This window comes from Crocuta crocuta, unplaced genomic scaffold (assembly GCF_008692635.1).
Source record: "Crocuta crocuta isolate KB4526 unplaced genomic scaffold, BGI_CrCroc_1.0 scaffold434, whole genome shotgun sequence".
NCBI lineage: Eukaryota > Metazoa > Chordata > Mammalia > Carnivora > Hyaenidae > Crocuta > Crocuta crocuta.
Genome location: NW_027530498.1, coordinates 73,298 through 143,389, shown reverse-complemented (window position 1 = coordinate 143,389; position 70,092 = coordinate 73,298). Strand labels below are relative to the sequence as shown.

Below are 70,092 nucleotides of genomic sequence, written 5' to 3'. Positions count from 1 at the left end.
TACAAACCCAACACTTATAAATTAACTGTGTTTCCACACAACAAACAACAATATTGCAAATAAAAACAATTGCATTCACAATAGCATCACAAAGAATACAATGCACAGGATTTCATACAAAATAGAGGTAATCACTACTGTGATGAAAACTGGAAAATATTGGGCCAGAAAAAAAAAAAAAAGAGGAACCACATCCATCTTGCATAAGAAAGTTTTAACACTCCTGGGCTGTTGGGCACAGTGTGGCTCAGTTGCTAAAGCTTCCAACTGTGGCTCAGATCATGATCTGAGCCCTGTATTAGGTTCTATGCTGACATCTTGAAGCCTGGAGCCTGCTTCAGATTCTGTTTCTGTCTCTCTCTGCCCCTCCCCCACTTGCCCTCTATCTCTCTCTCAAAAAATAAAGNGCGCCTGGGTGGCTTAGTCGGTTAAGCGTCCGACTTTCGCTTAGGTCATGATCTCGCGGTTCGTGGGTTCGAGCCCCGCGTTGGGCTCTGTGCTGACTGCCAGCTCAGAGCCTGGAGCCTGTTTCAGAGTCTGTGTCTCCCTCTCTCTCTGACCCTCGCCTGCTCATGCTGTCTCTCTCTCTCCTAGAAAGAAATAAAAATATAATATATATATATACTATTAAGCTGTCAATACTACTCAAAGTGATATATAGATTTAGTACAGTCTCTATCAAAATCTCAATGGCATTTTAGACAGAAAAATCAATACCCATCTGAACATAAATATTGCATTCACAGGAATATATGTATTGAGAAGAATCTTGAAGAAAAGAGTACATTGATAGCAACACATATGTGTTTAATTTAAAACCTATCACAAAGATGTAAAGATCAGGACAGAAATAAACAATATAGAATCCCAAAAAAAACAGTTGGAAAGATCAATGAATTCATGAGTTGGTTTTTTGAAAAAATACACAAAATTGATAAACCTCTAGCCAGGCTTCTCATAAAGAAAAGAAAGAGCACCCAAATAGGCAAAATCACAAATGAAAATGGATTTATTACAACCAATCCCTCAGAAATACAGGCAATTATCAGGGAATACTATGAAAAATTATATGCCAACAAATTGGACAACCTAGAAGAAATGGACAAATTCCTAAACACGCACGCACTACCAAAACTCAAATGGGAAGAAATAGAAAATCGGAACCGACCCATAACTAGGGAAGAAATTGAATCAGTTATCAAAAATCTCCCAACGAATAAAAGCATTGGACCAGAGGGCTTCCTTGGAGACTTCTATGAGACATTAAATAGCAGAGTTAATACCCATTGTTCTCAAGCTGTTCCAAAAAATTGAAACTGTAAAAAAAAAAAAAAAAATTGAAATTGAAGGAAAACTTCCAGACTCATTCTATGAAGCCACCATCACTTTGATTCCCAACCCAGACAGAGATCCAGCAAAAAAAGACAACAACAGGCCAATATTCTTGAGGAATATGGATGCAAAAATCCTCAACAAGATACTTGCAAATCAAACTCAACAGCATATAAAAAGAATTATTCACCATGATCAAATGAGATTTATTCCTGGGTTACAGAACTGGTTCAATATTTGCAAATCAATCAGTGTGACACATCACATTAACAAAAGAAAAGATTAGAACCATATGATCCTTTTCATAGATGCAGAAAAAGCATTTGACAAAATACAGCATCCTTTCTTTTTTTTGTCTTGTTTTTTTTTTTTACAAATAGTTTATTGTCAAATTAGTTTCCACATAACACCCAGTGCTCATCCCCACAAGTGTCCTCCTCCATGCCCATCCCCCCTCCCCCCACATCCATCAGTCCTCAGTTTTTGTCAGCATTCAAGAGTCTCTCATGGTTTGCCTCTCTCCCTTTCCCCCACCATTTCCCCCCTTCTTCTCCCCCTTGTTCCTCAGTTAAGTTCCTCCTAATCCTCCTATACGTGCAAACATATGATATTTGTCCTTCTCTGCCAGACTTATTTCGCTAGCATAACACCCTCAAGGTCTCATCCATGTTGCTACACATGGCCAGATTTCATTGTTTCTCATTGCCATGTAGTATTCCATGGTATAGATAAACCACATCTTCTTGATCCATTCGTCTGTTGATGGACACTTAGGCTCTTTCAATGTTTTAGCTATTGTGGAGAGTGCTGCTATGAACATTGGGGTACATGTGCTCCTATGCATCAGCATTTCTGTATCCCTTGGGTAAATTCCTAGCAGTGCTATTGCTGGGTCCTAGGGGAGTTCTATTGTTAGTTTCCTGAGGAACCTCCACACTGTTTTCCAGAGGGGCTGTACCAGTTTACATTCCCACCAACAGTGTAGGAGGGTGCCCGTTTCTCCACATCCTCGCCAGCATCTAGAGTTCTCTGATTTGCTCATTTTAGCCACTCTGACTGGCGTGAGGTGGTATCTCAGTGTGGTTTTGATTTGTATTTCCCTGATTAGGAGGTATGCTGAGCATCTTTTCATGTGTCTACAGCATCCTTTCTTAATAAAAACCTTGAGAAATTAGGGATAGAGGAAATTACCTAAACATCATAAAAGCCATTAATGAAAAGCCCACAACTAATATCATCTTCAATGGGGAAAAACTGAGAGCTTTCCCCCCAAGATCAAGAACATGACAGGGATGTCCACTCTCACCACTGTTGTTTAACATAGTGCTGGAAGTCCTAGCATCAGCCATCAGACAACAAAATGAAATAAAAGGCATCAGAATTGACAAGGATGAAGTCAAACTTTCACTTTTCTCAAAGCTAGAACAAAAATTGAAATCAGACAACATAATTCTCTGCATGGAAAACCAGACAGACTCCACCAAAAGTCTGCTAGAAATGTTCCATGAATTCAGCAAAGTCCCAGGGTACAAAATCAAAGTACAGAAATTGGTGGCATTTTTAAACACCGATAATGAAGTAACAGAAATCAAACCAAGAATCTGATCCCATTCACAATTGCACAAAACCCATAAAATACCTAGGAATAAACCTAACCAAAGATGTCAAAGATCTGTATGCTGAAAACTATAGAAAACCTATGAAGGAAACTGAAGAAGTCACAAAGAAATGGAAAAACATCCCATGCTCATGGATTGGAAAAATAAATATAGTTAAAATGTCAATACTGCCCAAAGCAATCTACACATTCTAGGCCATCCCAATCAAAATTGCACCAGCATTCTTTTGAAAGCTAGAATAAAAATGCTAAAATTTGTGTGGAACCACAAAAGACCCTGAATAGCCAAAGTAATATTGAAGCAGAAAACCAAAATGGAAGGCATTACCATCCCACACTTTAGCCTCTACTACAAAGGTGTAATCATCCAGAGAGTATGGAATTGTCACCAAAACAGACACATAGACCAATAGCATAGATTAGACAACCCAGAATTGGACCCACACGTGTATGGCCAATTAATCTTTGACAAAGCAGGAAACAGTATCCAATGGGGAAAAGACACCCTCTTTAATAGAGGGTGCTGGGAGAACTGGACAGCAACGTGCAGAAGAATGAAACTGGATCACTTTCTTACACCAGACACCAAAATAAACTCAAAATGGATGAAGGACCTGAATATGAGACAGGAAACCATCAAAACCCTAGAGGAGAAAGCAAACAACAACCTCCTTGTCCTCAGCCGCAGCAATTTCTTACTCGGCACATCTCCAAAGCAAGGGAATCACAAGCAAAAATGAACTCTTGGGACCTCATCAAAATCAAAAGCTTCTGCACAGTGAAGGAGATAATCAGCAAAACTAAAAGGAAACCAACAGAATGGGAGAAGATAGTTGCAAATGACATATCGGATAAAGGGTTGGTATCCAAAATCTACAGAGAAGTTATGAAACTCAACACCCAAAAAAACAAATAATCCAGTGAGGAAATGGGCTAATGACATGAACAGACACTTTTCTGAACACAACACCCAGATGGCAAACAGACACATGAAACAATGCTAAATGTCATCAACCAGAAAATATAAGTCAAAACCACAATGAGATACCACTTCCCACTCATCAGAATGGCTAACATTAGCAACTCAGGCAACAACAGATGCGGCTAGGATGTGGAGAAAGAGGACCTCTTTTGCACTGCTGGTGGGAATGCAAACTGGTGCAGCCACACTGGACAACAGCATGGAGGTTCCTCAAAAAAGTAAAAATCGAACTACCCTACGGACCAGCACTTGCACTACTAGGTTTTCATTCAAGGGATACAGATATGCTGTTTTGAAGGAACACATACACCCCAATGTTTATAGCACCACTATCAACAATGGCCAAAATATGGAAAGAGCCCAAATGTCCATCGATGGATGAATGGATAAGGAAGATGTAGTATATAAATACAATGGAGAATTACTCAGCAATCAAAAAGAATGAAATCCTGTCATTGGCAACAATGTGAATGGAACTAGAGGGAATTCCGCTAAGCAAAATTAGTCAGATAAACACAAATATCATACGACTACCCTCACATGAGGACTTTAGCATCTTCTCCTAGATCTTAACTCAGGTCATGATTTCATGATTCATGATATAGAGATCAAGTTGAGAACTGTGCTGACAGTGAGGAACTTGTTTGGATTTCTATATCTTTAGGTCAGCCCTTCTCCCGCTGGTATTCTCTCTCTCTCTCTCAAAATAAAGAAATAAGTATTTTTAATGGAATGACTATTAATGGAGATTCTACCTTTCAATCCACTGTTGTGTTCAGTAGAGAAGAAAGGACACTGTAGAATGCTACAAAATGATTTCCCAACTGGTGTTGCCCAACAATGGCTTTAGACCACACAGGAGCAATTTCCGAAGTTCACACCTTCACCTCCACTTCTGAGTACTACCACTACATCAATGAGTAGAAATTGGTATTTAATACGTGGGAAATACCATTTTATGCCTCTCAATATTTAGAATTGCCATTAATCTACAGAAATGATCATGTTACCCTAAGGAAGAGAAAACTAAAACTGAGAGGGAAACATCAGGAAGATTTTTCTCTACATCTGCCAACCTCTACTTTCCCTTACTGCAGGGATCTGAATTCCAGTCATGCAAAGAGTAATTTTCCAAGAGGCAGTCTTCAAAGGAAGGAACAAAACTCTGAGTGTGATTTGGGAAATCCGGAAGCAGTTATCCTCACCCAAAAAGAGGAGGTGTCCATAATTGTCTAACATCACATCCCTGTACGGTTCCCACTGACTGTGGCTCAGGCGTCCCCACTCCTAGCTGAGAGAATTCTATGGCCACATTCCTGAAGGTCAGCAGTCCCAGAAATAAATAATACAGTTATCAAGTGGCTGCTGGTAGTTCACAATGGTGCCTAAGATGAAAGAGGGAGTCAGTTTCACCAGCTGGACTTCAAGAGCTGAACTTCACTACTTACCTGCTTGTGCCCATGGACCTTCATCCTCATTTTACTTCACCTCTCCTTTCCACCTTAATTTTTATTTTGGGCAAAACACCCAATGGGCACAGTGTCCTCTGATAAGAAACAAAGCATGGAATGAAAAGTAATGACTGCCCCGAGAAAGAACTTCAGCCTGCTTGATCCTTCAGCTTCACCCCTGACTCACACCTCTGCAGATGACCCAAGGAGAAAAACCATGAAGTGGACAACAGTAACCTTTACCTCTTTATAATTCTAAAACCTCCACCTGAGGAGCACAAACCTCTTTTACATAACATACCTACAAAATATGTAAATAACTGTTTTCTTAATGTGCTTGTGTGAACTTTAGCCAAGATTGACATAAGATAATAGGCCTCAGGGTACTTGGAAGATTCAGTCAGTTCAGCATCTGACTCTTGTTTCATTTCTGGGCATGATCTCAGGGTTCCCAGGATTGAGCTCAGGTGACTTGGCTCTGGGTTGACAGCAGGGAACCTGGTTAGAATTCTTCCTCTGCCTTTCTCTGCTCCTCCTCTGCTCACAGGAAAGCCCTCTCTTTCTGAAAATAAGCAGAACTTTAAAACAAAAAGATGACAAACCCTCTCTTTCTAAATATCCACCCTAGGGGCGCCTGGGTGGCTTAGTCGGTTAAGCGTCCGACTTTCGCTTAGGTCATGATCTCGCGGTTCGTGGGTTCGAGCCCCGCGTCGGGCTCTGTGCTGACTGCCAGCTCAGAGCCTGGAGCCTGTTTCAGTCTGTGACTCCCTCTCTCTCTGACCCTCCCCTGCTCATGCTGTCTCTCTCTGTCTCTCCTAGAAATAAATAAAAACATTAAAAAAATTATATAAATATCCACCCTAACCCTATTTTGTTCTATTAAAAATTTTTTAAATGGTTACTTTTTTGAGAGACAGACAGAATGCAACCAAGGTGGAGGGAGTGCAGAGAGAGGGAGACACATACTACGAAGCAGGCTCCAGCTCAGAGCTCGACTTGGGGCTCAAACTCACAAACTTAAGACTGTACATGAGCCAAAGTCAGATGCTTTACTGACTGAGCCACCCAGGTGCCCCTTTTCTTCATTAAGAAAATTTATTTGATAGAGAGACAGAGACAAAGAGAGACAGAGCACTAGTAGGGGAGGGTGAGAGAGAGAGGCAGACACAGAATCTGAAGCAGGCAATTGGACCTGAGCTATCAGCAGAGCCAGGCGGGGCTCCAACTCACAAACCATGAGATCATGACCTGAGCAGAAGTCAGGAACTCAACCAATTTAGCTCCAGGTGCTGCTCCACCCTAACCCTGAATAGAAGGAAACCATCTCCCCTGCCTCTGTGAGTCTCTGCTTCCCTCGGATCACCTCATTGGCTGAAAATCAAGTTTCCTTTGAGTTGCAACTACCTGGAGAAGTTCCTATCTAAGACTCTATTATATTTTGGGTTTTAAGACTTTCAAAAATGTCATTATGTGATTCGTCTTTTCATTTTCTGAAAATATAAAGAAGCAAATAGAAGGTATTTCTGGGACCACTTGTGGAATGAATTAAAAACATGCTGGATGGGGCACCTGGGTGGCTCAGTTGGTTAAGCATCCGACTTCAGCCCAGGTCATGATCTCACAGTTCGTGGGTTCGAGCCCCATGTCGGGCTCTGTGCTAACAGCTCAGAGCCTGGAGCCTGCTTTTGATTCTGTGTCTCCCTCTCTCTCTCTGCCCCTCCCCTGCTCATGCTGTCTCTTTCTTTCAGAAATAAATAATAAAAGACATTAAAAAATAAAAAAAAAAAGACTGCCAAGCAGGCTCCACACATTAGCGTGGGAGCCCAATATGGGGTTCAAACTCATAAACCACAAGGTCATGCCATGAACCAAAGTTGGCACTTAGTCAAATGAGACACCCAGGTGTCCTGATTTTGATGTATTTTAGATTCCACATGATTTCGTATAGTATTTTCTCCCCTGCATGATTCTCATTTAATTCAACAAAATCTCTTCCAGTTTGTCTGAGTCACACACAGGCTCTTCAATGCTGGACCCCTTTGGCAGAAAGATTAGAGGTAAGAAGCAATCAAAATTAAGCAGATGAAGGAAAAATGTTTACTTTTCACCTGTCTAAAAATAATATACATGGGAAAGCTGCCCAGATGAGCACTCACCACATGGACTACATTATGAGACAAGCAAGATATGGTCAACAAGGAGGAGGCCAGGAAGCACCATGTGAACAAAGTTTTCTATGTCCTACTGTTTTAGAGCAGCCCAGAAAATATTTGCTTATCAAATACTTTTTATCTTCCTGTGAATTACATTCTTTCCCTTGGAGGCCCCAGACTTCTGTTCTTCCCTCCTCCCTTCTTCCTTCCTCAAAGACATGTATACCTTACTCTTCCTTTCTTTGCAATTTCCCTGTTTGTGGAGTCTCCATACATATATTATTAAATTTGAATGTCTCCTGTTTGTCACATGCAAGTTTACTTCTTTGTCAACAATGAGAACTTCCTCTGCGGTTCCAGTTCATGCTTTCACATATTCTTCCAAATCGTACTTGGCTCCTCTTTTATACAATCAATGTTACGGGAGAAAAAGAAACAGAAGCGCAGGGCACAACACCTATATTCTGGGGGAAATACATGACACCCATTTTCAAGTCCTAAAGTATGAGGTTAACTCACATACACGTTCCTGAGGTACCCAGCACAGAACCTTGTGAGTAAAAGCTGTGTGTGTGTAGAGTAAAAGCTCCATAAACACTGCCTTAATGATGTATCTATGTTACTTTCCAAATACAGACTTTCTCAGCCTATACCTGTTGCAAATACTGTCATGGGTACATACATCTGACACACTGACCTACACTCTCTACCTTATGGCTTGACTAATTGCCGCTTCTTTGAGATTTCAACACCCCACTGATGCTGGGGAAAGAAGGAACCCAATGTTCCTAGAATTTCAAGCTTGACCATGGTAGAAAAGTGGCCTTTTCTGTTGCCAGCAGGTCTTGAGGTCATATGGAGAATGATTCAGCACTGTACCACTGCTTCCTCTGCATGTCAATGCTCAGGAGTTCCCTGACTCCCCTTTAAAAACTCCCTGCTTCCTAAGTGGCTTTGTAGAGTTTCTATAGCCCTGCTTCAGAGAATGAAAACAGGTTAAATAATATGTGTTTCTAATAAATCTCATCGGGTCCCTGTCTCTAAAACTATCCCACCATGTCCAGGCCCTTTGAGTGTCATCTCCAGTATCTACTGTAACGTGTGACATTTTACAGTAATGCCCACAATGATTACATCACCCTCCTCCATAAGTGCCACTGATCAAGACCTGGGCATCACAGGAATCATGGTCATCTTAGAGCATCTGGTCCACAGTAACACACAGAAAATCAATTAAATCATGTAGATAAAATGGCACTTCCCTCATCCTCAGAATCTCACCACGTTTGCCAATTCCTTATCTCTATGACTTTTATTCATCAGATGATGCGACCAAGAGCTGTCTGTGACCTTAGCGTTATGAAAGGGAGCTACTTCCGGTTCCCACCCTAAACTGGAAAGAATCTTCACATTATCTTACTTTCCATCCCATTCCTACAGTATTGAATGATATGAGATAGGTAAAAATTGGTGGTCAGATAACACTCCACTCTCCATATGCAGGAAACACATTTGAATTATGTTTTATTAATTAAGTGGTTTAAGTTCACATATAGACAAAGTCATGCATTTCAAGCCCGGTCTATTGCCACTGTTCAAAATCTAGGAAACAAGCCTTCACAAATATTTGATAAGATGATGTGGGAATACAGACGTCCATAATTTTCAGGCCTGAGGTCATTCTTGTAAAATGTGTATAATCGTTTGACATTTTGGGGAAGAGTTTGTCATGCTATTTCTAATCGCTCTGAGCATTCCATCATTTCAACCACATTAACTGACATTCCCTAACTATTGCCATGGAGAAGATATACCAGTATTTCACTACCCTGTACCTTTTTTTTGCTTATAGAACGTTTGGGAAATTATTTTATTTATAAGTCAACAAGAGTTTTACTTTTATTATTATTATTATCTATTTATTTTAGAGAGAGAGCCGTACGTGAGCAGGGGAGGGGCAGAGAGGGAGAGGTAGACATAGAATCTGAAACAAGCTCCAGAATCTGAGCTGTCAGCAATGAGCCCGACATGGAGCTCAAACACATGAACCATGAAATCATGACCTGAGCTGAATCGGACACTCAACCGACTGAACCACCCAGTCATCCCAAGATTTTCAGTTTTTTTTTTAAATTTTTTTTTTTATGTTTTATTTATTTCTAGGAGAGAGAGAGAGAGAGAGACAGCGTGAGCAGGGGAGGGTCAGAGAGAGAGGGAGTCACAGACTGAAACAGGCTCCAGGCTCTGAGCTGGCAGTCAGCACAGAGCCCGACGCGGGGCTCGAACCCACGAACCGCGAGATCATGACCTAAGCGAAAGTCGGACGCTTAACCGACTAAGCCACCCAGGCGCCCCTAAGATTTTCAGTTTTAATATAAGGGAAAGAATAGTGCTCTGAACACCTATTACATTAGAACTTACCCCAATGATTTCACCAAAAACAGCATATCTGTGAAGATTTTCTTTATAAATTGTGTTTATGTTGTCCATCTTCCATGAAAAATGACACAAGTCACACCTAATGAAGAAGGGCATGTCGTATCTTTCATGCATCAACAATCAGCCACATAATTTTCTTTTAAACAATGTATTTTTTTAATGGTTTATTTCTGAGAGAGAGAGATAAAGACAGCATGAGCAGGGGAGGGTCAGAGAGAGAGGGAGATACAGAATCTGAAACAGGCTCCAGGCTCTGGGCTAGCTGTCAGCACAGAGCCCAACGTGGGGATTGAACCCACGAACCACGAGATCATGACCTGAGCCGAAGCTGGGCGTTCAACCGAGCCACCCAAGCGCCCCAGCCACATAATTTTCAAAAACCACTGGGAACTAATGAATTTTGGAAGTAATTCGAGAGTAGAAATATATTAATGTTTACTAGTCACAAATGTCACATAGGGTTGAGGTGAGAAAAAACAAAGTACAGACTGAAATTAACGTGCCTATTCAAAAATTGATCCATTTAATCTTTTGAGGCATAATGGCATATACACTGTTTAACATTGTATTATTCCTTATCATTAGTATTTTGACGTGTATCTGAGTAGAAACATATACTACTTTCCAATGTGAATTCTGTGACATTTATTGACATATGATGATCCATTAAATATCCTTCTAAAGATTTATTTCTTTCAAGGTACCTTCTTTTATGAAGAAGTGTCTGTGCTTGCTAAAGTGTACATAAAGCCGTTCCTCATTCAATATGTCTGTAGGATTTACATCTTGTGTGTACTTTAGGATATTGATTAAGGATCAAATTCCAGTCATAAGCCCTGCAACTTCCTCTACATGTGAGTTCTATCCTGTAAGAGAGCTATGATATTAAGGCAGTTGTGAGTTCCAGCAAATGGCCAGACACATTCTTTACTTTTGTTATGTTTCTCCTAAGTAGAATGTCTGTGATGCAGAGTAGTGTTAAGCAGTCATGGAAGTTTTACCACATTCCTTATAGATTAAGTTTTTCTCCAGTATGAACTCTGTGATGCAGACTGAAGCTTCACCTCTGATGAACAGGCTTCCCAAATTTTTTAAATTTGTAAAATCCTCCCCAGTGTTCCCTCTCCGATCAGGAGTCAGGGTGTAGCATTGCTTCAAAGCCTTGCCACATTCTTTAGTATTCAGTGGTTATTCTCCAGGATACATTTTCCAATGTGAAGTAAGCAGTGAGCTGTCCACAAACGTTTTGCACATTCCTTAAGTTTGGAAGATTTGCTCCCATATGAATTCTGCGATAATGAGTAAAGATTAAAGACTGATGAAAGAGCTTAGTACATTCTTTACATCGGTTTCCATCAAGTATGAATTCTGTGATGTCAACTAAGGCTTGATTCTTCGGTAAAGGCCTTGCCACATTGTTTACATTGGTGAGGCTTCTCCCCAGTATGGATTCTGTGATGTTGAATAAGGTATGAGCGGTACATAAAGACCTTTACACATTCCTTACATTGGTAGGGTTTCTCTCAAGTATGAATTTTCTGATGTGCAGATAGATTTGAGTGCTGGGTAAAGGTCTTTCCACATTCTCTACATTGGTAAGGTTTCTCTCCAGTATGGATTGTGTTATGTTGATTCAGAGCCGAGCGGTTCTTAAAGGCCTTGCCACATTCTTTACATTGGTGAGGTTTCTCTCCAGTATGGATTTTGTGATGTTTGGTAAGGTTTGAGTTGTGGGTAAAGGCCTTGCCACATTCATTACACAAATAACTTTCCTCTGGTATGGATTCTGTTATGTTGAATATGGGATGAGCGATGTGTAAATGCCTTGCCACATTCTTTACATTGGTAAGGTTTCTCACCAGTATGGATTTTGTGATGTTCAGTAAAGTTTGACGAGTGGGAAAAGGCCTTTCCACATATTTTACATTGGTAAGGCTTCTCTCCAGTATGAATTTTGTGATGTTGATTAAGAGCTGAGTGGTTCTTAAAGGCCTTGCCACATTCTTTACTGGTAAGGTTTCTCTCCACTATGGATTTGGTGATGTTGAATAAGGTTGGAGGGCCGGTTAAAGGCCTTGCCACATTCTCCACATTGGTAAGGTTTCTCTCCAGTATGGACTCCATGATGTCGATTAAGAGCTGAGGGGTTCCTAAAGGCCTTGCCACATTCTTTACATTGGTAAGGTTTCTGTCCAGTATGGATTCTGTGATGCTGTTTAGATCTGAGCGCCAGTTAAAGGCCTTGCCACATTCTTTACACTGGTAAGGTTTCTCTCCAGTATGGATTCTGTGATGCTTACTTAGATCTGAGCGCCAGTTAAAGGCCTTGCCACATTCTTTACATTGGTAAGGTTTCTTGCCAGTAGTAATTAATTTATGTCGATTTACTGATGAGCCATAATTAAAGGTTTTACTACATTCTTCACATTTGTAAGGTTTGTCTCCAGTATGTACTCGCTGATGTTGAAGTTGTGTTGAGTGCCAGTTGAAGGCTCTGCCACATTTCTAACAAATGTATCCTTTGTGTCCACTATGCATTGTCTTATTTATCCTTAGGCTTGATGACTCACTAAGCATGTTCCCAGGTTCAGTGCATGTACATGGGTTTTTTTCCACATGAATCTTCTGATGATCATGATCATTAGAGGACTGGTTAGGGATTTTCCCACAATCATTATATTTTGAGAGATTTTCTTCCAAATGTATCCTCTTATGTATAAGAAGGTTGGAGTTTTCATGAAACACTTCTCTACATTTATTCAATTCATAATGGTTCTGGGACAAACATGTCCTTAGATGTTTTGTAACATTTGAACCCTGGTTAAATATTGTCTCAGAGCCACTGCAATGAGCAATTCTGTTTTCATTCAAAATGCTGTGGTTATGGTTTAAGGTCGATTGCTCAGAGAAGGACCTTTCAAATGGATGCCACTTACCACTTTCTCCTCCAGTTTTAAATCTCTGATTTTCAGAAATATTTGACTGAGAGGTCAATGAAATCCTATTATCAAAATGGTACAAATGTGTATTTTCAGGATGGACAAGGTCACTTTCCAGATTTTCCAATTTTTTTTCTGCAGATATGTGTGTTTCACCATTTGATTTGAGTCTTTGCCTGTAGAAACACACTGCTTTGCAGAAGTAATGGACTTAGAAATGGGCGTTCCCCAAAATGCTTTAGATCTTTCACCGAATGGGGCAGTAAGATTCTTATAATGGGCAGTTGTCTCCATTTGTGTAGGTGCTTCAGGAGATCTTTGGTGCCCTTGTCTCTCCCCAACACTGTTCCCATCTATCACTAAGAGTCCATTCTCAATGACGCTATCTTTACATCTACCCACTGACACTCTTTGGAAAGAAGTTTCTATGCACATCTTTGGAAGGAGGCTCTGAGGGCCATTTGAAGACACAGCTGAAAGGTAATGAATAAAAGAAAAATCATTCCACATACTACTGTCAGGTGAATACAATTAAAATTTCTGGCACAGAACTGAAATCAGAGAACTTTAAGAAAAATGAATCATTAGTTTTTCTACATCACTCAGATTGTATCTGTATTTAATTCCAACTATTTTTTATAACGTTATTGTTGACATATTTTACAACTTTGATGGCATTTATTTATTTAGAAATAAGAGGTTTTGGGGTGCCTGTGTGGCTCAGAATGTTGAGGCTCTGACTCTTGTTTTCAGTTCAGGTCATCATCTTATCGTTAAGGAGTTCCACCCCACATACTGTTTGGCACTGACAGCGCGGAACCTGCTTGGAATTCTCTCCTCTCTCTTTGCTCCTCCTCTACTCTCTAACTCTCTGTTTCTGGAAATACATGGGGGAAAAAATGTAAAGGAAATGAAAGTTTCTTACTTGTTTGATTCTAAAAAAATGGGTTATACCCTTAAATTCTGTGTTATACTGTCTTTTAAGTGCTTAATACATCAGGGTTTTCATTAGAGCTTTCCATGGTGTATATTACTGAATATAATTTACAATTTTACTGTCTGTGAAGACATGCCACTAATTCAAAATGTTCCCTTTTTTCTTGGGTGCACACTCAAAGTTCAGTATTATAGCTACAGGGGACCTAGGTGGCTCAGTACGTTCAGTGTCCAGCTTCAGTTCAGGCCATGATTTTGGGGTAGTGAGTTGGAGCTCCGTGTCAGACTTTGTGCTGACAGCTCAGAGCCTGGAGCCTGCTTCAGATTCTGTGACTCCCTCTTTCTCTTCCCCTCTCATGTTCAGACTCTGTCTCTCCTTCTCAAAAATAAATAAATAAACATTAAGTATTTTTTAAAAGAAAACAATTTATAATTATAGATATACAGGGACTCCTGCGTGGTGTCTGAGTTGGTTGAGTCTGACTGTTGATTTCACCGCAGGTCATGATCTCACATTTTAGGACTTCAAGCCCTGCATTGGGCTGTGTAGTGACAGTGCAGAGCATGCTGGGATTCTCTCTCTCCCTCCCTCTCTCTCTCTTCCTGCCCTCCTGGTGCTCTCTCTCTCTCCCTCAAAAGATAAAATAAATTTATAGTATGATTCCTTTAAGTAATTCACCTTTTTTATGTAGAATTTTTGGATTATAGTTTGTCTTATTCTGATTTTGCAATTCGATAATAATGTGGTTCCTTTTGTATGGATTTATCCACTACATTATTTTTCAACTTCAGCTTTAGGTTTGGTTTTGTTTTTACCTGTGTATTTTCGTATAGGGTGACAATTTTCAACTCATTACATTTTAGGACAATGTGCGTGAAACTCAAATATGAATCACCTTTTTGCCTTCTGCCAATACAATTATCTTAGTATTTGTCTCTTGCAATATTATCCTTGCATACTTTGTGAATCATCCTGTGTATTTCTTTCCTGGGATAGTGGTCAGTGAATGTTGTTTCATCTCTATGTGAGTTGTGATAAGAATAGAATTAATTTTATCATCTGTTTATTGGTGAATATACTGTGTACATATTTTCATTGTGGTTTCCTTAGAGATTACTTAAAATATCTTAAAGGTATAACAAACCATTATATGCACTGTTGGCACAGAGCTGGATACAGGGCATGAATTCACAAACTGTAAGACCATGACCTAAGCCTAAATCAAGAGCCAGACAAGCAAACAACCGAGCCACCCTGATGCCCCTATGTAGCTATAATATTAAACTGTGACTGTGTACACATAAAAGAAATGGAACATTTTGAATTATTGGCATGACAGTAAAGTTGTAAAGTATACTCATTAAAACCAACCATGGAGGGGCACCTGGGTGGCTCAGTAGGTTAAGTGGCCAACTTCATCTCAGGTCATGATCTCACCCGTTCGTGAGTTTGAGCCCAGTGTCAGGCTCTGTGCTGACAGCTCAGAACCAGAAGCCTGCTTCGGGTTCTGTGTGTCTCTCTCTTTCTCTCTCTCTCTCTCTGACCTTCCCCCACTCAGACTCTGTCTCTCTCAAAAATAAAGAAACATTAAAAAAAAAAAAAAGCCATGGAAACCTCTAATGAAACAAGCCGTTAAAAGACTTCATGAAAAGTGTATTATATATGTTAATATATCCTTCCAATTACACAAATTTTAAGGGTGTAATCCATTCTTTAGAATTAAGTAAAGGAAAACGTTTGCTTTAAGTTTTTTTTAAAAGTGTATAGTGAGAGAGACAGGGCAACAGAGAGGGAGACAGAGAAAGAGAAAATACGAGAGGCAGACAGAGAGAGAGAAAATCCCAAGCAGGCTCCATGCTGTCAGTGCAGAGGAGGATCCAGGTTACAACTCACAGACCATGAGATCATAGCTGAACTGAATTCAAGAGTCAGATGTTCAACCGATTAAGCCACCCAAGTGCTCCCAAATCTTTCATTTCTGAGTAAACAAGCACTGTCAGTATTGTAAATAGCGAGCACTCTATTAAAAAAAAATCTCTGGGATTAAATTCAGATACATTCTGAGAAAAGTAGAAAAACTAACGATTTATTTTTTCAGAAGTAAAATTTCATTTACAATTGAAACTTTTTTCTACATATAAGAATTTTACTAACCAGTGCCCTCATTTGTTATAAAGCACATACTCAAGTCATTTCAGAACTACTGGTCTAGGAACACCTGGGTGACTCAGTCAGTGGAGCATCAGACAGGCTCAGGTCATGATCTCACAATTTGTGGGTTTGAGCCCCATGTCAGGCTCTGTGTGGACAGCTCAGAGCCTGGAGCATGCCTCAGATTCTGTGTCTCCCTCTGTCTCTACCCTCTCCTGCTCTCTCTCTTTCTCTTTCTGTCTCAAAAATAAACATTAAAAAATTTTTAAAAATTTAATGATATAAATCATAATGTCATCTCATAAACAACTACTCAGAAAGTGAAAACATATATGACAAAGTCACATCAACATCATGGTATACATAAAAAAATTATAAAATGATTCAAGTATCAGGAAATAATGTTACAATTGAGACTTTATTATGGGCTGTGAATTTTAAATTCTAAATGTTCTATCGCCCCTATGGGTATTAATTGATGTAGGAATGCTGGCAAAATCATAGGTGCTTTAAATTATTTCGCGAGTGAGGAATGGAGCACATAGAGTATAAATTTCTTATTTTAGTAAATAATACACAAAATGAACTCCTCTTAGTTTTTAAAGTTTATTTGTATTTATTTTGAGAGGGAGATAAAGACTAAGTAGGGGAGGAGCAGAGAGAGAGAGAAGGAGACAGAATTCCAAGGTTCCTCGGTGCTGTCATCACAGAGGCTGTGCAGGACTCAAATTCACTAACTGTGAGATCGTGACTTCAGCAGAAGTCAGAAGCTTCAAAAAGTGATCTAGCCATGTGCCCTAAAACCTGAACTTCTGAAGTGAAATAAAGGTTGAGATTTTCACATATTAGGGAGGTGCTTTATTATCTGATGAAATTAGTGGGTCTCAATTTTGTATGATTAAGATGAAAGCCTCCATAATATTGGAAAGCATAAACCAGATAACATGTGATATCAGTCCCCAGTGTTCCCGGGATTTCTGTACCAAACCCCAATATACCTACCACTACCTTGACACACTTCTCACACAAGGCGAACACTCAGAAATGAGTTAACATAGACTTCCTCAGACATACAGAGATTTCCCCAAGCCCTCAAAGCAATGGAGAACCAATGAGAGGAGGGAGGCCCTCACTGTGGCTGTGAAGGATCTTCAATGGAACTGAAGGACAATTCATAGAGAATATGAGTATGATGTGCTGGAAAGCAGATGTCCTCTGTGAGAGGGAGAGACATGAAACTAGGTTTCTCAAACTAATTTCTATTCAAAAAGGGCTGCACAAACCACATGTGAAGGTCTGTCTTCCTCCTTCACATTGCGACCTCCCCTCTGTCATCTGCTTCCTTCATTCCCACCTACCTGGGTAGGAGCCTACTGTCTCCTTTCTCTTCACATCCGATCGCTCCCTCTTTTGTTCCAAAAAGATGACCAGGTCCAGCTTTGACACAACAAAACCTGTTTGTGAGAACAAAGGGATAGAGTATTGCTGCAGATTCTACCTTTTAATCCACTATTGGCCTCAGTAGAGAAGAGAGGACATTCTAGAATTCTGGAAAATCATTCCCAAATGCTGTTGCCCAACAGCCTCTTTGGAACACACAGGAGGGATTTCCAATGTTCACACCCTGATCTCCACTTCCGAGTATTACCACTACCATAATCAGTAGAAATTGGTATTGAAGAAGGAAGTACCATTTTATGCCACTCAACTGAATTGCCATTTGAGAAAGGCCAGTTAGAACTGCCATTAATCTAAGAAATGATGTTACTCTCAGGTAGGGAAAACTTTCCTGAAAGGAAACATCGTGAAGATTTTTCTCTACATCTACAAACCCCTACATCTTTCCCTTATTGTAGGGATTTGAATCTCAGTCATGCAAAGAGGAAGCTTCCTAGAGACAGTCATCAAACAAGGAACAAAACCCCTATGTTTGGTCTGGGAAAACTGGAGGGAGTTATCCTCACCCAAGAACAGGAGGTGTCCATAGTTCTCTAACATCACGTCCCTGTACAGATCCCGCTGACTGTGGCTCAGGCGTCCCCACTCCTCCTGAGAGAATTCTATGGCCACATCCCTGAAGGTCAGCAGTCCCTGCAACAAACACCACAGTTACCAAGTGGACACATGAGGAGTTCATAATGGTACCTATGGTATCTATGAGAGAAAGTTAATGTCACCGGCTGAACCCCACGACAGAACCTTCACTGCTTACCTGCATGTGCTCACTGACCTTAGTCCCTCATGTTACTTACTATTCTTATGTACACCTCTCTCCTACTTCAGGCAAAACAGCCTATGGGCACAGTGTCCTGTGGTGGAAACAGAAAGTATCCAACAAAAGGTAATGACTGCCCTGAGGGAGACCTTGAATTGGCTCAATATGATCTTAACCCCTGACTCCCATCTATGCAGATGAACTTTAGGGTAAAGCATGCAATGAGGACAGTTACCTTTTTCTCCATTATGTATTTCTGAAAATGTTTCTTTCCTCAAAGAGAGAGGACATGTATGGGTGTGGCAGAGACAAGAATTCCAACCAGGTTCCATCATCAGCAAGGACCTTGAGTTGGGGCTTAATCTTAAGACTGTGAGATCCTGACTTGAGCCAAAATCAAGAGGCTGAAGCTCAAGGGACTGAGCCAGCCAGAAACTCCCTTTTACCTCATTATAATACTAAAATCTCCACCCATGGAGGAGCACAAATGTCATTCACTGTGTAACATACAGAGAATGTATAGAACTGTTTTCTTAAGGTTCATGTGCAACTTATCCTCAGCCTCCCCTTTCTAAATATTCACCCTAACCCTAAGGAAAGGAAACCATTCCGGAGCCCCTGGGTGGTTCAGTCAGTTAAGCATCCGACTCTTGGTTTCATCTCAGGACATGATCTTATAGTTCCGGATTTGAGCCCCGCATTGGGCTCAGTGCAGAGCCTGCCTGATGTTCTCTTTCTCCCTCTTTCTCTGCTCCTCCTCTGCTCTCTATGTATCTAAATAAATAATCTTAAAAAAAAAGCAAATGATTGCCCCTTCCTCCTGAGTCTCTGGTTTCAAAGCTTTTCCCTGTCATCTCCTTATTTCCTGTAAATCAATTATCCTTTGTCTGACATCCCCACATAGTATAGTTTTTTATGATTCACCAAGGACTAAACTCTTGTTAGCTCAGTTATATTAGGAGAACTGGTTCTGGGCTAGAGGAGTTTCTTGCTTTCTGCAGTAAGAAAATTTGTAACATAATATCATGCCATAATATATTCCTTAATTTTGAGGTATGAATCGTTATAAATATTGTGTTCATTCAAGAGAATTTGTAAAATGAAAGCATCAACACAGGTACACACATTTAAAAATGATTTTTGAACTTTATATATTATTTTTGAGAGACAGAGAGAGAGCATGCGTGGGGGATGAGCAGAGATAGAGGGAGTCACAGAATCCAAAGCAGTTCCAGGCTCTGAGCTGTAAGCACAGAGCCCAACATGGGGCTCAAACCTACAAACTGTGAGACCATGACCTGAGCTGAAGTCGGACGCTCACCTGACTGAGCCACCCAGCCACCCCATGCATAGACATTTTTTGAATGCTGTATTACATCATTTAGTACATGTGGTGTCTATTTCTTAAGGGAAAGTTTTGGTGGGTTACAAATGTACTTAGTATATTCTAATATGAAATAGAATTCATAACAGTGCATTGGAGACTCTGTTAAATGGAGATACTCTTCTAGGATATCTTGGATGTGGGAGGTGCCTGCATTTCTAACAAGGCATTAGTCTATGGGCCAAAAGATACATATTTCAATAGGAAGAAGTAGAACTCAAAGGCAGGAACTCTTGGTGGACGTGGAACTGAATGGGTTTTATAGCAATTACAGGTACTACTAGGGGCGCCTGGGTGGCTCAGTCGGTTAAGCGTCGAACTTCGGCTCAGGTCATGATTTCACGATTGGTGTATTCAAGCCCCGCGTCGGGCTCTGTGCTGACAGCTAGCTCAGAGCCTGGCGACTGCTTCAGATTCGGTATCTCCTTCTCTCTCTGACCCTCCCCTGCTCACGCTGTCTCTCTCTCTCTCTCTCTCAGAAATAAATAAAACAATAAAAAAAACCTTTTTTATAGGTTCTACTAGAATATTGAAAAAGGTGCAACAAGACTTTCCAACCACTTCCTGTTTAGTAGATAACATTTAACAGTTACCCATAAATTCATGGAGAATATATAATAACAATCTAAGAGAAGAAACACATTATTCTATTTTAGTGAATATTTTGTCAAGCATCCAGTACATGGTACAGATCCAGTTTTAACTCAGGTTAATTGACCTAGAGTTGATCAAAAATGACAAAGAGGTCAATATACAAAAGGACCTTAAATCAATGTTCATAGCAGGCATCAATCCTAGAAGAATGCTGGAAAGAAGCACACAAAAACTGATCTTCCTGTATACATTCCATGCACACACGCATACGTTTTGAAAGTAGTTTTATAGCATTAAAAGTGATAGAATAGAAAATTATCAGGGTGAGTAAAACACAGTTTTAATGAGCAGTGCCTGGGTGGCTTAGCTATTTAGGTGTCCAACTTTTGATTTCAGGCCAGATCATGATCTCAAGGTTTCTGAGTTCAAGCCCCACCTCAGGCTCTGGGCTGACAGTGTGGAGCCTGTTTGGGATTTTCTCTGTCCTTCTCTTTCTCTGCCCTCCCCTCTCTCTCAAAAATAAATTAAAAAACCAACCAAACAAAAAACATTTCGATGTCATGAAACTCCTCAATCTAGCTTTAGAGGAAGATGCTTAGGTCTTTTCCTTACACTATCAACACAAACACATAAATGATATGAATAAAACAGTTTTTATTTCTGAGTCTACTATAATGAGGGATACAAATCGAAATACGTTCACTTCACCACAGAAGCCTGACCTAGAGCCTGCATAGTTTTCATAACAATCAAGACTCCTTCCTGCATTCTGCTGCTGCTGCTGCTTCTTTTTTTCAGTGTTTATATTGTGAGAGAGAGCATGGGCAAGTATGTTGTAAAAGGAGGAGAGGCAGAGAGAGGGAGAAAAGTAATCCCAAGTAGGCTCCAGGCTGTGACTGAGGCACTCAGGGGGCCCTGGATACTGCATTTGNGAGACACAGTCTCTGAAATAGGCTCCAGGCTCTGAGCTGGTAGTCAGCACAGAGCCCGACGCGAGGATCGAACCCACGAACCGCGAGATCATGACCTAAGCGAAAGTCGGACGCTTAACCAACTAAGCCACCCAGACGCCCCTATAAATTACCTGTCTTGTATCGAACAGTAACTTAAGACTTGTTTCTTGACTCTAGAACTCAATGATCCCATAACTTAATATTTCGTGACAAGTTTGTATTTTATCATTTTTCATAGTTTAACATATTTATTCTTTATTGAGAGAGAGACGGTACAATTAAGGAAGGTGGAGAGAAAGAGGGAGAGAGAGAGAAAGAAAGAGAGAGAGAATCCCACGAGGGGCAANGTTTTCATAACAATCAAGACTCCTTCCTGCATTCTGCTGCTGCTGCTGCTTCTTTTTTTCAGTGTTTATATTGTGAGAGAGAGCATGGGCAAGTATGTTGTAAAAGGAGGAGAGGCAGAGAGAGGGAGAAAAGTAATCCCAAGTAGGCTCCAGGCTGTGACTGAGGCACTCAGGGGGCCCTGGATACTGCATTTGAAAAGGGTCTCATGATGGCTGATATGTCTCACCAATTGTTAATATTGAACTGAAAGATAAGCAGCAGAGAAATCGTGTGGAAGTCGTTATACAAGTAGAAATCTACAGAAACATTTGTGATTGAACACTCTGTGCATCTACCTTCCCCTGTGAACGTATAAGCTTCATGCAGCCAAAGTACAGTTCTTTCTGCCCACAGGTCCTGTCCCTGTGCTACTTCAATAAATTACCTGTCTTTTTTTTTTTAAAATTTATTTCTAGGAGAGAGAGACAGCATGAGCAGGGGAGGGTCAGAGAGAGAGAGGGAGACACAGACTCTGAAATAGGCTCCAGGCTCTGAGCTGGTAGTCAGCACAGAGCCCGACGCGAGGATCGAACCCACGAACCGCGAGATCATGACCTAAGCGAAAGTCGGACGCTTAACCAACTAAGCCACCCAGACGCCCCTATAAATTACCTGTCTTGTATCGAACAGTAACTTAAGACTTGTTTCTTGACTCTAGAACTCAATGATCCCATAACTTAATATTTCGTGACAAGTTTGTATTTTATCATTTTTCATAGTTTAACATATTTATTCTTTATTGAGAGAGAGACGGTACAATTAAGGAAGGTGGAGAGAAAGAGGGAGAGAGAGAGAAAGAAAGAGAGAGAGAATCCCACGAGGGGCAAAGACAGAGAGAAAGTGAGTGAGTTGTGGGACTCGACATCATGAACCCTGAGACTGTGACCTGAGTTGAGTCAGATACTTAAACAACTGAGTCACTCAGGCACCTTGAAGGCCTTATTCAAAAATTTAGTGTTGGGGCGCCTGGGTGGCTCAGGCGGTTGGGCGTCTGACTCTGCTCAGGTCATGATCTAATGGTGCGTGGGTTTGAGCCCCGGGTCGGGCTCTGTGCTGAGACCCAGCTCAGTCCCTGGAGACTGTTTCAAATTCTGTGTCTCCTTCTCTCTCTCTGACCTTTCTCTGCTCACGCTGTCTCTCTCAGAAATGAATAAACATTTGAAAAAATTTGGTGTTTACTTATTTTAAGAAAGGATAAATGTGAAGAGGGGAGAGAGGGAGAGGGAGAGAGAGAGAGAGAGAGAGAGAGAATCGCAAAAGGGCTCCTATGGCCAGCATGCTGCCTGACACGGGGCTCTATCTCATGAAACTCGAGATCATGATCTGCACCGAAATCAAGATTGGAGACTTAATCGATGGATTCATCCAGGCGCCCCTCATTTAAAGCTCTTGTTTCAATCATCATTTGTGCCCTATGGTACTTTGGGATTTTCACATGCTCANTCAGGCACCTTGAAGGCCTTATTCAAAAATTTAGTGTTGGGGCGCCTGGGTGGCTCAGGCGGTTGGGCGTCTGACTCTGCTCAGGTCATGATCTAATGGTGCGTGGGTTTGAGCCCCGGGTCGGGCTCTGTGCTGAGACCCAGCTCAGTCCCTGGAGACTGTTTCAAATTCTGTGTCTCCTTCTCTCTCTCTGACCTTTCTCTGCTCACGCTGTCTCTCTCAGAAATGAATAAACATTTGAAAAAATTTGGTGTTTACTTATTTTAAGAAAGGATAAATGTGAAGAGGGGAGAGAGGGAGAGGGAGAGAGAGAGAGAGAGAGAGAGAGAGAATCGCAAAAGGGCTCCTATGGCCAGCATGCTGCCTGACACGGGGCTCTATCTCATGAAACTCGAGATCATGATCTGCACCGAAATCAAGATTGGAGACTTAATCGATGGATTCATCCAGGCGCCCCTCATTTAAAGCTCTTGTTTCAATCATCATTTGTGCCCTATGGTACTTTGGGATTTTCACATGCTCAAACATGTGAATTATGTGATTCTTCTCTTTCTGAAAACACAAAGAAGTGCATAGAACAGTATGTCTGCGTCATGACTATGCAGCGAACTACACAAGATGAGGGCCTTCACTGCCCAATGGAAACTGATATGATGTGGGGCAGGAATAAATAAATGCTCAAGAAATTATTCCTGAGACTTTTTTGGTGAACGACGCTGATCTTATTAAAGCACAGGGACATGATCTGTGGAAAGAATGAGCTGCAGTGTGATGGTGAGGAGCCAGTGATTATATACTTTAAGTTGAGGAGTAGAAATATAAGTTTCCAAAGGGATTGTCATAGGTCAAAGACACTCTCTGGATCCTGGAAATCTGGCTATTGTCCAGCTAAACTTGCTTTTTGCCTCTAGAAAAGCATTAACAATAAAGCAGTTGTAAATATCTTGATGAATATCTTCCTCTGCCAGTCTCAGGCATTTCTCACAGGATTGCAAGTTGTACAAAAATTTAATATCTACATTTCTTTTGCCTTTGTTCTCCTCATCAGAAACTGCAAGGAAGGGCTGCCTGGGTGCTCAGTGAGTTAAGCACCTGACTCTTTTTTTTTTTTTAAATGTTTTATTTATTTCTAGGAGAGAGAGAGAGAGACAGCGTGAGCAGGGGAGGGTCAGAGAGAGAGGGAGTCACAGGCTGAAACAGGCTCTGAGCTGGCAGTCAGCACAGAGCCCGACGCGGGGCTCGAACCCACGAACCGCGAGATCATGACCTAAGCGAAAGTCGGACGCTTAACCGACTAAGCCACCCAGGCGCCCCATAAGCACCTGACTCTTGATTTCATCTCAGGTGAGAGTCTCAAGGTTTTGTGAGTTCTAGCCCGAAATGAAGTTCTGCACTGACCCTGTGGAGCCTGCTTGGGATTCATGCGCTCTCTCTACAACTTCACTGCTCCCGCTTTCTTTGTCTCTCTCTAATTAGCAAACACACACAGACACACACAGACACACACACACACGGAATGAGAAACTGGAAAAAAAGAAATTTCCATTTTGAATATGATGGTGTTTGGAAATCGCTCAGGGAATCTGCCTAAAATCATTTCAACTGATAAGGAAAAGATGCATATATTAGAGGAGAAATCTGGCAGCACAAAGCCAAGTAAACGAATGTAACATCAGCTGTAAGGAATCAAAGCGATCTCAGTGCCTGAGGCACACGTCAGGACACAGGACCACACCTGTGTTCTTGTGACCCCCCAAACAGCAAGTCAGAATAGAAACAACTTTGAGGATCCAGTGCATTTTTACAGACTTCAAACACATATACTTTCCATGTCTTGTGATATCAGAATATTTTGAAGTATCTTTTCCACATCCTCATGAGCAGGTTATTCTGTCTTTGTTTCCATCTTATGTATTTGTGCATTTTCGTACCTACTGTACCCAGAGCAGAGAGAGCATTGAGATCAGGCCTAAATGGGAACTGTTTCCTTGACTGCTATCCCAGGACCAGACCCCGTCAGCAACTGGAAACTTGGACTCACCACCCCACGCCCAGATCTGTCTCAAAGGGACTATTTTCTAAACTTGCAGGACTTTAACTGAAAGTGACAACTGTTGATGCCCTGCTAGAAGGCAGGGTGGCGAGAAGGGAGACGAGTCTCTGGGACACAGGGGAGGAGTGTCCTAACTAACCACCTATCGCGAGTATCATTTCTGAGAAGGTAAAAATTAGGTGAAAACATAAAACAGAACCAACAGAACTAAAAACAAAATCACTGGCTTTTTTTTTTTTTTAATTTCTTTTGTAGCAGGATTCTCACACCAAGGCTTTTCTTTGCAGGAAACTGATAGGGAAAAATCTCTTATAAGATGGCAGGCAGGACTGATAAGGAAATACCTGTCCCTGATCAAAGGCTCCCTCCTCTGGGCTCTTCTTCCCACACTGCTTGTCTCAAGCCGAAACGAGGAATGCGGAAGTAAGAGGCTGTAAATTCCTCCCTCCGCTGAAGCTCTGGGCTCAGCCCTCTGGAGAATGATCTCCTCTGAGCCCCCGGTGTAAAATAAACCCTCTCCCTTCCAAGATCTCCTGGTGTCCCTTGGATCTTCCACCAGCGATCCAGGACAATTTTCCACAACAAAACACTGTTATGCCAGCCAGCACCACTCAGTTGGGCTCCTACCCAACGAACTGAGCCCTGAACACCACGTTGCATAGTTTTTATAATTTTTTACTTCTTTGTCTCCCATATATGGTAATACACAAATGTGTAGTCTCACCTAGTGTCTCTTATTAAGAGGTCAAGAGGGATGTTGTCAGGTACTCATATAGCCAGGTTGTCTCAGTGTTTTCTTTCCTTGGTGAGGAGTCAGGACCACACATTTAGAGAGAGAGGAGACAGAGAGAGATGATGGAGGGAGACACAGTGCGGAGAAGGAGGGAAACAGAGAGAGAGAGAAGGAGAGGGAAGGAGAATGCAAACTGAGGGAGAGGGACAGATGAAGGGAGGGAGAATCTTAACCCCGACTCAAGCCTGGAACACAGGTCCCCATGATCATCGCCTGAACAAAAATTAAAAGTCTGATGCTCAACTGGCTGAGCCACCCAGGTGCCCCACGATTCCTACATGCATGGAATTTCCCGAGAAAAAAACAACAGGGCCTCCAGCCAGGCCCACAAGGCTTACCTGCGAACTAGCCATTTCTTTCACTTTCTGGTCTAGATTTCCTTCTCAGAAGATCTTTGGGGGAAATCCCAGCTGAAGTAGGAGAAAATGTCTGTGAAGCCACCAACACAGCCTCTTACCCAGTAAGCTGCTTGCCTGCAGGCAGGAATTTGAAATGCAGAGAAGGCCCAACTTCCCAGTCCTTTGTGTTTGGAGCTATTCAGAAACTGTGAGCTCCTGCTTGGAGACCTATTGCTGAGTTTCCCTTCTCTGCTTTCATGGGGCCTCCCTTCCCGCAGAGGCCCACAAATTCTGCTTGAGAATAGAAAACGTGTGCTCCTCGGACCTGACCCTCCCCAACTGCTGTACTCGAGACCTGTTACCTCTCCTTGAGAAAGGCCTGCACTCAACTCTCATAATTTTTAAAAAACATTTTATTATAATTAATTCCTTTGTTATTTTTTAAAGGTTTTATTTGCTTCTGAGAGAGACACGTGAGCAGGGGAAGGTCACAGAGAGAGAGAGAGAGAGAGAGAGAGAATCTGAAACAGGCTCCAGACCCTGAGCTAGCTGTCAGCACAAAGCCCAACGGGGGGCTTGAACCCACCAACCATGAGAACATGACCTGCGTCAAAGTCAGATACTTAACCGAATGAGCCACCCCGACACCTCCCAACTCTCATAAATTAATGGCAACCCTTCCTGCCTAACCCTGGGCCTCACTGAGAATTAGGATACAAAACGATAGGATTCAGTAGGCAGAAAGGGAAAGATTAGGACCTGAGGCCTCTGGGTGGGGAAAAACACATTTTGGAACAATGCTGGGAGTGTCTGATCCCAGCAAAACCCCCTCAGGTGTAAGGTTTCACTTAAGAATGTGACAGTCACCACCTACTGCCTTTCAGGTTCCCCTCAGGAATTTGACTAAAGGCCTAACTAAAAATTAGTAGTAGACCATAAAACCTAAGACCCACAAGGAACTGTATGGCCTTAGACCACCCCTCATACAATGGAAATGAGACAATCAGCCATGGAGAACCCAGCAGCTACAGTCATGAAGGCAGTAAGTGTAACACTTGAAGAGCAACAAGGGGGAAGAGAACGAGGGTGGGAGACACCTGACCCTCATAACACAAAGATTCTTGCCTATTGTATCAGGTTCTCACCCTCCAATGCCCCCTCTCTGTACAGAGGGCTTTCCTACAACCTCCCTCTCTCATACTCTAATCGACTTTTGCCTGTTGCTCATTTTGTGTCCATTTCAGGATGTTGAGGGGGAAAAAAATCCTGCAGCAGACTCCCGGGGAGCACCTGACTAAAACAAGACTGTTGTTTCCACCCACCCACCTCAGGGAAGCTGAGGGGGAGGGCAGCAGCAAGGAACCTTCTTGAAACTCCACAAGTGATCCTTTTGGGAAGCATTTGGGGAGGTGACCAAGCAAAGCACAGGAACCAAGGCTCGGGTCCTTGCTCAGATGAAAATCCATGCTGTCTCCACTGATCAGAGTTTCTGGAGATTTACACATTCTCCCTCTTTCTGCTGCACAGAGGGAGCCACCCTTCCAAATGGAACTTTCCTTTCTACATGCAAATGTCTCTTACAAAGGAAACTGATCCTGGGTTTCAGAGCTTTTCCTTTGTCAGATCAAAATAATCCTTATGCAAAGAGACACAATTTGAGGTGACAAACTGCTGCCCTTCAGTAAGAAAGATTCTTTTCCTAGGTCATGGCTGAATAGCTTTCCAAATACAGTGTACTTTAAAAAAAATTAATGTTTATTTCTTACAGAGAGACAGAGAGAGAGAGAGGAAGAGAGCATGCCCAGGGGAGGCACAGAGAGAAAGGGAGACACAGAAGGTGAAGCAGGCTCAGCTGAGCTGTGAGCACAGAGCCTGACACGGGGGTCCAACTCCTCCACTGCGACATCATGACCTGAGCCAAAGTCGGGGGCCCAACCAACGGAGCCACCCAAGCGCCCCTAGAATGTACTTTTTTATACTCCCATTGGCATTGTATGAAAATTCTGTATGAATGGTTCAGGGTTTTCAGTGAAATTTGGTGTTGCCCTTTGTTTTTTGGGGGTAACTTTTTGTTTTTCTGTGTGTTTTGTTTTGTTGCGATTCTAGTAAATATTCATGTTGTTCATGATATAATACGAAGTGGTCTTACTACAGGTTGTCCTGGTGACTGAAATTGAAATCGCTTAAAAGTTGAGGTTGAACAAAAATCAAAACGACTGCATTTAAACATAGCATGGGTTGATATTAAACTAAGTAACCTTGGTTTTCTATTTGGGGCAACTGTCCCCTAACATTTTATCCTTTTTTGATAGTTTTTTAAAGTGTATTTATTTTTGACACAGACACGAGAGACCCAGAGAGGATCTGAGAGCAGGGGAAGAGCAGGGAGAAGGGACAGAGGGTCACAAGGAGGCTCTAAGCAGAAGGCAGCGAGCCCAGTGCAGGGCAGAACACATGAACTGTGACGCGATGACCTGAGCAGAAGTGGGACGCTGATCAGACTGAGCCACTCAGTCAGTCCTCTTAACCTTTTTTTTTTTAAATGAGGAAATCAGTACCACCCAGGACACCCAATGAACAAGGCTGCCAGCACAAAGGACTCCTGGCCAAACCAGGTGGATCCTCATTTCCCAGCAAACCCTCAGCCCTTCCCTCTGGGTGGCCTTGCAGTTCTGAAGGCCCTAACCTGCCTCAGCCTCCTCAGCCTGGCAAAGCAGGAAAGCTACTGTTCCTCTTTCTCCCACGTTCTCTCTTTTCAGTTTCTTTTGGATCTGAAGCCCCAAAGTCAGTTCTCAAAGAATGAATGTGTAGGAGAGGAACACTTTGCTTCATCTGTTCTCAATTCTTTGGCTGGTCTAATAATTGAACTATTATAAGACAGAATCATAAGTGAAAAAAAGCCTTCATTATAGGAACATCAAGGAGATGAGGATCAGAGTCAGGCAAATGATCCTTATGAGCCATTGTGACTCAAGGAGAAGGGGTAGAGAATTAGAATTTGAAAGAGGGGGAAGTACACTCACAGGAAAAGGGAAAGAGTTAATGTTGGGCAAACAGGTATTTCCCATGTCTGGCAGGCAACTCTTTTTTTACAAGTTCCCCTTTGGTGTTACCTCTTTTCCCTATGGAGGTCTCTCATCTGATTCATTCCTTGTCTAAAAGCCTCAGAAAAGAAGGAAATCTTTCACTTTGCACAACCAAAGAATCCTAGAGGATATTTTGTTAAGTTAAATGAGCCACAAAGAGACAAACATGTACTGTATGACTGACAACATTCTGGGGTTTGTGGTGTCCTGAGCCGACGACCAAGGAAGAATTGTTGAGGGCGTCTTTGGTGCAAAAAGGTGAGTTTGTGAAAGCATGGAGACAGGATCAAAGCGCAGGAAGAGGTGCACTGGGGTAGTGGGGGGTGTGTGTGTGTGTGATCCTTTCATGGAGTCCAGGAAGATGAAGCCATGAGGGACTTTCAAAGAGGCTTTCACATGCTACACACTCACTGGAGACCTAGCTGTTGGTTTGTCAAGGTCAGTTTGTTTGTCCCTCCAGCAAAGCATTAACATTGAGACAGTAGGAAGTTCCTGGACTTTAAACTAGGAAGGGATTGCCTTTTTCTGGGAAGTGGTGGACACTCTTACCAGTTTAAACGTTTGTTTGTCCCTTTGTGTTTTGGGGTAGCCTGGGATGTCCAAGGAATATCCTAAAGGTCCTACCTGGGGAGGGGATGTGCTAGCTTGTGCTTTGCCCCTCAGCCTGCCTCAAGCTCCCTCATGAAAATCACATATATGTGGAATCTAAAACAGACAAAGCTATAAAGATTAGCATGTCTGTTGCCAGGGGCTAGGACAGGGAAATGTTTAGACATTGGATCAAATGGTAAAAGGTTTACTGATGCAGGATGAATAGGCACTAAATGTTATAGCCTGGTGAGTAGAGTTAAGACTAGTGTCTTGTACACGTGGAATTTGCTAGGGGTAAGGTGCCTGGGTGGGTCAGTGGGTTGAGCATGCGACTTCAGCTCAAATCATGACCTCGCAGTCTGTGGGTTTGAGCCCCTGCGCCTGGCTCTGTGCTGACAGCTCAGAGGCCAGTGGCTGATTCAAATTCTGTGTCTCCCTCTGTCCCTGCCCCTCCCCTGCTCGCACTCTGTCTCTTCCTCTAGAAATAAAAAACTATTTAAAAATTGTCTTAATTAAATAAAATAACCACAATTTGCTAGGAGAGGTTATGCTATGTGGTCACAACACACAAACGTCCACATGTATTAATTCTGGGAGGTGAGGGATATGTTCATTAGATAGAGTGTGGTAATTAGTTTGTAAGCAGGACCCAAGGGTTCAAGAGCACCTGCCTCCAGTGGCCCCAGACAGACCCAGTTCTGCCACTTGTGGGTGACACAATTGAAGGCAAGAAAGAGCACTTTGGCTGCCTCCATGTTGACTTCAGACTTTCCCAGTGGGTTCCTTCCAGTTTGTCTCCTGGCTCAGGAGGGAGACCCTGTGGACAAAGCCCCCTGAGGGGAACTGGAACTATCCGCTCAAGCCACAGGGACTGCCCTGGGCCAGAAAGACCCCAGCACGGAGTGACTCCTAGACAGGACACCTTTAACCTTCACCGCCTACCTGCAGGTCCCCACTCATTTTGGCTCCACATCTCACTGACATAAACCTGGAATATTTCCCACACATCAGAGTTCAGGAGAAAACAACCACTGAGCACACTAACCAAGAAAAATGAACAAAGTAAATCATGAGGAAAGCATGTATGGGTAATATTAATACAGGCAAAAATGCAAGGAATTTATTGGCAACTGACATATGACTGATTCCTATTTGAATGAAACCCAAGTTGTTTTAAAATGTACTGAGTTGGAAAATTGTTATCCACAAATTTCAAACATAAATAAAAAGTAAAAACAAAATTAATTGCCATTGTGGAAACTATCATACAAGAGGCAGTATGATTAACAGAATTCGCAAAGAACAATCAGAGAAATTTTAACCATCAAAATCCTGAATAAATCATAGATATTTGTTGGAAAAGAATCCTGTTTAAAGAATAATACATTAAATTTTTTCAAGAACCCTCCACTTGCAAGTATTTTTCATAAATAACAAGGAGTGGAAATGAGAATGTAAGGAGGAGCCAATACCATTAAATGTCACCCCATGTTTAGAGTTGTCACTCATCTACAGTAAAGGATGATGGTACCTTAAGAAGGGGCAGTAAAGCTGAAGATATGAAATATCATGAGGATTTTTATCTCAACATCTAGAAATCCCCACCTCTTTCCCTTATACCAAGGATCTGAATCTCAGTCATACAGAAAGTAATCTTCCAGGAGACACTGCTCAAAGTAACAAAACCCCAAGTGTGGAATTGCACCTGTGCGCCAGGAAGCTAATGAGTTTTAAAATGTCAGCCCCAAGATCCCCAGCAACCCTCCCTCCTCTTCAAAGCCTGTGAAACTTTTATTTTTGTGAAACAGAAATTCATGTTTATTTCTTTATTTTAATGTTTATTCATTTTAGAGTTTTTTAAAATGTTTATTTTTCTGAGAGAGACTTATTTTACAAATAGTTTATTGTCAACTTGGTTTCCATATAACACCCACTGCTCATCCCCACAAGTGCCTTCCCCCCTCCCCCCCAACACCCATCAGTCCTCAGTTTGTTCTTCAGTATGAATTCTGTGATGTAGAATGAAGCTTCACCTCTGATGAACAGACTTCCCAAAGTCTTTATATTTGCAAAATCCTCCCCAGTTCAGTCTCTGATCAGGAGTCAGCATTTACTGCTTCAAAGCCTTGCCACACTCTTTAGTATTCAGTGGTTATTCACCAGGATAAATTTTCCTATGTGATGTAAGGAGTGAGCAGTCCACAAAACGTTTCTCACATTCCTTAAATTTGAAAGATTTGCTCCAGCATGAATTCTGAGATCATGAGTAAATTTACATTGAAGACTGATGAAAGACCTAACTACATTCTTTACATTGGTTTCTATCAAGGTTTCTGTCAAGTATGAATTCAGTGCTGTCGACTAAGGTGTAAGGGTCAGTTCATGATCTGGACATATTCTATACATTTGTAAAGTTTCAATCTAGTATGAATTCTGTGATGTCTAATAAGGTGTGAGTGTCAGATAAAGACCTTGCCACATTCCTTGAATTGGTGAGATTTCTCTCAAGTATGGATTCTGTGATGTCTGTAAAGGTTTGAGGTTTGGTTAAAGCCCTTCCCACATTCTTTACATTGGTAAGGTTTCTCTCCAGTATGGATTCTGTGATGTCGAAAAAAGATGGAGAAATTATTAAAGGCCTTGCCACATTCTTTACATTGGTAAGGTTTCTCTCCAGTGTGGATTCTGTGATGCTCATTAAGGGCTGAGGATCGACTAAAGGCCTTTCCACATTCTTTACATTGGTAAGGTTTCTCCCCAGTATGGATTTTGTGATGCCGATAAAGCATAGACAGCCAGGTAAAGGCCTTTCCACATTCTTTACATTGGTAAGGTTTCTCTCCAGTATGGATTTTGCGATGTGTGTACAGGTTTGACTTGGAATAAAAGACCTCTCCACATTCTTTACATTGGTAAGATTTCTCTCCAGTGTGGGTTCTGTGATGCTCATTAAGGGTTGAGGATCGATTAAAGGCCTTGCCACATTCTTTACATTGGTAAGGTTTCTCTCCAGTATGGATTATTTGATGTTGATTAAGTATATATGGCCGGTTAAAGGCCTTCCCACATTCTTTACATTGGTAAGGTTTTTCTCCAGTGTGGGTTCTTTGATGCTGATCAAGGACTGACAGCCAGTTAAAGGCCTTGCCACAATATTTACATTGGTAAGGTTTTCTTCCAGTATGGATTCTGTGATGTTCAGTAAGAGGTGAGTTTTGGGTAATGGCCCTTCCTCGTTTTTTATGAACGTAAGGTTTCTCTCCAGTAAGGATTGGTCTATGTCCATTTACTGATGAGCCATCAATCAAAGTTTTACCACTTTCTTCACATTTGTAAGATTTGTCTCCAGTACGCACTCGCTGATGTTGAATTTGTGATGAGTGCCAGCTGAAGACTCTGCCACACTCCTCGCAATTGTAATCTTTCTGTCCACTATGTATTGTCTTATTTATATGCAGTCTTGATGACTGACTAAGCATGTTCCCAGGTTCATTGGATGTCCATGGGTTTTTTCCTACATGAATCCTCTGATGGTCACCAACATTGGAGGACATGTTAGGAATTTGCCCACATTCATTATATTTACAGGGATTCTCTCCCAAATGTATACTCTTACGTGCAATAAAGTTGGTGCTTTGAATAAAAACCTCTTCATATTTATTATGTTCATAATGGTTCTCTGGAAAAGGAATCCCCAGATGTCTTTGATGGCAATCAGTCTTCCCATCCTTGTTGCAGTCTGTCATTAAGTGTCCATTCTCAAGGGCACTATGTTGATATATATCCACTGACACATTTTGAAAAGAAGTTTCCATGAACGTCTTTGGAAGAAGGTTCTCGTTAGCCTTTGAAGATACTGCTGAAAGAAATGAAAGTAAAATCATTCGACTTTCTTTTTCTTAAATTTTTAATGTTTTACTTATTTCTGAGAGAGAGAGAGAGACAGCGTGAGCAGGGGAGGGTCAGAGAGAGAGGAAGGGAAAGAATCTGAAACATGCTGCAGGCTCTGAGCTAGCTGTCAGCACAGAGCCCGATGCAGGGCTCGAACCCACGAATGGTGAGATCATGACCTGTGCCGAACTTGGATGCTTAACCACTGAGCCACCCAGGTGCCCCTTCACTCTCTACTATCAGATGAATACAATGAAAATTTCTTTAAAAAATTTTTTTAATGTTTTATTTATTCCTGAGAGAGAGAGGCAGCATGAGCAGGGAAGGGTCAGAGAGAGAGGGAGACAAAGAACCTGAAGCAGGCTCCAGGCTTTGAGCTTGCTGTCAGCACAGAGCCCAACGTGTGGCTTGAACCCACGAACTGTGAGATCATGACCTGAGTGAAGTTGGACGCTTAAATGACTGAGCCATCCAGGCTCCCCAAATACAAGCCATCCAGGCTCCCCAAATACAATGAAAATTTCTTATACTCAAAACTGAAAAACTTTACCTTAAGGGAAAAAAAAATCATTTTTCTTCCTCTTCTTTTAATTCTTATCTACTTACAGTTTATTTGTTTTTTGACAGAGGGAGAGAGAGCATTAGAGGAGGAGGGGCAGAGAGACAGGAAGACATAGAACCTGAGGCTGGCTCCAGTCTCTGAGCTGTCAGCACAGAGCTGACACAGAGTGGGGGACTCCAACCCTCAAACTGTGAGATCATGACCTGAGCTGAAGTCTGACACTTAAGTTACCAAACCACACAGGCACCTTGAATCATTAATATTTCTACAAAGTTATTATTGGCATATTTTACAATTTGATGGTGTTTCTTTGCTTAGAAATGAAAAGTTCTGGGGTACTTGGGTGGCTCCAAGGGTTGAGCATCTAATTCTTGATTTCAGCTCAGGTCATCATCTCATTTTTTGTATGTATCAGCCCCACATCCTGCTCTGCACTGATAGTGTGGAGCCTGCCTGGAATTCTCTCCTCTCTCTTTGCCCCTCCTCCACTCTCTCTCTCTCCATCTCTCAAAATACATGCCAAAAAAAAAAAAAAAACTTAGAAGAAATGAAAATTTTTTGCTGCCTTTATTCTAAAAAATGGACTATGTCCTTAAATTCTGTGTAATAATGTCTATTAAGTGCTTAATCCATAAGGGCTTTCATTACAGCTTTCCGTGATTGATATTAATGAATATACTTTACAATTTTCCTGTGCATGAAGACATGCCAATAATTCAAACTCTGCCTTTTTTCATGGGTGCACGGTCAGCAATAGTATTATGGCTACAGGGGGTTTAGGTGGCTCAGTAGGTCCAGCGTCCAACTTCGGCTCAGGCCACTTGTTCATTGTCTGTGAGTTGGAGCCCAGGGGTGGACTCTGTGCTGTCAGCTCAGAGCCAGAAGGATGCTTCATATTCTGTGTGTCCCTCTCTTTCTGCCATCCTTTGCTCACTCTTTCAAAAAATGTTAAAAACAATTTGACACCATAAATCATAATGCAATCTCATATATAACTACTCAGAAAGTGAGAAAACATATGACATAGTCAGAGGAACTTTATATTATACACGACAAAATTATAAAATGATTCAATTATTAAAAAATAATGTTAACAATTGAGATTCTATTATAGGATGCAAGTTTTGAATTCTATTTTTTTAAATTTATTTAAATTCCTGAGACAGAGAGAGCGAGCGTGAGCAGGGGAGGGTCAGAGAGAGAGGGAGACACGGAATCCAAAACAGGCTCCAGTCTCTGAGCTAGCTGTCAGCACAGAACCCAACGCGGGGCTCGAACCCACAAACTATTGAGATCATGACCTGAGCCAAAGTCAGACACTCAATTGACTGAGCCACACAGGTGCCCCTGCAGGTTTTGAATTCTACATGTTCTATCTCCCTTATGACATTATTTTATGTAGAAATTCTAGGAAAATAATAGGAACTTTAAATTATTTTACCATCGAGGAATGGAACATATAGAGTGGAAATTTCTTATTTTAGTTAATACCATCGAAAGATGAACTTTTCTTACTTTTTATAAGCTTTGTTAAATTTATTTTGAGAGAGAGAGATAAAGACCAATAGGGGAGAGAAGAGAGAGAGGGACACAGAATATCAATCTTTTTTTTTTTTAATTTTTATTTATTTCTAGGAGAGAGAGAGAGACAGCGTGAGCAGGGGAGGGTCAGAGAGAGGGTGTAACAGACTGAAACAGGCTCCAGGCTCTGAGCTGGCAGTCAGCACAGAGCCCGACGCGGGGCTCGAACCCACGAACCGCGAGATCATGACCTGAGCGAAAGTCGGACGCTTAACCGACTAAGCCACCCAGGCGCCCCACACAGAATATCAATCTTGCTCAGTGCTGTCATCACAGAACCCTGTGTGGGACTCAACCTCGCTGACTGGGATCATGACTTCATCTCAAGTCAGATGCTTCAGCAAAGGATCCACACATGGGAGATAAAAAGTGAACTTCTGAAGTGAAATTAAGGGTTAGATTATCTCATCTTAGGGAGGTGCTTTAATATCTCATGAAATTAGTGGGTTTCAGTTTTGTACAATTAAGACTAAAGCCTCCATATATTGGAAACCATACACCAGATGACAGGCGGTTATCGGTCCCCAGTGTTTTCGGGATTTCTGCACCAAACCCCAAAATACCCACCACTACCCTGACACATTTCTCACAGAAGGGAAACACTCAGACATTAATTAACAGACTTCCTCATAACTACAGAGATTTCCCCAAACCCTCAAAGCAATGGAGAACCAAAGAGATCGGGTGGCCATCACTGTGGATGTGAAGGACCTTTGGTGGCACTGAAGGTGAATCCTTAGAGAATCTGAGAGTGGGGTGTGTGGGAAAGCACATGCCCTTGTATGAGAGGCAGAGACATGAAATTAGGTTTCTCAAACTAATTTTTGTTCAAGAAGGGCTGCTCAAACCACATTTTAAGATCTGTCTTCCTCCTTCACACTGGGACCTCATGTCTGTCATCTGCTTCCTTCATTCCCACCTACCTGGGTATGAGGCTACTGTGTCCTTTCTCTTCACATCCCATAGCTCCCTCTTTTGTTCCAAAAAGATGACCAGGGCCGGCTTTGACACAACAAAACCTGTTTGTGAGAACAAAGGGATAGAGTATTGCTGCAGATTCTGCCTTTTAACCCAGTATTGGCCTCAGTAGAGAGGAGAGGACATTCTAGAATTCTGGAACATCATTCCCAAATACGATTGCCCAACAGCCCCATTGGAAAACAGGAGAGATTTCCAAGGTTCACATTGTGATCTCCACTTCCAAGTATTACCACTACCATAATGGGTAGAAATTCGTATCGAAGATGGAAATACCATTTAATGCCACCCAATATTTAGAATTGCCATTAATCTAAGTATTGATGATGATATTCTAAGGAAGGGAAAACTCACCTGAAAAGAAACATCATGAAGATTTTTCTCTACATCTACAGACCCCTACTTCTTTCCCTTATTGTAGGGATTTGAATCTCAGTCATGCCAAGAGAAAGATTCTAAGAGACAGTCTTCAAAGGCAGGAACAAACCCCTGAGTGTGGGTTGGGAAATCTAGAAGGAGTCATCCTCACCCAAGAAGAGGAGGTGTCCATAGTTCTCTAACATCACATCCCTGTACAGATCCCGCTGACTGTGGCTCAGGCGTCCCCACTCCTCCTGAGAGAATTCTATGGCCACATCCCTGAAGGTCAGCAGTCCCTGCAACAAATACCACGGTTACCAAGTGGACACATGAGGATGTCAATATGGTACCTAAGATGCAAGAGGGAATAATGTCACCAGCTGGACCCCATGACCTGATCTTCTTGGCTTACCTGTATGTGCTCACTGACCTTAGTCCCTCATTTTACTTAGCCTCTTATTTACACCTCCCTTTTACTTCAAGCAAAACACCCCATGGGCACAGTGTCCTGTGGTGGAAACAGAAAGTATCCAAAAGAAGGTAATGACTGCCCTGAAGAAGAGCTTGAAAATGCTCAATTTGAGCTTAACCCCTGACTCCCATCTATGGAGATGAATATCAGAAAAGAGCATGGAGTCAGGATAGTTACCATTATCTCATTATATTTATTTTTAAAGGTTTCTTTCCTCAAAGAGAGAGCACAAGTATGGGTGGGGCAGAGACAAGAATTCTGACCAGGTCAGGAAAGACCTTGAGTTAGGTTGATTTTGATACTGTGAGATCGTGACTTGAGCCTAAAGCAAGAGGCTGAAGCTCAAGAGACTGAGCCACCCAGAAGCTCCCTTTTACCGCATTATAATACTAAAATCTCCACCCAAGGAGGAGCACAAATGTCATTTACTGTGTAACATACAGAGAATGTATACAACTGTCATCTGAAGTCTCATTGGCCACCTTATCCACAGCCTCTTCTTTCTAAATATCCACCCTAACCCTAAATACAAGGAAACCATTCTGAGCTGCCTCACTGGCCCAGTCGTCTGACTCTTGGTTTCAACTCAGATCATGATCTCAGTTTTTGAGTTCTAGCCCTGCATCAGGCTCTGTGCTGATAGTGCAGATGCTCTCTGAGGTTCTCTCCCTTCCTCTCTCTCTCTGCCCTCCCCCTGCCGTCTCTGTGTCTCAAATAAATTTTAAAAAATTAAAAACAGACCAGAAAAAAAGGAAAAGACCTCTCCTTCCTCTGTGAGTCTCTGGTTTGGAAGTTATACCCTGTGATCTCATTATTTCCTGTAAATCAATTTTCCTTTGTCTCCCATCTCCACCTGGTATACTTTTTTGGGATTCACCAAGGACTAAACTCCTATTTGTTCAGTTATATTAGGAAAACTAGTTCTGACTTAGAGGAGTTTCTTGCTTTCTGCAGTAAGACAGTTTGTAACACAGTATTATGCTCTTAAATATTCTTTAGCTTTAAGTTATGAACCAAATAAATTGTGTTTATTCGAGAATTTGTAAAATGAATGAGTCAACTGAGACATACACATTTTTGAATCTTGTATTTACCTCCTGCAGTACATGTGCTTTCAATTAAAAAAATTTTTGTGACTGTTGATTTATTTTTGAAAGAGAGGCAGAGCAGGAGCAGGGAGGAGTAGAAAGAGCGAGGAAGACACAAAATCCAATGTGGGCTTTAGGTTCTTAGCTGTCAGCACAGAGTCCAATGCGAGGTTCAAACTCACAAACCAAGAGAACATGACCTGACCTGAAGTCTGATGCTGAAACCGACTGAGCCATGTGGTATCTATTTCTTAATGGAATGTGTTGGTGAGTTATAAATATACTTGCATATTCTAACATGAATTAGAATTCACAACAGTGCATTGGACCTTGTTAAAATGCAGATTCTCTTCAGGAGTTCTGGGAAAGGTCGGTGTCTGCATTCCTAACAAGGCCATAGTCTATGGGCCAAGGGATTCTTATTTCAGGAACACAGAGGAAGAACTCCAAGATCTCTTGGAGGACTTGGAACTGAGTGGGTTTTATAGCAATTACAGGTTCTACTACAATAGCAAGAAAGGCAACAAGGTTTTCCAAGCCTTTCCTGTAGTAGTGAGCATCTAACAGTCTCTCATAAATTCATGGAAAAAAATTAATAATCTAAGAGAAGAAAGACTCTGTTTTTCTATTTTTAGTGAATCTTTTGTCAAATATCTGGTACATGGTATGGCCAGATTTTAACCCAGACCTAGAGATGATCTAAAATGACACACAAATCAATATACACCAAGGACCCTAAATCAATGTATATAGTAGGTGTCAAACCTGATAAGAATGACAGTAAGAAAGTATGCACACAAAACTGATCTACCTTGGGTTGTCTGGGTGGCTCAGTAGGTTATGCGTCTGACTTAAGCTCAGATCATGATCTCACGGTTCAGGGTTCAAGCCCCACGTTTGGTTCTGTGCTGACACCTAGCTCATAGCCTGGAGCCTGCTTTGGATTTGATCTCTCTCTCTGTCTCTGACCTTCCCTTTCTCATGCTGTCTCTCTCTTTCTCATAAATAAATAAAACATTACAATTTTTTAAAAAATTGATCTACCTTTATACATTCCATGCACACATCCATACATTTTGAAAGTACTTATATAACATCAAAAGTGATATAGTAGAGGGGCTCCTGGGTGGCTTAGTTGGTTGAGCGTCCGACTTTCGCTTAGGTCATGATCTCACGGTTCGTGGGTTCGAGCCTCGCGTCGGGCTCTGTGCTGACTGCCAGCTCAGAGCCTGGAGCCTGTTTCAGTCTGTGACTCCCTCTCTCTCTGGCCCTCCCTTGCTCACGCTGTGTCTCTCTCTCTCTCCTAGAAATAAATAAAACTTAAAAAAAAAAAAAGTGATATAGTAGAAAATTATCAGGGAGACTAAAAAACAGGTGTTTTTTTTTTTTTAATTTTTATTTTCAGAGAGACAGTGTGTGAGCAGGAAAGGGGCAGAGAGTGAGGGAGACACAGAATTTGAAGCAGGCTCCAGGCTCTGTGCTGTCTGCACAGAGCCCGATGCAGGGCTTGAACCCACAAACTGAGAGATCATGTCCTGAGCCAAAGTCGGACGCTCAACTGATTAAGCCACTCAGGTACCCCTAGAACCAGTTTTAATGGGTTTTGCTGGGTGGCCTAGTCATTTAGATGTCCAACTCTTAATTTCAGCTCAGGTCGTGATCTCATGATTCCTGAGTTCAAGCAAGCCACACCTTTGGCTCTATGCTGACAGTGTGGAGTCTGCTTTGGATTCTCTCTCTCCCTCTCTTTCCCTCACTGTCCCTCCCCTTCTTTTCTCTCTCAAAAATAAATAAAAAACAACCAAGCACAAAACATTTCAATGACATGAAACTCCTCAATTTACTCATAGATGACGATGCTTAGGTCTTTTACTCGCACTATCAATACAAACACGTAGAATGATATAAATATAACAGTTTCTATTTCTGAGTCTTCTACGTTGGGGATACAAAGAGAAATATGTTCACCATACCACAGAAGCCTGACCTAGAACCTGCCTACTTTTGGGAAACATCAAATAAAAACTGATTCCTGCAATTTTTTTAATGTATATTTATATTGTGAGAGAGAGCATGGGTAAACATGGTGTAGAAGGGAGAGAGGCAAAGAGACAGAAAGAATCCCCAACAGGCTCCAGGCTGTGACTGAGCCACCCAGGTGCCCCCGGATGTTGCATTTTTTTTAAATGTTTTATTTATTTCTGAGAAAGACAGCGTGAGCAGGGGAGGGTCAGAGAGAGAGGGAGACACAGAATCTGAAACAGGCTCCAGGCTCTGAGCTGTCAGCACAGAGCCCAACGTGGGGCTCAAAATCACCAACCGTGAGATCATGACCTGAGCCGAAGTTGGACGCTTAACCAACTGAGCCACCCAAGCGCCCCTGGATGCTACATTTTTTAAAGGGTCTTATGACTGCCGATATGTCTCGCCAATTGTTAATATTGACCTGAAAGAGGGCGCCTGGGTGGCTTAGTGGGAGCTGTGACTCCCTCTCTCTCTGACCCTCCCCTGCTCAGGCTGTCTCTCTCTCTCCTAGAAATAAATAAAACTTTAAAAAATATATATATTGACCTGAAAGATAAGCACCAGAGAAATCCTGGGAAGAAGTAGAAATTTCAGGGGCGCCTGGGTGGCTCAGTCGGTTAAGCTTCCCACTTCAGCTCAGGACATGATATCAAGGTTCGTGGGTTTGGGCCCCGCGTCGGGCTCTGTGCTGACAGCTTAGAGCCTGGAGCCTGCTTCAGATTCTGTGTCTCCCTCTTTCTCTGACCCTCTCTTGCTCACGCTGTCTCCTCTCTCTCAGAAATAAACTTTTTCTTAATTAAAATATTATTTTAAAAAAAGTACAAATTCCAAAAAAGATTTCTCATTGAATACTCTGTGCACCTACCCTCCCCCATGAACATAAGTGACCTGCAGTCAAAGTAGAGTGCTTTCTGTCCACGGGTCCTGTCCCTCTGCTACTTCAATAAATTACTTGTATCATACAGTAGCTCAAGAATAGTATCTTGACCATAGAACTTAATGATCCTATAACATAATATTTTTTGAAAGTATTTTATGAGTTTTTTAGATTTTTATTTATTTATATTTTTTTGAGAGAGGGTACAAGTGCTGGAGGTGGGGGGTAGAGAGAGAGAAAATCCCGTGAGGGGCATGAGAGAGAGATGTGGACTCGAACGAATAAACTGTGAAATCATAACCCGAGTTGAGTCAGACAGTTAACCAACTGATCCACCCAGACACATTGAAAGCCTTTGTTTTTCATGTTTGTTTATTTTGAAAGAGAGCAGTTTCGCGACAGCAGCAGAGAGTGAGACAGAGAGACAGAGAGAGAATCCCAAGAGGGCTGCCATTGTCAGCTGCAGCCTGACATGGGGCTCTAGCTCATGAACTCAGAGATCATGAACAGTTAAGTTTCAAGAGTGGAAACTTAACTGTCTGAGCCACCCAGGGCCCCTCATTGAAAGCTCTTGTTTCAATCATCACTTGTGCCCTATGGTACTTCGGGATTTTAAGATCCTCAAACAAGTGAATTTTGACTTGAAAATTCAGAAGTGTAATTCTTCGCTTTTGGAAAACACAAAGAAGTACATAGAAGAGTATGTCTGCGTCATGACTATGCAGTGACATAAAAACCGATGGGCTGGAGGTCTGATTTAGAACCTCTATCTTAGAGGTCATTGGGTCTACTACACAAAAGTAAGAGTCTTCATTGCCCCATGGAAACTGACCCGAGGTGGGCCAGAAATAAATACATGCTCAAGAAAGTATTCCTGAGGCCTTTTTGGTGGGTAAATGAGGCTGAGATGATTAAAGCACATGGACAGGGTCTCTGGAAAGAATGAGCTGCAGGGTAATTCTGAGGAGCCAGGGATTATATATGTTAAATTCAGTAGGTAGAAATATAAGTTTCCTAAAGGACTTTCATAGGTAAAAGAAACTCACCGGGTCCCGGAAGTCTGTCTATTGTCAAGCTAAGCTTGCTTTTTGCCTCTAGAAAAGCACTGACATTAAAGCAGTTGTAAATTCCCTGAGGAAAATCTTCCTCTGCCAGTCTCAAGTATTTCCCAGTGGGTTGCAAGTTGTAAGAAAATTTAAGTTTATCTACATTTCTTTGGCCTTTGTTCTCCTCACCAGAAATGGCAGAAAAGGGGGCATCTAGGTGCTCAGTCAGTTAAGCATCTGACTTTTGATTTCAGCTCACGCAAAGGTCTCATGATTTTGTGAGTTTAAGCCCTGAGTCAGGCTCTGCACTGACCCTGGGGAGCCTGCTGGGGATTCACGCGCTCTCTCTGCAACTCCACTGCTCTGGCTCTCTCTGACTCTCTCAAAATAAGTAAACTTGGAAAAAAAAAAAAACTACAGGAAAGTGAAACTGGGAGAAAGAAGTTTCCACTTTAAATATGGTGGTGTCTGGAAATTGATCAGGGAATCTGCCTGAAAAACATTTCAACCAATAAGAAGGAAAATTACATTACATTCCAAGGGTGAAATCTGGCAAGGGCACAAAGCCAAGTAAAAGAAGGTAACGTCAGCTGTAAGGAAACAAAGCGATCTCAGTGCCTGAGGCACACCCCAGGACACAGGACCACAGGTGTGTTCTTGTGACCCCCAAACAGCAAGTCAGAATAGAAACCACTTTGAGGAAACAGTGGATTTATTCAGCCTTCAGTCACATATAGTTTCCATGTCTTGTAATATCTACAATATTCTCAAGTAGCTTTTCCACATCCTAATGAAAAGGAACATTCCAGGTTATTCTGTGCCTCCTATCCATCCTATGTGTTTCAGAATCCTATTCTCAAAATCCTATTCTACCCAGAACGGAGAAAGCATTGGGATCAGAACTAAGTGGGAACGGTTTTCCTTGAGTGCAACCCCAGGGCCAGACCCCGTCAGCAACAGGAACCTTGGACTCAACACCCTCCCATCTGAATCTGTCACAAAGGGACTATTTTCAATACTTGCAGGAATTTAACTGAAAGTGACAACTGTTGATGCCCTGCTGGAAGGCAGGTTGGAAAGAAGGGACCGGAGTCTCTGGGACACAGGGGAGGAGGGCTCTAACCACCTACCTGGAGTATCATTTCGGAGAAGGTAAGAATTAGGTGAAAACATAAAGCAGAACCATCAGAACTAAAAAAAATCATTGGCTGCTTTTTTGAAATTTCTGTTGTAGTGGGATTCTCACACCCAGACTTTTCTCTCCAGGAAACAAATTCATTGCTGCTGACGTAATTCAGTTGGGTTTGTACCCAAAGAACTGAGCCCTGAACTCCACATGGCATAGTTTTTATATATGTTTTACTTCTATGTCTCCTATATACGGTAACACACAAACATGCAGTTGCACCAAGTGTCTCTTACTACAAGCTCAAGAGGGACGCGGTCAGGTACTCATATAGCCACGTTGTCTTAGAGTTTTCATTCCTCAGTGAGGAGACACGACCACACTTTTAGAGAGAGAGAGAGAGGAGAGGGAAGGAGAGGGAGGGAGGGAGACAGAGAGAGGGAGAGAAGGAGACGGAGGGAGAAGAGAATGCAAACTGAGGGAAGAGGGACAGAGGAAAGGGAAGAAGAATCTTAACCCGACTCAAGGCTGGAGCACAGGTCCCTGGGATCAAGGCCTGAACTCACATAAAGAGTCTGATGCTCAACTGGCTGAGTCACCCAGGTGCCCTGCGATTCCTGCGTGCATGGAATTTCCCCAGATAAAAACAACAGGGCCTCAGGCCAGGCCCACAAGGCTTACCTGCGATCTAGCCATTTCTTTTTTCACCTTCTCCTCTAGATTTGCTTCTCAGTAGATCTTTGTGGGGAAATCCCAGCTGAAGTAGAAAATGTCTGTGAAGTCACCAACACAGCCTTTTCCCCCAGTAAGCTGCTTGCCTGCAGGCAGGGCTTTGAAATGCAGAGAAGGCCCAACTTCCTAGTCCTTTGTGTCAGCAGCTGTTCAGAAACTGTGAGCTCCTGCTTGGGAACCAATCCCTGAGTTTCGCTTCTCTGCTTTCAGGACCCTCCCTTCCCTCAGACACACACAATTTCTGCTTGAGAATAGGAAACGTGTGCACTTGGACCTGACCCTCCCCGACTCCTGTACAGGAGACCTATTACCTCTCCTTGAGGAAAGCCTATACTCAGAGATCATAATTCTTTTAAAAATTTTTTAATTTTTATTTACTTTTTGAGAGACAGAGCATGATTGGGGGAGGGGCTGAGAGGCAGTCACAGATTCTGAAGGGGGGTCCAGCCTCCCAGTTGGCAGCACAGAGCCCAAAGAGCACTCAAACCCACAAACGCTAAGATGATGACCTGAGCTGAAGTCGGACGGTTAAATGACTGAGCCACCCCGGCACCTGTCAACACTCATAAGTTAATGGGAAACCTTCTTGCCTAACCCTGGGCCTCACTTAGAATTAGGATACAAAACGGTAGGATTCAGTAGGCAGAAAGGGAAAGATTAGGACCTGAGGTCTCTGGGTGGGGAAAAAACACATTTTGGAACAATGCTGGGAGTGTCTGACCCCAGCAAAACCCCCTCAGATGTAAGGTTTCACTTAAGAATGTGACAGTCACCATCTGCTGCCCCTCAGGTTCCCCTCAGGAATTTGACTAAAAACCTAGCTAAAAATTAGTAGTAGACCCTAAAACCTAAGACCCACAAGGAACTGGAGGCCCTGAGTGGCTCAGTCGCCTACTCCAGCTCAGGTCATGATCTCCAGTCTGTGAGTTCGAGCCCCGCATCGGGCTCTGTGCTGGTAGCTCTGAACTGGAGCCTCCTTCCAGCTCTGTGTCTCCCCCTCTCTCTGCCCCTCCCCTCTGGCTCTCTATCTCCTTCTCTCTCAAAAATAATAAACATTAAAAAAAACAACCCTCAAGGAACTGTATGGCCTTAGACCACCCCTCATACAATGGAAATGAGACAATCAGCAGTGGAAAACCAGCACCTACAGTCATGAAGCCAGTAAGTGTCAGACCTAAGGAGGAACAGGGGGGAAGGAAACGAGGGTGGGAGAGACCTGACCCTCATCATAATGGAGAAAATAAAGGAAAACTCCTTGAGGTCATAGAGGTCATAATGGCGAACTGCCCAGGCTGCGTGCTCCCCACTCACACTTCCTTTCCCTACCTGTGCATAGCGATGACCCCAAGTCACCTACCCCTAAACATCCAATCAGCTTTAAACGCCGCTGCCATTATGAGTGGGCTTCTTTTAACTTTATAAGCAAATGACCACCTTTCTTCCCGGCTCAGCCCTCTGGAGAATGATCTCTGAGCCCACAGGTGTAAAATAAACCTCCTCCCTTCCGAGATCTAGACGGGCTTAGTTCTTCCCCCAGCAATCCACACCAGATTTCCACAACAATAAAACCAAGGGTCTTGCCTATTGTCTTGGGTTTTCACCCTGCAATGCCCCTCCCTTTACCTAGAGCTTTCCTAGGATTCTCCCTCGCCTTTACTGGAATCAACTTTTGTCTGTTGCTCATTTTGTGTCCACCCCTCATACTTTGAAGCAGGAGACCAGGAATCCCTGGTGTTGAGGTAAATGGTCCTGCAGCAGAATCCCGGGGAGCACCTCACTAAAACAACACTGTTGTTTCCCTCCACCCACCTCAGGGAAGCTGAGGGGGAGGGCAGCAGCAAGGAACTTTCTTGAAACTTCACAGGCGATCCTGTTGGGAAGCATTTGGTGAGGTGATCAGGCAAAGCACAGGAACCAAGGCTCGGGTCGTTGCCCAGATGAAAATCCATGCTGTCTCCACTGATCAGAGTTTCTGGAGATTTACACATTCTCCCTCTTTCTGCTGCACAGAGGGAGCCACCCTTCCAAATGGAACTTTCCCTTGCACATGAAAATGTCTCTTACAAAGGAAACTGATCCTGGGTTTCAGAGCTTTTTCTTTGTCAGATTAAAATAATCCTCATGCAAAGAGACACAATTGAGGTGACAAACTGCTGCCCTTCAGTAAGAAAGTTTATTTGCCTAGGTCATTACCAAATAGTTTTCCAAATAGAATGTACTCTTTACAAATTTTTTCTTTGATGTTTGTTTATTTCTGAGAGAGAACTAGCAAGCAAGCATGAGCAGGGGAGGGTCAGAGACAGAGGCAGACACAGACTCTGCAGCAGGCCCCAGACTCTGATCCTTAACTGACTGAGCAACCCAGTCACCCCAGAAATTCATATTTATTGATAGCTATCATGACTCATGCATTGATAAGGAAGATGCTGTAATGGAATTGCTTGATGGTAGCCTAGTACAATCAATACAGCTGCTTCAAGGTAGTCTAGCCTATACACTAATGAGTGGCTCATTATAAAATTGTTGACGGCATACAGTATTACAGTCATAGTCATAATGCATATTAGAAATAGTGTCACAGGGGCGCCTGGGTGGCTCAGTGGGTTGGGCGTCTGACTTCGGCTCAAGTCATGATCTCATGGTTCATGGGTTGGAGCCCCATGTTGGGCCTCCAGCTCAGAGCATGGAGCCTGTTTCAGATTCTGTGTCTCCCTCCTTCTCTCACCCTCTCCTGCTCATGCTCTCTCTCTCTCAGAAATAAATAAAACATTAAATAATATTTTAAAAAAGAAGGAAATACTGTTACATTTTTAAAAACCACTTATCAAAAGTGAGATCATAACCTAAGCGAAAGTCGGACGCTTAACCGACTAAGCCACCCAGGTGCCCCAAGTTGTGTCTATTTCTTAGATAGAAAGGTTTAACGGGTTAGAAATGCAGTTATCAAAGTATATATTTCTTATTTTTCAAAATATTTGTTTTTTTTTTTTTTTTGAGAGCTAGACACAGAGCATGAGTAGAGGAGGGGCAGGCAGAGAGAGGAGACACAGGATCCAAAGCAGGCTCTAGGCTCCAAGGTGTCAGCATAGAGTCTGACACGGGGCTTCAACTCGAAAACTGTGAGATCATGACTTGAACTGAAATCAGACACATAACTGACTGAGCCACCTGTACAGGCACCCCTGTGCGTATCAAACTCTAATATGAATTAGAATTTCACAACAGCGATTCAGAGATCAGGGTCTGTCTGATTCAGGAGTTAGAATGGGAACTGAGTCTGTGCTTCTAACAAGGCATCAGCAAATAACAAAGAGGTAGAATTTCATGGAAAGAATTACCAAAGAACAAGAAATGAATGGGGTTTATAAACAATTCCAGAGTCTACAGCTTAAAGCAAGACAGGCAACAGGAATACTTTCTGAGCATTAGTAAGGCTAGATTCTAAAAGTTTACATAGATCAACACACATACACAAATAGTCTAGTGGACAAAACATATTATTCTTCCTCTTTGTAGAATATTTTGTCACAGTACATCTAAGAAGCTAAGTGTTTTTTAAAAAAATATTTTCATTTATTTCTAGGAGAGAGAGAGACAGCGTGAGCAGGGGAGGGTCAGAGAGAGAGGGAGATACAGACTCTGAAACAGGTTCCAGGCTCTGAGGTGGCAGTCACCACAGAGCCTGACACGGGGCTCGAACCCATGAACCGCGAGATCATGACCCAAGCGAAAGTTGGACGCTTAACCGACTAAGCCATCCAGGCGCCCTAAAACTAGGTGTTTTTTTAAGTTAACCTTTGAATTAATTAACTAATTAATTAGCGACAGAGAAAGCACAAGTGGGGAGAGGAGCATAGGGAAAGAAGGAATTCCACATGGAGCTCTGCACTGAGGATGGAGTCTCCTTAAGATTCTCGATCCTATATCCCTGGGATCAGGACCTGTGCCGAAATCAAGAGTCAGACACGTGAACAATGAAGTACCCAGGAACCAGGACATGAAATTGCATGTTGGGGTCACCAGGATGGCTGAGTCGGTTAAGCGTCCAACTGCAGCTCACGTTTGATCTCATGGTTCGTGGGTTTGAGCCCAACGTCAGGCTCTGTGCTGACAGCTAGCTCAGACCCTGGGGTCTGCTTCAGATTCTGTATCTCCCCCTCTCTCTGGCCCTCCAGTGCTTATGCTGCCTCTCTCTCTCTCTCAGAAATAAATAAAACATTAAATTTTTTTTTAAAAAAGAAAGAAACTGCATTTCAGCCTAGGTTGTCTCACCTAGAATTTATCTAAGAAAATTCACTAATCAAAAANTCTGAATGTTGAAAATCCCTCCTGTGTGTTCTAAAGGGGTCGTTAGGCAATAGCATTTGGGAAACCATTTTCTAGAATTCTATAATGTCCTTTCTTTTCTACTGAAGCTAATACGGAATTGAAAGGTAGAATCTACAGCAATACTCCTATTCCTTTCTTCTGTAAACAGGTCCCTGTCAAAACCAGACCTGGTCATGTTTTTGGAATAAAAGAAGGAGCCTTGGGATGTGAAGAGAAAGGAGACAGTAGTCTCCTACCCAGGTAGGTGGGAATGAATGAAGCAGATGACAGAGGTGAGGTCTCAGTATGAAGGAGGAAGATAGACCTTAAAGTGTCATTTCAGCAACTCTCCTTGAATGAAAATTTGTTTGAGAAGCCTAGTTTTAGGTCTCTCCCCCTCACAGTGAGACACTGCTTTCCAACACATCACCCTCTTACATTCTCCACCAATCCTCCTTCAGTTCCACTCATNGGTAGGTGGGAATGAATGAAGCAGATGACAGAGGTGAGGTCTCAGTATGAAGGAGGAAGATAGACCTTAAAGTGTCATTTCAGCAACTCTCCTTGAATGAAAATTTGTTTGAGAAGCCTAGTTTTAGGTCTCTCCCCCTCACAGTGAGACACTGCTTTCCAACACATCGCCCTCTTACATTCTCCACCAATCCTCCTTCAGTTCCACTCACGGTCCTTCACATCCGCAGCGAGGGCCTCCATAATTTGATCAGGTCTACATTGCTCTCAGTGTCTTGGAGAAAGGTCTGTATTTCTCAGGAACTCTATGCTAATCCATTTCTGAGTTCTGTTCTGCCTCGTGTGAGAAGTGTGTCAGGGTGTGTGATGAGCATATTGGAGTTTGTGCAGTAATCCCCAGAATACTAGAGGCAGATAGCACGTCTTATCTGGTTTCTGCTTTCCAATATTACGGAGCCTTTAACTGTAATCATTCAAAATTGAGATCCAGTCATTTTATCAGATAACAAAATACCTCCTTAAAAGGAGAAAATCTAATCCTTTATTTCACTTCAAAAGATCATTTTCCAGGGCACATGAGTTAAACAGTCAGCTAAGTGTCTGACTTTGGCTCAAGTCATGATCTCACAGTTCATAAGTGTGAGTCCCGTGCAGGGCTCTGTGCTGACAGCTAAGAGGAAGCTTGGAATTCTGTCTCCCTCTCTCCCTGCCACTCCATTCCTTGCTTATTTTCATAGATCCGTCCTATTACAGAGACTTTATGGGTATAATCCATTCTTTAGAATTAAGCAACAGAAACCTTTCGATTCTTCCTTCCTTCCTTCCTTCCTCCTTCCTTCCTTCCTTCCTTCCTTCCTTCCTTCCTTCCTTCCTTGAGGGACACAGAGAGAGAGCAGAAAAGGGAAAGAGTTCCAAGCAGTCTCCACACTGCCATTGTAGAGAGGGTGGGGGCTCCAGTTTACAAACCATGAGATCATGACCTGAGCTGAAATGAAAAGTCAGATGCTCAACACTCTGAACCACCCAGGTGCCTCGAAACTTTTATTTCTAAGTGGAAAAGCACTATGAAGGTTGCAAAATATGCTACCATTCATGTTATTAAAAAATTCTTGTTATTTACTTCAGATACATTTTGAAGAAACTAGAAAAGCTATTGATTCATTTTTCCTGAAGTTGAACTTCTCTCATTTTATTTTCATGTAGAATAAAACTTAATTGTATTCATCTGACCGTAGTAGGTGGAATGATTTTACTTTTTTAATTCATTATCTTTCAGGTGTATCTTCAAATGGCACCCAGAGCCTCTTTCCAAAGATGTGCAGAGAAACTTCTTTCCAAAGAGTGTCAGTGAGTAGATAAAATAGTGACCATGAGAATATATACCTAGTGATAGACTGGAATAGTGTTGGGGAGGGTGAAGGGCATCAAAGATACCATGAAGGACATGTCCAAAGGGAGACAACTGCCCATAAAAAGATTTTCGCTGCCCAGAACGGTGAAGGATAGAAAACATTTTGGAAAACACCCCTTTCTAATTGCACTGCTTCTGCAAAGCAGTGTGTTTGTATAACCAAAGGCTTAAATCAAATGGTCAAACGTACATATCTACAGAATAAAATTTGGAACATCTGGAGGTGACCAAGTCTGTGCTAAGAATACTTATTTGTACCATTTTGACAATAGGGATGCATTGACCTTTCAGTCAAATATTTCTGAAAATCAGAGATTTAAAAATGAAGAAAAATGTGGTAAGTAGTATCCCTTTGAGGGGTCCTTCACTGAGCAGTCGACCTTCCAACATAACCACAGCATTTTCAATGAAAACAGAATTGCTCAATGCACTGAATCTGAGACAATATTTAACCAAGATTTAAATGTTAATACACATCTGAGGACTCATTTTCCAGAAAATCGATATGAATGTAATAAGTGTAGGGAAATATTTTATGAAAGCTCCAACCTTATGATACAGCAGAGTATACATTTGGGAGAGAATCCTTGCAAATATAATGAATGTGGGAAAATTCCTAACCCGTCCTCCGATGTTGGTGATCATCAGAGGATTCATGTGGGAAAAAGCCCATACACATGCAATGAACCTGGGAACATGTTTAGTCCATCATCAAGGCTAAATACAAATAAGACAATAATACTGGAATAAAAGTTACATGTGTAAGGAGTGTGGCAAAGCCACATGGGCTATATGCCCCTCTGTTCATTCACAGCTCATGTAGCATTTTTCCACCATTGGGTGGGGGAACAGAAAGATGATGTCTGTCCATTGTGGAGACAGATACCATGAAGTTGGGAAACAGGTTGTGCTCACATTTAACATTTGTATGGGTGACAGTAAGGATGCATTTGGTGGTAGCTGTTAATTTGTGCTCCATAATACCATGAAAAGGCCGATGTGCACTTAATAGAAAAGAAGATGCGTATTTTGTATTATGTATACAGTGCGTGGATAGATGCTCATGTCTGATAAAATGGCTCATCCATCCTATGGTGCGCTCTGGCTTTTCCGTTTCTTCCCTGTGGTATTGTCCACCTGCAGGCATTGTGATCACACTTGCTCATGGCCAAAGACGCTTGCCTCACCGTCAGTTATCATACTGTGTTCCATGCAGCAAGGAGGAAGTGTAAATCTGATGTGACTTGAGGAATTTATTTTGCAACCACTCCTTTTACCTTCAGGAAAGGCCATCCTTTTCAAAGCACTTCTCTCCCGTCTCATTGACCAGAACGTTGACAAACCACAATTCTAAGTAACAATGTATCTGTAACACAGGGGGATATGTGAGATTGTCAGGAATGGCCAGGTTACCTGAAGTGTTTTAAGGCATCTGACACAAAGGACATCATGCTTTGCACTGGAATCAGTTTTCATGAAAAAATCCCCTGAAATTCAGAGTATGCCTACCCAGGTCCAGAAGGATTTATCATGTATGTAAACGGAGTGCTAATTCTTTATACTTGAGCACAAGGAGCTTCTTAAGAGTGCAGTTATTTGTTGTCTTATAGTAAAAATCATGAAATGCAGATTGGTATTGATAATGCTGCTATATTCTACTCCATTATAAAATACTAACTATTAATGTGTGGCTGTATGTGTTTCATATCTCATTTGGTGAAATATTTGAATAAATTCCAATTCATGTTAAGTTGTATTATTTGATGAAGGAATGTGAGGACGAGTGCATTTCTAGGTGATTTCAGGATGCTCCAGGAGGCCATTGACGAAAATGAGACAAGGAAGACCTGCAAACTGGAACAGAGTATGTCAGAGTCAGACTTGTTGATGAATTAAAAAAGATGTGGGGTGTGTGTGTGTGTGTGTGTGTGTGTGACACCACTAATCTCACCACAAACATAGAGGTTTCTAAAAGTAATTTTAATGTGCATAACTCGGGGATGGCCTGTGACTTAGTTATTGCAGAGACTGTCAAATTGATTTTGGATCAGATTTACCTGGAGCACTGATAAAATATCAGTATTTTAGGCCTTTCCCCATGTTACCATTTCAGTAGTTCTGGGCTATAACACCCAATTTTCCTTTCTCACAAGTCTCAGTTGATGCTTAAGGTCATGTTTCGGGAACCTACTTAGAGAATGAATGTCTGGGGGCATATTTATGGCTGTCATCTAGAATAAAGGTACTAGCCCATGGTGGTGCATGGGAAGCTCAGTTGGTTAGGCGTTTAACTTCTGCTTAGGTCATGGTATTGTGGTTTCTTACCTCCAGCTCCACATCGGGCTCTGCAGTGACAGCATGGAGCTCGCTTCAGATCCTCTGTCTCCCCAGCTTGCAGTTGCTCTTTCTCTCTCAAAAATAAACAAACATTAAAGAAAAATATTAGCCCATGAAGAATGCAGTCAGATATACAGATGACAAATGAACTCTTGCAGGTGGACTCTGGTCCTGGTTTCTAGATGTGAACGTGGGCTCGTGTGTCTGGGCTTCTCTTGTGTGTTAAGCCTGGAAGGCTGACCAGTGTAGCTTGTCCTCAGCTAGTCAAATAAATACGCACTCTATTATCTAAGATCGGCAGAAAAGGAATCAGATTCATCCAAATAGCTATAATTATAAAAGTTAATATCATTAGAATAAAGCATTAATAACAGGGAACCACACATTTTAAGTACAGTAGAGTGGCTTTAGACTTTGGTGAATAGTGTAGATTAGATTTCATTTTTCATGGAATGTGTAGCCCACAATTCATGGTTCCCTGCTGATTTCACTATTTCTGAATATAAATATTGAACCATGGAAAATGGCAGCTGTGTATTGAGAGTGGAAATGATCTTCCTGGTCCAGATTTTCACTGGACACCTGCAGGATTTCTACCTCTTATGTCATTTTCCTGTACTCTAGTGAAACCAGGGCAAGGTGGACAGGTTTTTCTCAGTCACCTGAATGTAGCCAAGTGTTGGGCATTATTCTAAAGGAATTGCAGACAGCTTAGCGGCTTTTGGTTTGAAACATTTTCTCCATGATTTTGGATGCAGACTTTTTCCCCTCCCAGCTTCTCAGAGAGTCCAGAGGTGAGTCCATTGGCAACTCTGGTCCTTGAGTGTCTTCCAGGCCATCACCATCAATCCCAGGAACTCCAGGTGGGCAAAGTATTAAGTAATAGTTCCACATTCGATTGCCCTTCCAGCATCCTCTGTTGGATCCAACCTGAGCTGGTAAATATCACCGCTTCTAGGTATATGTGTGACAAAAAGAACAACAGATACATCGCAAACACTATAGGCTTTTGATAATGTTCTGATATACTTTGTGACAAGCACATGGATGTACTCTATGCAGCATTCAGATGTACCCAGATGTTTTGTTTTTAGGATTCATTATGGTTTTTATTCTTTGCATGCACAAGCCGAGGGGTGAACACCTTTATAGGAACAATATCTTACCTAGATCCTCCCCTGAGGTAACAGCTACACCAAGAATTTGAGTCATATGGAGCATTTTTGTAACATTTTATATCCTCTCTTCCACTCATTGTACCTTTTCTCTTTCATTAGACTATGCGGATGGAAGTGAACAACGGATCCTTAACCAAAGCCTGATTCTCACATGCCAACCCTTTATTCTTTGGTGTGGTGACCACTGTGGAAGCAGGTTCTTCTCTCTGTGGGAGGCAAAACAAAACACTTTTTGTCCCTGTCAGTCATTTATATATTCATGCCTGAGTGTTATGCACAATTACACAGTAGTCACATTGTAGATAAAATGTAGGTAGGATAATCTAGTAATAACTAATAACATATATCCATAAAATGAATCATTTTGGGGGCGCCTGGGTGGCTCAGTCGGTTAAGCGTCCGACTTTGGCTTAGGTCATGATCTCGCGGTTCGTGGGATCGAGCCCCGCGTCGGGCTCTGTGCTGACAGTCAGCTCAGAGCCTGGAGCCTGCTTTAGATTCTGTATCTCTCTCTCTCTGACCCTTCCCTGTTCATGCTGTCTCGCTATCTCTCTCTCTCTGAAATAAATAAAAGATTTTTAAAAAATTTTTAAAAACCTGCAATGAATTGTTTTATAAGTAGTATATAATGATCCATACAATTATGTTGTATTAACGTTTCCAGTGGATAAGGAGACAATCTAATCACTACTAAACAGTTTGCCCTGAAAGACTGCAGAGATACTCAAAATATCTTTGGATGTATATCCTNGTTTCTTACTGAAATGCTATGATTTTAGAACTTGCAAACATTTACTTTTTTACCTCTGGTGCACGTGCCTGCCAGATTTGTTTTGTATCCCTTTCATGACAGTCAAATTCAGCTCTTTAGGACATTCCTGGGTTACACCTCTGGGCCTTCTCTCCATTTTCTTTGACCGACTTTCCCATACAGCATGAAGACTCTTACCATGAATTCATGACCTGCAACTGTTGAAAATATTCCCTCTGGGGTAGACGACTGTGGTGCTGTGTTGGTGCCCGAGATTCTCACTGGAGATGGTCTGGTTTCGGGACCCCAGGGAAGGGGTAGAGTATATAATATTNCCCCACAAGTGTCCTCCTCCATGCCCATCCCCCCTCCCCCCCACATCCATCAGTCCTCAGTTTTTGTCAGCATTCAAGAGTCTCTCATGGTTTGCCTCTCTCCCTTTCCCCCACCATTTACTCCCTTAAAAAGAGACTATTTAAAATATGTTAAAGATTATAGGATGTGAGGTGAATCTGTGCTTGAATTTGCATAAAACTGCAGTATTTTCATGCTTGGAATTATGATTTGTGTTTTGCGTTTTGCAAACTACAACACAGCAGCAATGAGTCCTTCTATGCTGCAGGCCACCGGTATCAATTTGTCTTCTTGCAGTTAATGTTCACTTTCTTCACTTGATTCAGGGTCTCTCTCCCAGATTCACCCAGAAAATGAAAGCTCTCTCCTTTGTTTACTAGAGATCTTGGTTTTTGCAAATACAAGTTTATGTTCTTGATCTCTTAAGATTCCATTTTTGGGGTGCCTGTGTGTCTCAGTCAGTTAAGCGTCTGACTTTGGCTCAGCTCATGATCTTGTGGTTCGTGGGTTCGAGCCCTGAGTTGAGCTCTGTGATAACTGGTAGCTCAGAGCCTGGAGCCTGTTTCAGATTCTGTATCTCCCTCTCTCTGTGACTGTCCCCTCCTCACACTGCCTGTGTCTCCCTCTCTCTCTCTCTCTCTCTCTGTCTCTCTCAAGAGTAAACAAAACATTTAAAAAAATTTTTAAATTCGATTTTCTTCTGCACAATGTCAGAGATACTATATCATTTATCAATCTTATTTTCAGCAAAAGGGAACCAGTATCATATAGTTATGGTATGTTCAAGTGTCTTAAAATTCTAAAGAGTAGCTCGGCAGAAATGACAAAGGACATCATTGGAAAAGAACTAATTAGGCATTTGTTGGTGTAAAGAAGGAAGTATTCATGATGTTTTATCTTTAATTTAACCTTCCCTTTTTTCTGAGGGTATCTCTGACCTTCACTATAGATTAGTTCTATTTCTAGGGCCTAAATGGCCTAGAATATTGTTGTACATGTCTCAAAATCCGATATCTAGTCTTTATTTTTGATTCAGTAGTACTTCAAATTAGAGTGAAGGAGGGGCGCCTGGGTGGCTCAGTCACTTAAGAGTCCGACATCGGCTCAGGTCATGATCTCCTGGGTCGTGGGCTTGAGCCCCATGTCGGGTTCTGGGCTGACAACTCGGAGCCTGTAGTCTGCTTCAGATATTGTGTCTCCCTCTCTGTCTGACTCTCCCCTCCTCATGCTCTCTCTCTGTCAGAAATTAAGAAAACATTTTTTAAAAAATTTAAAACAAATTGAAGGAGTAGAACATTGAAAAGCCTTCTTAACTGTCCTAAGATGCCACCAAGAAAGAGCGTTTGGAGAAATCATGTTCTGTATCCTTCTGTGCTGTGCTGTTTCTCTGGTGAGCACAGAGCTGGATTTGAAACTATAGTTTCTCCAGCAAGTCATGTTTTCTTTTCTTTTAAATAGGCCTTGCTGTCTCTAGACTCAACCTGGGCAAGATCTTTGGAAAAGGAAATTGCCCTGGTGCATGAAAAGAAAGGAGATTGTAACCACACACCCAGGTAAGTGGGAATGAATGAAGCAGATGACAGAGGTAATGGTCAAAAGTGTGAAGAAAGACTTGATGTTCAAATGTGGCTTTGAAAGCTCTGCTTCAATGGACTGATTGTAGAAGCCTAGGTTTATTTCTTCAGTGGTCACAGAGGGACATGAGCTGTCTCTCTCTTCTCCTGCTCCTGCATCCTCTAAAGAGCTTCCCTCTGTGCCAGTGTCTTCCGTGGCATTCACAGTGAAACCCAAAAGCCTCCCCATGGCCAGTGAGGGTCTGTATGATCTGACTGCTGCTCCGTTGCTTTGAGAGGTATGTGAAAATCNGGAGGGCAATTTCATGGCCTACCAGGTCATTTTTGACAGAATCTGAAGGGAAAATTCGGTTAGGCTTTGCAGGCTCCATTTAGGCAGAGGGTTTCTCCCCAAAGCAAATTCAGGGACAGCTGACCTCTGTGCCCACAATGTTGGCCCAAAATTATGCATCAGGAATCCGAGTGGAGGTGGTGTCTTAGAAGGGCCGCTGGAGGTGGGAATGATGCACCTGGTTGAGCCAAGCTTCAAGGCTGGTGCTGTGGAGCCCTGGGCAGGTGAAAGAAGCACGTGCCTGCAGGTTTTGGTCCTGAGGGGGCGGTCTGTGCTACCAGTCCATCTGTGTGCATGTGCAGCACTCGGTGGAAACCTCTATCTGCGCAGGCGATGAGGGAAGCCATTACCCAGAGTAAAGTCTGGGCAAGTGAGGGTACAGTTTCGCTGGTGTCTTACATGCCTGTGCAAAAGTGAGTGGTGAGGGGCAGCAAAAGATCTTACACTGACTCTTCTGCCCACAATGCAAGTGGGCAAGAACGTCGAATAGGCCTTGTGAGAAAAGTGGTCAAAATGGAAGGTGATACTGTGAGGTAGTAAATGATGAGCTGATGTACATTCGCATTTTCAAGGGTTAATTTGATCATTTAATTGATCTATTGAGATGGTTAGGCATGTTCCACATGTAGGAGGTAGTGGTAAGGTTTTGACAGAGAGGAGGTAGAAGCAGAGGAAGGAGAGTGTTGGATTGCATACACCTTAAGCATTTCCTGTATGTTTGGAAGGCCTAGTTGACTGTAATTGTTCTTAAGTTCATTTTCTTCTCCAGTGCAGTGACTGCTAATTCAGTCTCAGTTTCCTTACAGAGCCTTCCTTACTACAGCCACCTCAGGATGTGGCATCCCTATTGAACTGTGGAAACCTTGTTGGTAGGATATTATGTTGTGTTTGTTTTAAATCTGTTTACAAGGAATATCTAAACGTAGTCCAACCACGGTAAAAATGCACAGTCATGCTGAGGCATCAGTCTAATCTCCCAGAACGACCCAGTTAAGTCACATGCGTACACACCAAAGATANTGGAAGGCCTAGTTGACTGTAATTGTTCTTAAGTTCATTTTCTTCTCCAGTGCAGTGACTGCTAATTCAGTCTCAGTTTCCTTACAGAGCCTTCCTTACTACAGCCACCTCAGGATGTGGCATCCCTATTGAACTGTGGAAACCTTGTTGGTAGGATATTATGTTGTGTTTGTTTTAAATCTGTTTACAAGGAATATCTAAACGTAGTCCAACCACAGTAAAAATGCACAGTCATGCTGAGGCAGCAGTCTAATCTCCCAGAACCACCCAGTTAAGTCACATGCGTACACACCAAAGATCACGTTATGATGTGTGTGATAGCAGGAGACAGGTATGTTCAACTAGGGAAGAGTACAAACAAGTATCTGTATGAACATAGACGTCTTCTTAAAAATTACCGTGGCGTATGATTTGTTTTTCTCTGTGTGTGTGTGTGTGTGTGTGTGTGTGTGTGTGAGATCCACTTCTAGTGTGAAAATCCCACCTTGAAGTACCATTAAGAAAAGCAATTTGATTGAGAATAAGTTTGTGACAATATTTACATAAACATTCAACCAAGCGCAAGATATTTAGTACTTATGTGTTAAACAATTTCGAATGCAATTAAAGAAACTCTGAATTTGCATGAGAGAAAGGATCTACCTCTTCTTGAAAAATGATGATATCTGAAGATCAAACTATTGTTGGTTGGCAGGAATCAATGGTTTTTACTTTATTTAAATATTCTTATAAGCATAGAGTTTATAATTTTTATATTATCATTAACGATAGGCCTAATGTAGGTATTTTCTATCACTACCATAACTAATCATCATGTATTTAGGAGCTAATAAAAACACAATTGCTTGTTAGTTAGTGTGAATTTCAGTGGATTTGGCTTTACTTTCTGTTAAGGGTCTTGTGTGGTTAAAAACCAGGGTTTCATGAAGCCTATATCTTCTGGGTCACCACCCTCATTCTTAGAGATCCTCATGTATGCACAACCACTAATCGGCTGATTTAAGATTTTTTCCCCACTTGTATTGAGATAAGTGACCTATTATGCTAGAATAAGGTGTACAACTTCAGGATTTGATACAGGTATATATTGCAAAGTATTTACAATAAATCTAGTTAACATCCATCACGTCACAGTTAAAATTTTCTTGGGTGTGATGAGAAGTTTTAGGAGCCACTCCCTTTACCTCTTTGAAAAAGGCAATACAATATTGTTTGTTATAGCCAGCATATACTGTACACACACACATTATATCCTCATCTGAGTTACTTTCATGTAATGGCTTTTATGAATGTTGCATTTTGCTTAGTTTTCACATACTTGAGGTTGGGTTTTTTTTGTTCATTCCGTTTTGTGCTTCTAATTGACTTCTAGCTTTATGTCATTGTGATTGGAAAAGATATCTGATAGGTTTTTTTTTAATTTGTTGCTTTTGAGAGAGAGGGAGGGAGGAAAGGAGAGTATGTAAGCAGGGGAGGGGCAGAAAGGGAGAGAGAGAATCCCAAGCAGCCTCCACACTGTGATGGTGGAGTCTAATGTGGGGCTCAAACCCAAGAAATGTGAGATAGTGACCTCAGCCAAATTCAAGAGTTGGACACTTTCAAGTCACCCAGGCACCATGCTTGATGGGATTTCAATCTTAAATTGTGACCCAACATAGAATAGATACTAGAGAATGTTCCATGTGCACATAAGAGAATGTTTTACTGCAGGTGTTGGGTGAAGTGTTCTAAGACCACTTACTTAATGGAATTGAAGTCTGATATTTCCTTATTGATGTTTTTCTGTGTGGATAATCTATTCATTATAGGAAAGTGCACTATTGATGTCCATTGCTATTGTACTCCTGTCTTTTCCTCTCTTCTTGTCTTTTAATAGTTGCTTTATATGTAGGCACTTTTATGTGGAGTGGATAATTATTTACCAAAGTTCTATCCTTTTGTTGAATTGACTCTTTTATTTTCTATTCTTTTTTTTAAACAGCTGGTTCTATTTCTTGAAAAAATTATAAAAGATTTTTATATATATTTTACAAAATTCCTTTCAAAAATAATTGACTTCTATGTGCTAAATTTTGACATCAAACAACAATTCAACTAACAAAAAGATTATTACGTAGTTCAGGGAGTAAGAAGCAATAAACAGAATTAATTGTCCTATCAATGCAGACACTACATGAATATACAAATCTATAGCTTTCTTTTTTTTTAATGTTTTATTTATTTCTTAGAGAGGCAGGCAGCATGAGCAGGGGAGGGTCAGAGATGAAGCAGGCTCCAGGCTCTCATCTAGCTGTTAGCACAGAGCCCGACACAGGGCCTGAGCCCATGAACCGTGAGATCATGATCTGAGCTAAAGTCGGACATTTAACCAACTGAGCCACCCAGTTNGTGAGATCATGACCTGAGCTAAAGTCGGACATTTAACCAACTGAGCCACCCAGTCGCCCAAACAAATCTACAGCTTTAATGTAACACCAAAAAATCATAAGGACAGTGCTAGCTACCTTTCTCCAATATGAAAGGATAAATGTGTTCTATTTAGTAAATATGTATATAATGTATTGCCAGAATCCTCCAGCCAGTCCAGGGGTCCCTGAAGGATGGACCGTGTCGGCGAGAGAGTGAGTTGAGAGTCCTGAGATTGTTTCCAGTCACCAGGCAGGCATTTCTGCTCAGTCCGGGTTCTCAACTTTATTTATATGTGAAGGTACAGGGAACAAGAAAAGTGGCATTTGCCTTAGTTGATAATGTTTACAATGTTCCCAGCATAGCCTTGAGAAAAACCTTTTATCAAGAAACAAACAGAATTGTATACGTAAAGGTGAATCTTTTATGAGTAAGGATCATTAATCAGTTTATAACTCAAGGGAAGTATCAAGAAAAACAGGATCTTCCAGAGACACAATGTCTGCTCTCACAACCTCAAAAGAAGATATCTTTAGCGCTAGGCATAGTGCCCATAGTTCCCACAACGTCATCCATACCCAGAAATAGCGTGTTACTCTATATGGGCATATTATTTTACTGTTGAACTATGGGCAGGATCTGACCTTTCAAAGTTATCAATTACTTAGTTCTAATCATGATTTCCAGGCTACTGAACATTAATGTCTCTCCATATCACAAGTCCTTAAGCAGATGAAATCCTCATACCAGGGCCAGAACAAGGGAACAAGCCATTCCTGATCTCAATTAACAAAGCACTCCAGGGTACAGTGCTCCAGCACAAACGATAAGAAAAGGGGCAGCTAGTGGTCGCCACCCGATGGTGGGACATCTTGCAAGCCTGCCTTAACCTCACAAGTATTCTCAACTAGTGACTTCAGTATGGCTCCTAACAATGTATAAATCCTCAATTCACACGTACTGTGTCTAAAAAGTGTGAGCCAGGTAAAACATAAGGTATTCCCATCTAAAGATACACATTTCAAGAAAAAACCGAAAGGGAAGTAAATCCACTATCACAAGAATTGCAAAGGTGATCCATAAAAAGTGGATCACTTGCAATGGCATACAAAGAAAAGTCTCCAAAAATTAGTATTAGAAATTTTAGAGTGGTGTTATGGTAATGTGCCTGAAAAGACAAATGACTTATTTGGGGTCTGAAAACATCAGATAAAAATGTAAATTCAATGACCTGTGAGAGGGGGGAAAACTCAATGTATTACATCAAGAAGTTAGCCAATCAGGGGCGCCTGGGTGGCTTAGTCGGTTGAGCATCCAACTTTCGCTTCGGTCATGATCTCGCGGTTCGTGGGTTCGAGCCCTGCGTCGGGCTCTGTGCTGACTGCCAGCTCAGAGCCTGGAGCCTGTTTCAGTCTGTGACTCCCTCTCTCTCTGACCCTCCCCTGCTCATGCTGTCTCTCTCTCCTAGAAATAAAAAAAAAAAAAGAAGTTAGCCAATCAAATACTGTGGAAAAGATTTATTAGCCTTTACACGTTGGTTTTGATAAACTATTGACTACTTGTTACAGTAGAGTACCAAGATTTTCATTGCAACAGTATTTTCCCACACTCATCAAAACCTCAAAGCAATAGGTCTTTCTCGAAGTGGCATTCAGGGTTTTTTTCCTCCAACCCTCAAATCACAGGAATAGGGTTTTGAATATCAACGAGCCAGTGAGGGGACTCCTAAGATACAGATGTTCATAAACCTTACAGAAGCTACAATTCAGGTACCTGCAGAAAACCACCTAAGTGGATGGAAAAATGTGTTGGTTTTAAGTGTTAAACACTGTAGGAGTGACACGAACACACTATTGGTGTCCTTCCCAAACAAAAATGGGGGGAACCTTACTGGCTTTCTGCCCAACACCACGTAACTAAAAACGCTGCATGAGGTGACCCCTCTATTTTATATGGATGTTCACTGTGTCTTCTTACAGTCTTTGGCTTAAAGTCTATTTTGTCTGATGTAAGCATGGCTACCCCCACATACTTCTGTTTTCCTTGGTGTGGAAGATCCTTTCCCACACCTGCACTTTCAGCCTGAGTGTGTTCCCACAGCAGAAGTGAGTCTCCTGAAGGCAGCACATATTGTTAGTTTGTGAACCTCTGTCCTTTCAGCCAATATATCTTTTGGCTGGAGCATTTAGTCCCTTTATATTTAAAGGAAATATTGAGACACATATGGATGGAGTTACTCTTGTCATTCTTTTCAATGTTTTTAGCTGTTTTAGGGTTATTGGCCCCTTTCTTACCCATTTGCTCTTTATCTTTTTGTTGGTTTTCTAGAGTGGTGTACTTTGATTCCTTTCTCTTTCGTGTATCTCCTACAGATTTTCACTTTGTGGTGACTAGGAGGCTTCAAGGAGACATCTATAAAAAATCTATTTTAAGTTGCTAACACCTTCATTTTGCATACTAAACTCTTTGAGACCTAAGGTAATTCTTAACAAAATCTGAATGTACAATCCAATACCATTTTAGGGAAGAGTTAGCTTTTCTTTCTCATATCTGTGAAGACTTCACTTCAACCACATGAGCTAATATTCTCTACTTATAACTATTGCTGTTATGAAGTTGCCTCAGTATTTGACTGGACTGCCACCTCTTGTTCCTTAAAAGCCAGTAAGTAAACCATTTTATCTGTAACATTCAGAAACTCTTTCTGGTTTTAATAAATGGACAAGAATTTTCTTGGATGTTCTGAACACCTAGTTCATAATAACTTACATCAATGTTATAAGCATAAACGTTTGCATTTAGATTCTTTTCATAGATTGTACATCATGTTGTCCTTCATCTTCCACAGAAAATCAGGTATACAGGTGTGTCACTGAATGAGGAAGGGCACTGGATATCTTTGATGTATAAAGAATCAGCCACATACTTTCACACACCCACTGGGAATAAATAAATTTTCTGAAGTGATTTGAGAGCATAATAAATAAATTTTCTGAAGTGATTTGAGAGCAGAAAGACATTAATACTTGCTAGTCAACATCTTAAGGAGGGCCAAGGTAAAACAAACACATATTAAAGTTAATGAGTCCTATTTAAAAATCTACCCTTTGTATATTTTGAGGCATATCAGCAGATAAATTAAGTGTTTAACTTTCTTTTATCCCATATATTTAAGTATTTTTATCGAAAAAAATGTCTGAATAGTGTGACCAATGTACTCCTTTCTACTCTCAATTCTGTGACATTTATGGACAGTTGATCAGTTATTTTATCTTCATCTAAAAAATATTCAAGTTACTTTCTTAGCTGTATGCTGATGTTTTCTAAAGTGTATATTTAAAAAGGTCTTTTCTTATTCATACATTATCCCAAGTATGTATTTGGGGATACCAAGTCATGAGAGAATTCCAGGTAAAGACGTGGCCACCCTCTGGACATTTTACTGTTTCACTCATGTATCATCCCTGTGATCATGCTGAAGTTGTGAGTTCCAGCCAGAGGTTTGCCACATTCATTACATTTGGAACGTTTCTCAACAGGATCTGTGATCATGAGTAAGGCTTGAACAGTCTGAAATGTTTTACCACATTATTTTAAAGTTTTCTCTGTAGTATGAGCTCTGTGATGTGGAATGAGGCTTGAGTTCTGATTCAAGGGCTTGCCAAATTCTATTTATAAAATCATCTCCATATATATTCTCTGATGAGGAATCAGGGTTTAGTATTGCTTTCAGGTCTGGCACATTCCCAAATATTTATCATTCCTCTCCAATATGAATGATCGGATGTGGAATAAGAGTTGAGGAGTCCTTACAAATTCTGTCATAGTCTTAACATTTAGAAGATCTGCTCCACTATGAATTCTGTGTTATTAAGGAAAGGTTGAACAATGATTAAAGATTTTCTCACATTCTTTGTATTGGTAAGGTTCATCTCCAGCATGAGTTCTGTGATGTTCAGTCAGGGTTGAGAGGTACCTAAAAGCCTTGCCACATTGTTCACATTGGTAAGTTTTCTCTCTAGTATGGATTTTGTAATGTTCAGTAAGGCTTGAGGGGTGGTGAAAGGCCTTGCCACATTGTTTACATTGGTAAGGTCTCTCTCCAGCATGAATTCTGTGATGTTTTGTAAGATCTGAGGATTGGATATAGGCCTTGCCACATTTGTTACATTGGTAAGTTTCTCTCCAGTGTGAATTCTGTGATGTCTGTGAAGGTGTGAGGTGTGGGCAAAGGACTTGCCACATTCTTTACATTGGTAAGGTCTCTCTCCAGTATGAATTCTGTGATGTCTACTAAGGACTGAGTAGTCGGTAAAGGCCTTGCCACATTGTTTACACTGGTAAGGTTTCTCTCCAGTATGGACTCTGTGATGTGTAGTAAGTTTTGAGTGGAGAGTAAAGGTCTTCCCACATTGTTTACATTGGTAAGGCTTATCTCCAGTATGGATTCTGTGATGTTTAATAAGGTCTGAGGATGTGACATAGGCCTTGCCACATTCTTTACATTGGGAAGGTCTCTCTCCAGTATGAAGTTTGCGATGTTGTGTAAGGTATGAGTACCTTTGAAAGGCCTTGCCACATTCTTTACATTGGTAAGGTCTCTCTCCAATATGAATTCTATGATGGCTACTAAGGACTGAGTGGCTGGCAAAGGCCTTGCCACATTCTCTACATTGGTAAGGTTTCTCTCCAGTGTGGATTCTGTGATGTCTGTAAAGGTTTGAATGGTGGGTAAAGGCCTTGCCACATTCTTTACATTGGTAAGGTCTCTCTCCAGTATGAATTCTGTGATGTCTACTAAGGACTGAGTAGTCGGTAAAGGCCTTGCCACATTGTTTACACTGGGGTTTCTCTCCAGTATGGACTCTGTAATGTGTAGTAAGGTTTGACCGGAGAGTAAAAGTCTTGCCACATTTTTTACATTGGTAAGGTTTCTCTCCAGTGTGGATTCTGTGATGTCTGTAAAGGTTTGAATGGTGGGTAAAGGCCTTGCCACATTCTTTACATTGGTAAGGTCTCTCTCCAATATGAATTCTATGATGGCTACTAAGGACTGAGTGGCTGGCAAAGGCCTTGCCACATTCTCTACATTGGTAAGGTTTCTCTCCAGTGTGGATTCTGTGATGTCTGTAAAGGTTTGAATGGTGGGTAAAGGCCGTTTTGATGAATGACTAAACATGTTCCCTGGTTTATTACCTCTGTTACGGTTTTCTCCCTCATGAGTCCACTGATGATCACCAACATTGGAGGACTGGTTAAGAATTTTCACACATTCATTATATTTGTAAGGATTCTCTCCTGTAGGGATACTCTTGTGTGTAATAAGGTTGGTGCTTTGATGAGAGACTTCCCCATATTTATTACATTCATAATTGTTCTCTGGAAAAGGAGTCCCCAGATGTCTTTGATGGCCTTTATTCACCCCATCCTTGTTGCAGTCTGTCATTAATGTCCATTCTCAAGGGAACTATGTTTATAGCTTACTCATTGACACTTTTTGGAAAGAAACTTCTAGGCATGGCTTTGGCAGGAATATCTGGGTGCCATGTGAAAATATAGCTGAAAGAGATCAAATAATAGAAAGTAAAATCATTCCAGGTACTACTCTCAGATGAATGTACTGACAACTTCTGATAAATAACCTTAAAATCAATCAGCGAACATCAGGAAAATAGCTGAGAAGAAATCACCAGGACTTCACTCTTCCATGGACACATAAACTTGCACACAGGAACTGACCACATAGCTTAATAGACAATTCCATAACATATCTTGCTGTAGCACAAATCATTTTCTTATATCTCAGAAAATCAGGAAAAGGACTCTAGGGCCTCAAAATTAGCAGAAGAAAGGAAATTTAAACCTAAAACAGAAATGGAAAATAGAGGCTATCGCAAAAATAGGAAAAATAAAAATGAGAAAAGTTGATATTCAGAGCAGCCCCCCAAAATTATCAGACCTTTATCTAGTCAGTCAGAATGACAGAGAAGACTAAAATCAGAAGTGAAGAAGTGAAGACAGACACAGTATAAGTGAAACCACTGAAATAAAAATATAGGACCACAATAGATAATTATATGGCAAGAAGTAGATACTGAAGAATCGTTCTGAATTTCCAAAATGGTGAAAATTACCTGAACTCCCTCATGAAGAAATCTCTCTATCTCTCTATCTCTCATCTATCTATATATCTAGGGTCTTCAACACACCGTAAAACATTTGGGTAACTGGAAAAAGAAAGGTTCATTTTGGCACACTATTGAAGTTCATTTAGGGAGTAGAGCAAGAGACCAGGCATGTGCCTCATTGGCATTTTGATACCCTCCTTTACCGCCTTGAGAATTATACCAGTACTCTGGTCAGAAAGCAGCTCCTGCCCCCGATTTTGGAAGAAAAAAATAATTCTCTTCTCCACATCCCCAAGAAATGATTTATGAAACAACTATGCCTCTGATTTTGAAGAACTAGAAATAGGTAAATTTCCTCGGATTTGGAGTCTCAGCAGGGGAAGTTGGTGTAGCAACATGTGGTAAGAGGGCTTCGTTACTTACAAAGGGCGGTCTGCCTTGCACATTCGTTCCTTGCAGGCGACCACGGCAGAATCACTGGTTGCCAGGACAAGAGACAATACTGGGGCCCAAGCCTCCATAGACTGGGGAGGGGCTCATTTGGGATGAGGTAGGCTGTGGGCAAGAGGCATCTCAGTTTCTAGGGAAGAAATTGCTAGTGGATCTTGGTCTCCTCATGGTGGTTCTCTGTGGCTTTGGGCACATTTTGAATGCAGCAACATTGGGCAGAATAGTTTTGAAAACCTGTCGTCAACTGCAATATAATGAGGACAATGGACTAAGGGGAGAATACTGGATATTGCTGTATTGGAATAAACAGTATTTTCTTAGGTAACACTTCCATGCTTACTTTCAAATTTTTAATAGTTACCACACTATGAATCAGAATCTTAAAATGATAGAAAAGTCTTCCTATCATGAATATAAAATTATTATCCATATAATTATCCATGTATTCACCTATTCCTACTCTCCCAAAATAAAAAGGGTTCTTAGGTATTCTCCCAGAGTGGTTTTTCTATAGATATATATATACAATTATAAATGTAGATTATTTTCCTTCGTCCTTATATTTGGGCATTATTCCATTTAATTGGTTTTCTACCAAAGGATTTTGGGTTATTTCTAATCTTCGGCTTTTACATAGGTGTGGTGAATACTTGGTCACTGCTTTGCAAGTTTGCAAGTATGCTGTAGGCTAAAATTGAGGCAGAAATTGCTGGTGAAGAGAAGAAAAAGCACACAGAATTCTGCTAGATAGTACTAAATTGCCTTCCACAGGTATTAAAATTATTTCACCCCCAATACCAGGATTGCTGTTTCTCCAAAAGGTTACCCAAAGATGACTGGCACTCTTATTTTGCTGATCTTTTAAGGTGCAGAGTCTGAGTTCAGTATTTCTGGCTTGAGTCTGCTGTATAGGCCAGCAGTTGTGTCTCCCTCAAATTCCCCTCAGCTTGGGCATCCTTCAAACAATCACTTGGCAACTAATGTGTGTGGAAATGTAAACTGGAGAACTGGGAACCCAAATTCTGCAATGTGAAACACACAAAACTGTCCTTGCCCTGATGGAGCACCTGGGCGGCTCAGTGGGTGAAGCATAAGACTCTTGATTTTGGCTTTGGTCGTGCTCTCATGGTTTGTGAGATCCAGTCTCTTCTGGGGCTCTGGACTGACCATACAGGGCCTGCTTGGGATTTGCCCCTCTCTCAAAATAAACACACACTACAAACAACAACAGGGGCACCTGTGTGGCTCAGTTCACAGAGCATCTGACTTAGGCTCAGGTCATGATCTCGTGGTTCACAAGTTCAAGCCCTGCACCAGCTGTGCTCTGTCAGCTCAGAGTTTGGAGATTACTTTAGATTCTGTGTCTCCCTCACCCCTACCCCCAAAAAAACATGAAAAATTTTTTAAAACGATAACAAAAACTGTACTTGTACTTAAAATCTAGAAGTTCTGTCCCAAGGGCAATGCCTCCAAATGTAGAAAACAGCTTTAGGTTAATCTGTGTCAAAGGAGCAAAATCTGGAAATTTAACAATATGCCATAGATTCCATGCACATGCTAGACTGAAGATTTTTTAGCTCTTAAAAACAAAGACCAGAAAGTTTTGAGAAAATTCATAAGAAAAGTTTTGGAATAATCTTTGGAATAACCTGAGAATTTCTTAAAATCTTGAATTTTAAGCTTTTGACCAGGTTTCCACCAAGGGTAAGGGCAAAATTAAGAGAAGTTTAACAGCTTTCATTGTAATGGAGATGAGAGTCTGCCCTAGGGAAGGTCAGACATTACACAAAATATTTTTAAACATCTTAATGGATTTACAACTACTAAACGTGTTGAAAAAGCAGGGGCACATGGGTAGTTCAGTTGTTGAGCATCTGACTTGATTTCTGCTCAGGTTATGATCTCAATTTTGTGGGTTCAAGCCCCGCATCAGGTTTGTGCTGATTGTGTTGCACCTGCTTGGGATTCTCTCTCTTCCTCCCTCTTTTCCCCTCCTTGTTGGTGGTCACTGGTTACCTCTCTCTCTCTCCCTCTCTCTCTCTGAAAATAAACATTAAGAAATAAATGTCCTGTACCAGATGAAGCCACTGGGTAATTCAATAGAAATGATGAGGAAGTGCTTCAGATCTCTTCATACATTTCTAAGGAGTAAAAAGAAGGGAGATTATGGAAACACACTCTAACACCAGCGTTTCCAGGTTATCCAAGCCAAAGGAAGACACTACAAGTAGAGAATAAAATGCAGTGCCACCTACTGGGAATATGAAAAGTCCATAATAAGACAAATCAAACTGAATCAAAAGCACACTTTACATTTTACAACATAATCAAGTGCAAATTCTTCCTGGAATTCAAGGCTGTTTGAACATATAGTAGATTATACATTTGAGACTGCCCACATTAACATAATGAAGATGAAACCTGGTATGATCAAACTAATAAATACAGAATAGGGAGTGAGCATACTGCACACAACTTTATAATTAAAAACAAGAAAGTAGAAAACCACTCCAACCTAATAAAGGCCATGTATGTACGAAAAGTAAAAATCTCACATATTCAAGAGTAAAAGACTAAAACCTTCTCTTATATCCTCAGAAACAGGTAATGAAAAGCTTAGTGCTTTTCACTGTGAATTCTCAGATGTTTACTTGGATTTGCTTTTTCATACATTGCCATTTTTTTACATATTTAATGTTTCTATGTTCTATGAACCTCTTTACCTGAAAGTAACATTTATTTATTTTTTTAATTTTTTAAAAATGTTTTATTTCTGAGAGAGGGGGGCATTGTGAG

At 41.5% G+C, this 70,092-nt stretch overlaps 3 protein-coding genes and 1 pseudogene across 4 annotated transcripts in view; all 4 read right to left on the bottom strand.

The window, feature by feature from the left end:
• Positions 1–11,351: 11,351 nt before the first annotated feature.
• Positions 11,352–12,611, bottom strand: LOC144233694 (uncharacterized; annotated as a pseudogene).
• On the bottom strand, positions 12,466–26,251 carry LOC144233702 (KRAB domain-containing protein 5-like). 2 transcript variants are annotated; one of them, XM_077766708.1, is made up of 4 exons: positions 26,163–26,251; positions 17,967–18,093; positions 17,361–17,456; positions 12,466–13,387 (listed from the first exon to the last, which is right to left on the bottom strand). In XM_077766708.1, exons 1-4 carry the CDS (start codon positions 26,175–26,177, stop codon positions 12,966–12,968), a joined length of 660 nt encoding a protein of 219 aa, XP_077622834.1. In that variant the 5' UTR covers positions 26,178–26,251; the 3' UTR covers positions 12,466–12,965. The 2 variants fall into 2 exon arrangements, with proteins under 2 accessions (XP_077622834.1, XP_077622835.1); XM_077766709.1 differs by lacking the exon at positions 12,466–13,387 and having other exon boundaries at positions 17,347–17,456.
• A 5,527-nt stretch (positions 26,252–31,778) lies between these two features.
• LOC144233701 (uncharacterized) lies at positions 31,779–44,698 on the bottom strand. The gene is made up of 4 exons (XM_077766707.1): positions 44,527–44,698; positions 37,381–37,507; positions 36,797–36,892; positions 31,779–33,698 (listed from the first exon to the last, which is right to left on the bottom strand). Exons 1-4 carry the CDS (start codon positions 44,539–44,541, stop codon positions 32,344–32,346), a joined length of 1,593 nt encoding a protein of 530 aa, XP_077622833.1. The 5' UTR covers positions 44,542–44,698; the 3' UTR covers positions 31,779–32,343.
• A 19,890-nt stretch (positions 44,699–64,588) lies between these two features.
• Positions 64,589–70,092, bottom strand: part of LOC144233693 (uncharacterized) — a 31,569-nt gene continuing 26,065 nt past the window's right edge. The window contains 3 exon segments of the mRNA XM_077766701.1: positions 64,589–64,896; positions 64,899–65,849; positions 66,041–66,097. Coding sequence (XP_077622827.1) covers positions 64,589–64,896; positions 64,899–65,849; positions 66,041–66,097 — 1,316 coding nt within the window.

Excerpts from the sequence above, each read along its gene's own strand:
- LOC144233702 (XM_077766708.1), bottom strand. Across the intron at positions 17,457-17,966 it reads TGGACACCTCCTGTTCTTGG|GTTTTGTTGTGTCAAAGCTG; the intron begins GTGAGGATAACT and ends TCTCACAAACAG. Across the intron at positions 13,388-17,360 it reads GACAGTAGGCTCCTACCCAG|CTGTGTCTTCAAATGGCCCT; the intron begins GTAGGTGGGAAT and ends ATTACCTTTCAG.
- LOC144233701 (XM_077766707.1), bottom strand. Across the intron at positions 36,893-37,380 it reads TGGACACCTCCTCTTCTTGG|GTTTTGTTGTGTCAAAGCCG; the intron begins GTGAGGATGACT and ends TCTCACAAACAG. Across the intron at positions 33,699-36,796 it reads CACAGTAGCCTCATACCCAG|CAGTATCTTCAAAGGCTAAC; the intron begins GTAGGTGGGAAT and ends CATTTCTTTCAG.